Genomic DNA, 72,089 nt, shown 5'->3' on the forward strand with positions numbered 1-72,089 from the left:
ACCTATGAAAAAATTCTCCATTGTAATCCTACTATGGTCAGCATGAACTTATATCCAACACATCCAAAATTCCCAAAGGCTCACTCTTACATAAAAGAAACATGAAAACTTAGATTGTCTAGGCAATCCTTAGGTGCTCCTACACCAAAGTAGTTGCTTTGTAAAAGTACCCTATTTTATGCCTAAAAAGGGATGCCATAGTGCGACAACAAGGACTCATTCCAACACAACCCTATCAAATCTTTTTGTATGTTGTAGAGAAGCCAAATGGGTATCCAAATCTATAATTTATTTTCCTAATGTTTTAGGAAAGTTGGGAGAAAAATACAAGAGGACAGCCATCTAAATCCATATAAGTTGAAGATGATTTGATTTTATAAGGATATCATCAAACCCACAAAAAAGAGTTCAAGAGCTAAAATTATAAAAAAAAATTATAACAATAATGTACAATATTTGCATCACTTGTTGGTTTTATATACAAAATTTGGCATCTAAATATGCACATATGACATCTCTTATTGTATTTTTATATGAAATATGGCTTATAAATATGCACATGTTACATGTCTTCTCTTTTTTATATACAAAATTTGGCATCTACATATGCAAATCACTGCAAGTTTGCATTATTTTGCATAACATATATACACAATTTTCAAAATTATTCTACCATAGGTAGAATGATTCAGCTATATAGCACACAATCAATCAAGGGAACCTTTTGAGTTAGCTCGAACCCTTATTATATCAAGTACTTCCTCGTGATTAGATTCACATACTTTCCACAACTTCTTGTTAATAGGCCTACCATGATACGATATCAATTGAATATTCATTGCAACAATAAGGTTAGAGTAATGACTTGAATATTTTTGTGTGTCTCAAAATCCTTAAATAACCATGTGGTAGAATTCTTGATAGGGTACCTACATTTAATTGTAAAGATGATTAAAGTCAAAATTGATACATTATACATGATAAATTGACTGAAAGAAATCTTCATGGTAGGGGACAAAAATATACCACCTTCTAAGCCATTTTCCTATGACAACAACAACTCCTATTGGGTACTCAATATCCTCACCATCAATGATTGTAAGTATCATATTCTTTTTGGGCTCCATACACCAACATAGAAAGTAATGCATTCCTTAATCATTAATCTCATATCAAATAACTACATATACATTAACTAGATATACATGACCTACATTATATAGAAGGATAAGTTAATTCCCAAATTGAAAGTAATCTATTTTAAGAAATTATTACTTTGATAACTTAACACCTGGTTCAACTAGGTCAGATACATGCTCAAAATCCATTGATGCTTCAATTTGGTTGAGTTGTAGTGTTGTAGGAAGTTGATATGAAACAATTGGATGCAAAAGTCTAAAAGAACATTGGTCAATCCACTCTTCTAAATCACATTCATCCCGTAAATAATGCATACAAGAAGAGAAAAAGCATGCAAGCTTTCTAGTATGAATAGCTAGTGAAGTTGTATTGGAACTTCGAAATGAATGCATCTCACTTGATCCTATAAGTGTACAACAATCTTACAAATTTTCAATGTTGAATTCATGTATCAACCAAAAATATCTAGAAACCATAGACTTACCTGTATTACATGGTCTCATCATAGAATTACACCATTGGACAATTGCTTCAACATTTTCTAATATTTTGTCATACTATAATTCTTTTCTATTAAGGGCTCTTTTTACACATGCTCCAAGGCCATCATGCTCTCCCTTTACATGTTTCACCTTATTGAAATTCTAAAAACATTGCACTCCACTTGTCACATGCATCCTACTCAACCAATAGAATATCCTTGCATTCTTGAATTGTGTGGTGCAATTGTCTCATCATATAATGTGTTGATTGTATCTTACATCTCTTTCCCTCTAATTGTCATATAAAACTCTAAAAATTCCTTTCACAAACTCTGATGAATGAGTTCGATCATTACTGATATAAAAGTGATACTCTCTTAATACTTTTCTATCATCCTCTGTGCTATTATGTGCATGAATAAATGCTATGTATAAAAATTGACACTTGTATAGAGTTGTAATACATTAGTTGCACTTCATTTTGAGGTTTTAGTGTATATTTTTTAGTGAAGTCAACAACTGACACAATGATACCTGAGAGAAAAGTGTCCTTACACAACTTGAATTTCTCGTCTAACCATATAGCTCTATGTCTATGACCTATGTAGTCATAAACTATTTTATCTTGAATTTTTTTTATAAAATCAGCCACATATACATCACTTTTCACTAATTCACACCTCTGTAATTGTTTTACATCTTTAACACCATATATAATTGACTTGTACTTTCCAAGAGAAACTAGTGTCTTACCAATTTCATGTGTGCTATCTAAATGTAGGAATCTATGGAACTTTTGCAAACTACCACATTTAGGGAAAAAAACCTTTCAAACACATGTTTTTAAAATAAATTCACCCATTATCTCATTTACATAGAACACTTGTAATAAATTCTCTCGATAATTTAGGAGGTAATCGTAGACCACATTCCTGCAATATTTCATTACTATGTAAAGTATAACATATATAATGATATTTCCATAGATAATTTGAGTAACTTATGGAGGATCTAATCATCCCTTAAATTTTTTATAATTGCTTCTCATAGAATGGTCCTATAAGGGATGATCATTCTAATTGATTTAATAAAAGGAACACTAATTTGGATATTTGGCTATAGTAGTAAGAAATATGCTTTAAGAAGGGAATATTATAATGATTGGAATAGTTTTAGGATGTTCTTTTTAAAAAAAATTGGAATTATTCTTGGAAGTCATACATTGATGAAGCCTTAGCTTGGCAAGGGTTTTAAGGATAAATTTTTCATTTCTAGAGTCCATAAGATCAAATTGACCAAGAATTTTTTTGAGAGAATCAAGGTCTTGAGTTAATAATTAAGCATGGCTACTTTGTGACTTTGTTGTAAATTGGGCCTAAAAATTGTTATGGTTGGTCAAATTGAGATATGGACCAAAAAAACTAATATTGTGTTTTCTATATGTTGAATTCTTTTCAAATGGGTATAAAAATCTATAATTTATTTCGAGGGTACTTTGGAAATTTTAAGAGGAAAACATTAAAACTGATACTAGAGAACTAATAGAGAAATAGGCATATTGGGATACAAGGTGGAGGTTTCCCATATGATAAACACTTGGAACTATAGAAGTTGATAATTAGGTTGTGTTGAGTAAGGAGATGTTTTCTAAAAAAATTAGGTCATTGTGAGAGTTGGATCCATGTTTTTGGGTCTTTGGAGACATTAGGTGCCTAAGAGACATTGTGGAGTAACACAAGCCTTGAAGAAGTTTTGCATCTCTTTTTCCTAGGAGCCTCATGACCTAATTTATCCTCATCAATCTAGTTTTTCATTCTCTATATTTATGCCCATACAACCATTATGTGAAAATATTCAAAAAAAGGTGTGGTAGTTGAATTTCTCTCACATTTCTTTTCCCTATGACCAAATGTTTTGGATGTAAAGAATTTTCCATTGATTTTCTACTCTTGAGTCTAGTTCATGGGTTTCTTAGTTAGATGTAATTTTTCTTCTACTTGCAACATTCACCTTTCTTATAGCCCAAATCTTGCTTATCTCTAATCAAACTTTTCCTTTCAAGCTTTCTATCACATTTTTAAGTGGTTTGTTTGACTTTGTCCTTTAATTCCTTTGAGATATTGTTTCAAGAATTCATTCACCTTTTAAAATTACTATTTAAAGAAAAAATCTAATCTAAATCAATTTTCATCTTCTCAATATGAATATTCATGATATCATTCAATAGTTTTCAACTTTGGATAATTTCCATGTCTTTCCCCATTCTTTTGCATTTTTCTTAATTCCTTTAACATGTGTAGAGTCATTGTTTCCATATAGTTTTGTAAATATTTCTTTTATTTTAGTAATTTCTAAAGAATCTCCAAAGAATATTTGTCAATCTTTATAATAGTACTTCCATTTGGTCTCATCTGATCAAAACATTTCTTTTTCTTAGATCTTGATTTTTGCAATTAATCTATAAGTGTCTTGAATCTTGATAAATTCATTAGCTCCCTTAATTTTTTCCTTCAATTAAATATTCTCTTCTTTCTTCTTATCAACATCCTCAAGGTGATCAAGAGATGATTTTGAATATGTGTGTGTGTGTGTGTGTGTGTGTGTGTGTGTGTGTATCATTAGGATTCTCCTCAACCTGCTGGACTTCTTTTGAGGCATTAATTTCTTATACCAATTTTGAAGATTCAATAGTAATTACAAGAGGGGGTGAATTGGTATTCTAGCTCTTTTAGTAACTTTACACTAATCTTACAAGTACCATAAAAATCATATGAAGAGGAAAGTAAACCATTAAAATATCTCATAACACCATATTTTATTTTTGAGGAAAACTAGGTTAAAGGAAAAACCTCTGTAGGGTGGGCACCCAAAATATCTCACTACAATAGTAATAAGTTGCCCTCTCAATTGTTTAAATTAAAAGCTTGGGTACAATATACTTTTTGACTACATAAGCATTCAAGATATCACTTGGATCTCACTTATTACTTACCAAAATAATACATCTAACCCTCAATCAGGTTCAGTGATCAAAATACAATGCAAAAATGAACTTATGATCCTTTATTGAACTAGTTCTTAGCCAAAACTATAAATCTATGACAAAATATCTACATCATAAGTTGCATATTAACATCAAAATCATCAATAAAATTATCATACATCATAGCTATCCATTACAATCCATAGCTCTCAACTTATATATTATGTTCTAATCAAATATATCTTATTTTGTTCTAAGAAGCGTAATATGTGGATCCACAATATAAAATAAAATTCATGCTTGACAAGTAAATAATAAACTCATCAGTCAACCTAATCATAATGTTTCACTATTTGAATCTTATCTCCTAGACAAGTTATCTAATTAGTGTGTTGTTACCGAACTATTTTCTCACACAAAAACTACAAACACAATACTTAGACATGAGTATACTCATGAAACAATTTAAGCATCACTACAATGATCAGATTAGGCACATCAAATTGTCTCCTTTGCATCTCTCCAATTGAAAGTGTTAACTCTTCCCAGTTTTGGTATACTAAACTAATCTGAATGACTACTTGAAAACAAAATGTCAAGGTAAACTAAGAAATATCTAAGTGTAAGTCCTCTAGTAAGAATCTACTAGAAAAATTGGGCTTTTAAATGATATACTAGTTTCCATCAATGACAACATTTTATTCCATGATAGAATCTCTTGAAAAAACTTTGATATTCCTAATAAGGGTGTTGATTATGTATAGGAAACCACTAATCACCAAGAATGTGACAAATTGGTAGATCAAGGATAATTGTCTCCTCTTGTAGATTTTTTCTAAAGTATCCATAAAAAAATTAAAATGATGGACAAAACTATCAAATTGAACAAAATCAATTTTCATCTTTAATATCATTAAGGATGGAGTGACACTTCCTCAAGATTTGGATATTACAAAATGATCCCAACACATCACCAAGGCCTAGATAATCAATAACATGTTATCTAAAAATAAAAAATCTTATTTCATGAATAGATCTTCTAATGAAAAATACTTCACCATTCCTTCTTTCATAAGACCTTCCTCAACAAACCATTAGTTTCATACCCAATATATACTACACATGATAGCACTCATACTACTACCAATAGTACTAGAGAAATGAATGATATTATGCTTAATGTTAGACGAGATTAATCTCATTCCATGCCTTTTTGTACATCTAATGCAACATCATTAATTACACCACCAAAATATGGCCCAAAAAAAAGTCTACTATTCATATATAAAAAGCCTACCAATATGAACCTCTACCAACATTTGGCCTTGCTCTATCACCCATTGGTTCTAATTTCAATTAAACTCTTACATTTCATAATAATTTGGAACTTGCCCAACAAATTGAAGGCTTGGGAAGCATCATTTGTAACATGCAAAATGATGGACAAAAGAAATAATTTTTATTTGAAAACACATATGCATGGCAATGTGCATTCCTAGGCGACTGTATTAATTCATTATATGAGTATGCTTTATACTTTTATTGGAATTGAAGGATCTTTTGCATGCTTGCAATTCATTTCTTAAGTGCTTGTAATTTTTCATTTATAATATTTCCTTTTTATTCTATTTACAATTTAAGCTCTTGAATTTATTTTCAATATAAAATTAAATTCACCTTCATTATATATCATCAAGTTTAAGTAGGTTCATGATTGCACTATCCTTATCTAATTTAATTTTATATTTGAATTAGCAAAACTAATGTAGTCTTATTCTAGGTAATCTCACTATATCAATTTTTCTAACATTGTTTTGTCAAATTACATTGTACTAGATGAATACAAAATGATTATTCAAATTTGTGCAGTCATATATTAAAGAGTCATTAATTTTGATATAGACCATATTAACGATATACTTTATCATACATCTATTGCAATTCTAATATAGAATAATATTAGCATTATTATAATAAAATGAATTTATTCTTGTGATACTACTATCACATTTGTCAAATACGCTCTCAATTAAGGAATCAATCAATTCAAAAAATCATATTTAAAATATAAACTATAATATATTCATTAATACATTTTAGAATACTTGCCAACCCTTCTATTATACAACGAAAATATTGCATTTTCAACGAATCAAAAAAGAGCGCGTATATCATCTTTTGACCTAATTGCATGACTCGGTCAGAGATTGTGAGCATTCGCTGATAAACTGGACAAAAACACCTTCAATTTCATCATGCATGACGCATCTCATGAACAATTTATGTTCAAGAAGGTTGAAGAATCTCATGGTAATCCTCGTGTTTGAAAATCTCATGGTAATCGTCGTGTTGAAAAATCTCATGGTAGTCCTCGTGTTTGAAAATCTCATGGTCAATTTATGTTCAAGAACAGGATGTCAAAGCCACGTGTTTGACAAACTCATCTCAATGGTTCTTATATTAGGAATTAGGAAATCCAGACTTCTTCCAAAGCCAGAGAAAAGATGGAGAAATTCTTTTCTATGAAGCCGGGCGATGGGGAGTCTAGCTATGCTCAAAACTCCAGTTTTTTGCAGGTTTCATATCTTTTCTCCCTACTCTAAACCCATTTTTACTCTAGTTAATGTTATGCAAGACTCATGCAATCTGATTTCTAAAAGAGAAGTTATTATTAGGCCTTTTCATTTGGACTTTTTAGACATTACATACTAAGGTTTGATTATTAAGTTTTAGAGGTTACTTTTGGAGCCTCATCCGATTAGATCTTATCTTTAAAAGAGAAGCCATTTTTAGGCTCTTTTATCTAGGATGGCTGAAACATCACAAGCTAAAGCTAAAATTATTAAATACTCAAAATCATCTATTTTTTCAAGCTTAATTTCTTCCTTAGTATGCTACGCTTAAGGATGGCTAATGGCCCACCTATAATGACCAACTCAATTGAATCTTTTTTCTTGAGATCTTGTCCTTAAACATCACACATTAAGACTTATTTTTTCAAACTTAATTTCTTCCTTACCATGTGACGCAGCCTATACTGACTAACTCAATGAGATCTGGCCTTGAAAATGCAGAAGAACATATTAATGGGAGCAAAGCCATTTCTAGAAGAAAGCATTAGATCTTGGAACACCAGATTTGAGTGTGAGGCATTGTGTATTGCTGATCTGGGTTGCTCATCTGGACCCAATGCACTCTTCGTGAGTGACCTAATCACATCAGAAATCAGTAAAAGGTATGCCCACAAAGGAATTAGGGTTCCCGAGTTTCAAGTGTTCTTCAATGATCTTCCATCTTCAGATTTCAATACACTTTTCAAACTCTTGATGGCTGAGGAGAGATGTTATTTGGTGGCGGGCGTCCCTGGATCGTTCTACAACCAGCTGTTTGCGCCCAATAGTCTCCATTTCGTCCATTCCGCCAACAGCCTCCACTGGCTCTCTCGGGTAAAGTCTCATCTAGATCTTTTATGAGTAACATTGATAAGACTCACTGAATCAATTAGTAAAGGATTTAACAAAAAGTGTTGCAAGTGTTACATAGTGATAAGTAGTTCTTATTTAAGATGTAGTTTTTGTCAATAATTTTGTTTCAATTAGTTTAAGGAAGGTAATTCTTTTTTGGGTGGAACAAGTGTTTTGTGGTAAGATAAATTTTTGGAACAATGTGTTTTGTAGTAAATATTTGTAATTTTAGTAATGAAATTTCTATTGGTTCTTTTAGTTAATGGATTCTAGGAATTAAGATGGGGAGCTAGATTGTTCCTCTAGAATACACTAAGTCATAATGACTCCTCTACAAGAGCAATCTCTTCAAGAACTATAATGAACTCACATCCATCTATAAGTGTAGGCTCCATGATCTTCTTACTAAAATCTTCAGAGGAAAACTTGTCTCATCAAATGTTCTCTAAACCCAAGAGAATTGTACCCTCATCCAATCCTCTTAATTTTCAACTTAACCTCCATGATCTATCCACCAATGTACTCAACATAGAGCACTAGAAAAGTGCCAACTGTCAAAGGTCTCACTATAAGTCTATGAATTGCTAGATACTAAGAGCACTAATAAAACAAAGATCATTAAAATTAATATCTAAACTCTAGTTGAATGAGAATTTGATATAATGCTATTTGAATTTTATATGATTGGCTAGAACAAATAGAAAATAATCTTAATATAAAGCATATTAATACCATCTATTTTTTTGTAAGTAAACTCATAATGTATTATCTACAACTAGCTTAAACCTCATTTCTATATTAAATGAATACAAAGTTAAGTTGAATTCTTCAAGGGAAGAAATCTATTGAAATCATATTTTGAAGTGCTCTTTTATTTCATTCATTAATGTAATTTTCTTTGAACTATATTACATAAAGATAACATAAATTTCTTCTACAATAAATAACAAATGATTTTAAAATAATAAAACAATATAATATAGTAAAACTATTGGAATTAGAAATCTATGTAGTGATCTTTAATCTTTTCTAGAGTCAACTGATCCATTATGGAACTCCATGATGCAGTAAAATCATTTTGAATAGATGACATATTAATAGGACAAAGAGATGTGATTAATTTTTTTTAGAATAAATAGTAATTCATCTTTAACTAAGAGATTAAAATTAGAGATCCAATGGAGCAAGGATTTGATTACATAGTTTTTTTTTTATCTTGGACAAGCACACTTGCTAAATTATATGTAAAAGAATAGTAAATGATTCTATAATGAGACAAAATTATATAGAAAATCTAATTAAAATTTAAATTTAATGTAGTAATCTTTTACTTTTTTTTAGATAAATTCATTTTAATTCTCTCACTTAGAATAAATATTAAATTATCATAAAATAAAAATAATTTACTATAAAAATTCTTGAAAAAATTAAAAAATGATGTATGTGGATAGGTACCCTTAGAGATAGAGGATAAGCATAGCAAGTGTTGGAACAAAGGAAGAATATACATATCACAACAAGGGCCTCAAGAAATTGGAGATGCTTACTTCGCACAATTTCAAAATGATTTCAAAGAATTTTTAAGAGCACGAGCAAAAGAGGTAGTGAAAGGAGGTCGCATGTTTTTGCTGATAAGTAGTCGATCAAGTGTAGATAGAAGGCAGTCTACTATCTTAAACTTCTTTTGGGAAGCTTTGGGAATCGCTATCAAGGATTTGGTCTCTCAGGTTTGTCTAATAGAATTAGAAGGGACAAGTATACATTGCATATTATTTTATCTATTGATGTAGATTTATTTTATAAAAAAATATATTATATAAAAATCATATCAATATTGTAACATGTTCATTTTTTTTAGTTTGAAATATTGTATTCTCAAACTTTGATGTAGCATTTGTTGGTTTTCAATATAGGGAATTATAGAAGAGGAAAGGTTAGATTCTTTCAACATGCCAACTTATCAAGTATCTGAAGATGAATTAAGAAGTGAAGTATGTAAAGAAGGTTCTTTTAGTATTGTGGAACTTCAATTTTTCATTAATCAAGGTAATATTGATAAATATGATGATAATGACAAGGGAAAGTTGATATGTAAACAACTGAGGGCAGTTTTAGAGGGTCTGATTTCACTTCATTTTGGAGAAAATGTAGTGGATCGTATCTTCAATAGATATGCAGAGGTCTTTACAGAAAACATCATGGAAGTTGAAGAACGTCTGCAACAGGCAACTAGGATCGCAATAACACTTGAGCGAGTTGATTCCACTTAAACATTGGTAACAAAAAAATTGTATTTGAATCTAATATATTTATATTATAAATCTATAAACATATTTTTTATTCAACATTTAACTTACAATTTTTATTAATCTTATTATACTAATGAATTCCATATCTTGCATCTATTTTTAAAAATAAGACAATGTCAATAGGGTTGTGCTCAAATGGCATGGCCATAAGGTTCTAATATTAGACATACAAGCTTGAATCATTCAAAGCAAAATCTATGATTACTTAAGTTGATTAAATAGCTTAAGTTTCTTCTAAGTTGGACATATTTATTGGGCAGAGTGCCCTCTTATGAAATCCAAAATCTTATGGTTTTCTTATTTAAAAATTCTTACTCATTCTTTGTCTAGTAACTATTGCATACTTTCTCATTTTTGAAATATAGGGAAATAAAAATATACATATATATTATATTTAATGAGCTAATTAGAACAATTAAATATCAAAGTAGTGTATAAAATATTTACATTTTAATAAACATATTTTATAAGTTATATAAATGAAATAAGTTCTTTATTTACAAGTCAAATGAAAGAAAAATTTATTTATTTAAAAGTTTATATTTGAATTATTTTTATATTTATTTTCATTTATATTTATTTTCATCAATAAAGATATAATTTTTAAATATTTGTAATGGTAAGGTAGATGAGAATAAGAAAATTATATTGGTTTTATGTTCTTCACTAAAGTTGAAGTTAGTGATGTTATTGGCTTAAAGAAGCTATTAGTTTGATAGCATATATTTTCTGAGCTTATTATTCAAAGTGTATGTAATGAAATAAGTTGCAAAAGAAAATTAATTTAAGATATTCTTAAAATAACTAACATAATTAAGAATCAGAAGTTAGTTGATGGGGAAAACCTACAAATTTATATGTATGTGTAGATATACACACATCTAATTATTTTTTAGATTAGTTAAAATATTGTTACTCTAATTTTCAAGCATTCAAATTTTAAGATCTTGATATTTAATCAATAATGTCATTAAAATTTAAAACCATTATTTCCAAATGATTTCCATTTTTCTATGAACTTTTTATCTTATTTTAGTGAGGAAATTCTAATACCACCCTTTAATTGCTTTTGTTAAAAAGGTTGAAAATATAATTGCGAGAATGGGAGGTTAAAAAACAAGTATGGAAATTCATCAAAATTGGTTGTAGGATTTGAACATGGGGTAAAAGCACAAACTTGTGTCACCTTTTATGAAGAAACGTGATATTAGAATTCGACTGTTGAACATTAATGACAAAAAAAATGGTATTTGTGTTTAGAATTCGAAAATGATGTAAACTGATGAAATGTGTAGAATTGGATGAAATTTATGCCTATCATTTTTTAAATTTTTTTTGAGTAAGAATTTATTAATTTCTTTTATTTTGAAGCCCCTTTTTAACTATAAAAAATATAAGGTGTAGTTCCTGTCAAAAATTAAAATGCAAATCATCTTTTTTTGTTTTGATTTGAAAATATCTTATAGATGACACGTATATCTAGTGCACAAAAAAAGAAATAATTATTTTTTATCTATATTTTCTTTGTTATAAGTACTCAAGCTCGACCTTCTCAAAAGCCAACAGTTTTTTCCTCCCGTCAAAACTTCCTAATCAAATCTACACCTTCTTGAGAAAAAATTACATATTCATGAAGAGGACTTTCTCCTCTAGAGATAAATATAATTTTTTTCTTTTTTTGGTATGACTTACTATTTTTTTCCCTTTTTTAAGTGAGAATCTTTTGAAATGTTGAAATATCGATTTATAATATTTTGAAATTCTAACATATTATAACTAATCAAAACACTCAAAAATTTATGTAATGATGATATTGAATCTAAGATCTATAAAAGGGTATTTTTAGTTTTTGAAAAATTTGAGTTTTGATAGAGAAATGAAATTTGACCAAAACAGTTTTTGATATCACAAATGGTGACACAAATCTGTGCTTTTACCCCATGGTAGCTAAGAGAAAATTGTTAGTAAAAGAGATTGGGAAAATGTCAAACAAATGCACTATCTATACACATACATATGTGCAACATGTATTAGATGATACATTCTACACAAAATGATTGTTTGGAAATGTGGGAGACATTTCAAGAAAATACAAATGATAGTTGTTTTATTAGATTCAACAATATTTTCCTACACCTAAACTCTTCCAGCATAATATAGAATTTTTGGAAAATCATATAGACAAGCATCAAACTATGTTTGTATATATTTTTTGGTGAGCTATTAGGGTAAGTGCACCAAGATGGTGTGCAAAAAGGGGGATATAAATGCACACTTTTTCATGAAATAAGGTAAACCTAATTTTTGGAACTACCATTTGAGGGCCATGCACTCAAAATGAGAAAATTTGTAAAACACAAAAATTGTAATACTCCAAATCTAGTTTCTAAAATACTAATGTTTTTTAAAAATAGATAATATTAATAGGGTCAAACTTTGTGCACATAGAAAATTGTTCCTTTTTTTGCTGAAATACATAACACAATTGTTTATGTTCACTCCACTAAACATATAGTTACATTAGTATATTTAAAAACCCTTTGGTAGCATGATAGGTAAGAGTTATATCTAGATTTTTTGTATTTTTTCATAATTTTATAATGAGTAGTTTAATTTTATGATTTTTTGAAGTAACCCCATCCTAAAATTTTGGTACCTCTCCTTGCATTGGGGATAACTTGCATCAAAATAATCTAAAAGCAACACTTAATTTAAAAACTATATAGAACCAAGTGAGGAACAATAATATTTAATTTATTTTCTATTTTTCTAAGTAGATCAAAAGTTATTAAATAATGGCAGTCGTGTGTATTACAAGACACTTATAGAGAAAAAATAACTTCACAATGCTAATATTGTTTTTTTTTTTTTAATAAAATATATGGTTAGAAAGGTAAGAAAATGTGTGAGATTATTTTGGTAATTCTAAAGATATCCACTTCATGATTTGCAAACCTAAGGAAACCAAAGACAAGAATTGATCTTAAAAGATGCAAAAATGTCTAAAGTAACAAAAATGGAAGGAAAACATTAACCCAAGCCTTTGGGTAGTTCAACAGGCCTATTATCAAGCCTAAATGTGATTGCATTTTTTTGTTAAAAAATGTGATTGCATTATGATTATTAAGAGTACATTTTTTACTAGACCTAATGTGATCGTGTTATGCTTACTAAAACTATAGTAGCCATAAGTCAATCATGTTATATCTATGTAAAAGTAAATTCAATTAGAACTTGTCATTAACATTATATATATATATATATATATATATATAGTATCACTCTCGATATATACATATAAAAATATGTTTATATCATATATCTACATTCTCTCTCTCTCTCTCTCTCTCTCTCTCTCTCTCTCTCTCTCTCTCTCTCTCTCTCTCACACACACACACACACACACACACACACACACACACACACACACACACACACACACACATTCACATTTAAGGTCAATTTTTCTATCAATGACTCAACACTTATTCAAATGGTTACATTGCTACTAAGCTTATCATTCATCTAGCAATGTCAACCAAGTGTCTCAGTTGCTACTAAGTTAAAAGGATAGTTTTTAGTTCATGTCGAGCTACATAAAGTCTACTAAACTTCAAAGACTATGTTATGTGCCAACCGAGCATAGCAGAGGCTACTGAGATATTCAATAGAAGTAAAGAAGATTGTAGCATTAACCGAGCTCTGGTATGTTAACCAAGTTCTATTGTATCTACTGAGCTCACAGTGTTAATAATGTGAATCTAGTGTTAACCAAGTCATGTAGTGTCAATTGAGTGATTCATCAGCTACTAAGTTTGTTAGTGTTCACTAAGTCACATAATGTTGATTGAGTTTGAGCTACTTGGAAGTGATGAATATGGATCGAGCTTCAACTTCAACCAAGTGCTAGAGTTTTTTGAGTGTTAATAGTGCTTTTCATGTATCAAAACCTGAGATACATTAGTTGGACTGACTTTGTGAATTATGATGAATTTGGTATTGTAGCTGACTCTAGAAGGTAATGAATTAGATTGATATATATGTAATACATTGTATCATATCCAAATATGCATATGATGAGTACTATGATGTGCATGAGTGTGAATTGAAGAAGGCTACAAGCAATATAAGGGATATTAGATATTTATCTATCACAATCAAATGATCATTGTAATGCAAGGAATCTCATTCAGCAAATTAAAGTTGCAGATTAGAAATCAGCCATTGATTTATCCTAACAAGTGCATCAATCAAATTCTTTAACAAGGTAGACTTAATATTCTTTTTCTAAATCTCTTAACTGAGTGCATATTTCATTGTCTGTTTGTAAATCCTTTAACAAGGTGAACCTCACAATCCTCATTGCTCCTAATAGGGAAGATCACCAAAAGTAGTCAATTGTAAGCCTTAATAGGTTAACTTTATCCTATAGTACTAAATCTTTTGTGTCTCATCCCCATCCCAGTTTTACTTTCTATTTGGAAGGTTTTTGGGTTACCATATCTTGTGTCAAAGTGTTATGAATGTTTTATTGCTTTCATTCTTTCATGCATGTGATTAGCTCAAAATATATATGAAGGATTAATTGGTGAAGTAAGATAAAGATTGTATAGGTTCTTGATTAACTCCTCCCCTCTCAGTAACCTTGCCTAGCTTATGTTTCCAACAATTGGTATTAGGGCTCATAGTTCTCATAGAAGAAGTTTAATAGTTTGAGATAAGATCAGAGGCAATGGAGGTATATAGACTAGATAAGGCTATTGAGAATGAAAATTTGGATCTAGAATTCACCATTGGACAACTAAAGAAAGAAAAGGAGCAAATCTCTCAGTCATTCAAAAGAAGGAAAGATCTTGCAGTAAAAATGAATGACAATCTCTACATTGAAAATGCAATTGAAGACCTATGTCCAAAAAGAAATTTAGATGAAGCTGGTGCAACAATCAAAGACCTATTGGAGAAAATTTTAGTTCTTCAAGAAGAAGTTAGAAAGTTGAAGAGAGAGCAAGAAATCTAATCATTCAGATAATGCGATGTCATGGAAGAAAAATACAAAGCCAAAGTAGTGATAGAAAAGAAGGACAGTGAAATTCAACAACTATCCCTTCGATAAACAAACTTTATTGATCAACTCAATGATGCAAATCAAAATCTTATCAATATAAGGATAGAGAATGAAAGACTATAGAATGATCTCAACATTGAAAAGAAAACCAATGAGAGAATGATGAAATCTTAGGAAATCATGAATCAATTGAATGAGCAAAGCTAGTATAGACATAAAGGAAAAGATGCATTAGGATATACAAAATAAGGTGAATCATCTCAACAAGGAGCTCAAAAGAACAAAGGACCTACTTGTAATCATTGTGGTAAGATAGGTCATACATCAAAAAAAAATTGGAGTGATCATAATGAAAATTCAATGGAAAGTGTTATGGTTGCAAAAAGTATGGTCATAGAGCAAGTAAATGCACATAGAAACCTAAGTTTGAAGGAAAGTGTCACAATTCCAAGAAACAAGGACACAAATCTTCAGAGTGTGAAACCAAGAAGTGAAACCCAATAGAACAAATTGTGAAATCAATATTTGGATGGTATTACAACACATGGTGTAGAAGTCACTATTGTGGTGGGTTTGGGCACATTGTAGCAAACTATGTGAAAATTACATGAGGAAAAGAGATACTACAAATTGATGGTTTATTTGTGTAGAACTTGGACATCTTGCCAAGAATTGTATGAACATAGGAAGAATTGAAGATGAAAAGAAAGCCAAAGATGACAATATCAAAAAAAAAATGAGGTAGCAATGGGTACCAAAATCTCTAAAGAATGCAAGCCAAAATCATGAAGTGAATGACACCCAAGTCAATGAGTTGGGTGGCACAATCAGTTGAACTTAGTTTCTTATGAAGATTACTAGACTTGTGATTCAAAAGAAGTCATCTAACATCAGTTCAAACTAGAAAATAGAATGATCCAATCAACATTCAAGATGCACAAGGATCATTGAGTGATGAAGGTAAATTCAAGACTTTATAGAGCTAGGTTAGGTCGCAAGACCTTACCAAGAAAGATTAGGATACACTAAAACACTAGATGCAGATGTTGAGTTGTTGGTGACTCTACCAAGCTATAAATGTCTCCCAAGCATTAAAAGCCACACCAAGTGGAGGACACTCTGTCACCAAGTGAGTATTCATATGAAGCATTAATTGAAATTGAAAGGAGGAATTCATTAAAAGGAGGAAATCGAATGCATTATTTCACCATGAATTTACATAGCTATTTGTGAAGAGGGAATTCAAAGCCCCTAAGAAATTTGAGTATTTTTTGTTGAAGATTTCTCACATTTTCAAAAACCCTACTGATCATGGCATCATCTAGCAAGTCAAGAAAGTTTTTGAAATGTTAGTCCAAGGAGTTGACTACCATGCATCTACATTCAAGTTGATTCTGGTGATTGCAGAGGCACTCGACCCAACTAGTTCTCAATCTCAAATTTTGCCCAAGGTATTACTTGTGCATGACATTTGTTCACTCTACCACTATTCTATTTAGGAACTCGATACTCTAGAAATGAATGAAACATTCAATGAATTATGTGTGGATGGTGTATTGAAGCTCGAACATTAACATTTGGGAACCAAGGGTTTGACGTGTGTTTCAAATATGCCAATGGATTTTCAAGTCAAACAGATCAAACTTATTCTAAGCCATGTTTGTAATGGTAAATTGTGGTTGGATCAACCCATTTAGTTAACAAAGATAATGATTCAAAAAATCATTGGATCCATGTAATAGACATGGAGCTAAAGTTTGGAATCCATGTGATTTCTCACAAGATATATAGCTCAGGTCAATTGAACAATGTGTCATGTGAAGTTGTTCATCTTGCATACAAGGTGGTAAAAAATAATCTATCCTTCGACCTTATCGAGTTGTTGTTGAACTAATTCAATAAGAACATGGAGAGCATCAAAGTGTCAAAGAACAACCCATGTAAGTTTGGTTCCCTTTTGACATGTCTATTCTTCTTTGTTCAAAAGTTTTCCCCTTCCAAATGTTATGTAGTATGGAGGAAGGGTGTTGTAGTTTTATATAAAATTAATGAATATATAGCAGAAATGTGTGAGAATTTTGAAGTACAAGAATCAGTTAAGATAGTGATAACATAATGTATTGATGATCTACTTGAGGTTACAAAATGGTTGGCTACACTTAGAAATTTTAGAAGAATAAAGTTTTAAAAAGTTCATTTGCCAAGCTTGACCAAGTGGATAGTAGGTGTTTAGAAAAGTTAGTTTAAGCCAAGAAAAAAGTTAGTTCAAGCCAAACAAAATCTTATGTAACACATTTTTGAGGTGAGTTCAAATGAATTCTAAGAAAATTTTCTAAAGAAGACAAGATATGGGGTAGATACATTGTATCTTACCTAATCCATCCAAAAGCCTAATTTAGATGATGGATAATGAGTGGGAACATGTTCTAATTTCCTGTATATAGGAATGTCTAGTCATGAAGCAAAAGAGTTAGAGAGTTTGGTGCAAAAATCTAATAAGGAGAAGGAAAATGGATTTTTCTTCATCAAGTGATCCAAAAGAAGAGTCTGCAATGGTGTACTAAGAAGGAAGGCTTAAGAGGATGGATGCTTGAAGGGTGAACAAGATGTTAGAGCTGCAAAGAATGGAAGCCAAGAAGAGTTGAGGACTGAACAAAGATCTATAATCTACAAGTGAGGTTGTAAGTTGTATTAGATCAAAGCTCTACTGTTACATTCTAACAATTGTATTAGTTTAGGGTAAATTCTTTGGAGAAAGGTTATCTTAACCGTCACTGGAAAATCCTTTAAAAGGGTGGCATTCCAAGTGAACGGCCTAAAGTCCTCTAACAAGGTGCACTTTTAGTAGGGTGATTGAAATACCTTAACTGGGTCACATTTAACAGTGTGTATTGTAACCTTTAACATGGTTGGCCTTGAACAAGGCATCACTTCAGAAGAGTGGAAAAGGAGTAGCATGTTACTAGTGGTTTTTCTCAAATTGGGTTTCCATGATAAATCATTGTGTCAAATGTGTTGATGGATGTGTTGTCTTTCATGCTTTACAGTTCTACAAGTTGATTTGACAGTAACATATAAGTTAGTTGATACACTATGAATACATACATGGGTATGAATGTTTTATGGGTTCACTAAATTTTGAAATGTTTTGTTTGTACATCTAGACCTTGAATAACCAATCCACCCGCCCTCTTGGTTATTCTAAAAGAATTCCAAAAATTGGCATCGAAGCCATCTACTTAAGAGGATTAGTTTTAAGGTACTAGAAGCATACATATCAAGATGTCAAAAAGAGAAATACCCAAGCTCAACAAAGATAACTTTCCTAAATTGAAAAGTTTGATGAAGCTACAACTTGGAAGACCTAGAGATCATGCACAATCTTGCATTTTAGTAGAGCATGTTGATCTAATAGGAGCCCTAACTACTAAAGATATGAAGAAAAAGAAAGAACATAATTAGGCAATGTTGGAGGTTGCCTCTACCCAAGCTATGCCGAATTTGATGACACCAAAGGCCTTGATAGTGCAAAGAAGATGTGGGATGCCCTAGCCACCATCTATGGAGGAGACAAAAATCTTCAAAGAGCCAAGTCAAAGAGTCTCAGAGGTATGTTTGATGACATGAGAATGGAAGAAGGTGAGAGTATTGCTCAATATGTTGCTAGGATAAAAGAAGTTGTTAGTGCAACAAAAGATGCTACTGGTAAAATAGATGATGATACTATGCTAAGAAAATTCTTGAGGAAATTATTACCTATGTATGCCATTAGAGTTTCTACAATTCAAAAGTTAAGATGTATACTAGGAAATGATCTAACCCTTGAAGGTCTAGTAGGTAGACTCACTACTTTTGAGCTATCAAATTTTGACAACTACAAACCAAAGTCAAGGAAAAATTGTTATTGAAGGATTCTAAGGAAGTAAAGTAGAAGCAGAAGAAGAAGAAGAAGAAAATAAAGATAAAATATGCATCTAATGATAAAAACATGGATGAGGAAGATATTGAACAATTGGAAGAATTGATGGAAAGAAGATTTCACAGAGGAATAGGAAAGTTCAAAGGTAAGTTACCCATTATTTGTTTCAACTGCAATGAATTTGGTCATATTGCTGCAAGATGTACATAGAAGAAGAACTATAGAGAAGGAAACAAGTACAAAAATAGAAGAGAAGATGATGGTAGAGACTATAGAGAAAAAGGAAAGAATTCATGCTACATTGCTGATGAACATGACCCTGACGAACATGATGATGAAGTGGTATATGTTGCAATGAAGAATGAATCTAATGAGGATGAGGCAATTCCACTTGTGACTTGTGTAAACAAGAACGAAAAATGGATCATTGATAGTGGATGCTCACATCACATGACTGGAGACAAAAGTAAGTTCATTACCTTAACTTGTTATGATGGAAATAGTGTATGGTTTGGTAATGATGCACCATGTTTGATAAAAGAAAAAGAGTCTATCAAACTCACAAATAAGATTTCATGTGACAATGATTACTATGCTGGAAGATTGAATTATAAATTGTTATGTGTGTCACAATTGAATAATTTGGGATGCAAAGTTGAGTTTGAAACTAAAACTGCCAAGATATAAGACACAAATGGAAACTTGATTGGAAAAGGTGATCAAACTAGAAGTAATTTGTTCTATCTCGATATAGAAGATGCTACTTGTCTTATTGCAAAATTTGATGATGTATGGCTTTGGCACAAGAGATTATGTCATGTTAATTTTGATAATCTGATTAGTATTAGTAACATGAAAAGAGTTAGAGGTTTTCCTAAGTTGAAGAAACCTGATAATATAATATGCAAACAATGTTAGCTAGGTAAGATGACAAATTCAAGCTTTAAAAGTAAATCTTACACCTCTAAAAAAATACTAGAAATTGTTCATACTGACCTATGTGAACCTATTGAAGTGAAAAGCTACAAAGAAGATAAGTACATAATGTTATTTTTTGATGATTACTCTAGGATGATGACAGTCATGTTTCTAAAAAAAAAAAAAATTGATGCTTTTCAAATGTTTAAGTGGTACTTGGCAAGAGTTGAAAAAGAAATAGGTAAAAGTCTAAAATGCCTAAGATCAGACAGAGGAGGAGAATTCACTTCAAATTAGTTTGTGATGTTCTACAATGACAAAGGAATCAAAAGATAGACATCTACACCTAGGACCCCTCCACAAAATGGAATTTCTGAAAGAAGAAATAGGTCTATAATGGATTGTGCCAGAACACTTATGATGGAGAAGAATGTTGCTCTGAAATACTAGAGAAAAGTTGTAAGTACTGTTGTATATACCTTGAACTATGTACAAGTCAAGAAAGGTACTTATTCAACAACTTTTGAACTATGGTATGGATATCCACCAAATGTGAAATACTTTCAAGGTATTTGGAAGAAAATTTTATATTCTTAAAGATGTTACGAGTGGAAAGTTTGATGCAAAAAGTGAAGAAGGCATCAGTTTAATTACTAACACTAAAATAATTGTGGTAAGTGCAAATGTGAATTTTGATGAATTTACAAAAGTACATGAGGCTAAACCTACAAAGGAACTAGACAAATACAAATCATTTGTATACTTCTATGAAGGAATGCCTATTGAAGAAGATGCTACAAATCAAGTTACAAACAACAACAAGTCTCAATAACTACCAAGTCACAACCTATGAATGTCGAGTTTCATTTAGGAACCAAGTTGCATTTAGATGTTGAGTTACAGAATGAGGAAAATGCACATTCTAATTATGAGATCAGCATACATGAAACAGATGATGAAATACCTAATAGAGATGTACATAGTGACACTAAAGTTGAGAGACAAAATGTAGTTACAAGAAATATATTGAGAATTGAATCATGTTTGTTAAGCATGAAGGAACCCAAGACAGTGAAAGATGCATTGGAAAATGATGACTTGTACAAGGCTATGGATGAAGAAATTCAATAGATAGAAAAGAAATAGACATGGAGTCTAGCTCCTAGACCAAAAAACAAGAATGTGATTGGCATCAAATGGGTATTTAGAAACAAGCTAGATGAGAATGGTGAATGATAAGGAATAAAGCAAGACTAGTTTGCAAAGGGTATGCACAAGAAGAAGGAATTGACTATGGTGAGAATTTTTCTTGGTTATGTTGCTTACAAAGGTTTCAAAGTTTATTAGATGGATATCAAGTCTGCATTTACGAATAGCATATTAGAAGAAGTCTACATAGAACAGCCAGAAGGATTTGTTGATAAAAATAATAACATGGTATGTAGACTACACAAGCCTTATATGGATTGAAACAGGCACCAAGAGCATGATATGAGAGACATCATACTTATCTTGTGAAGATTGGATTTGAAAGGACAGATGATAACAACAATTTGTACATGAAGATAGATAATGACAAAGGTATGTTGTTATCTAAAATATTTGTTGATGATATCATATTTGGAGGAAAAGATGCTTTGTGTAAGGACTTTGCAAATCAGATGAAGCAATAATTTGAAATTCCAATGTTTGGTGAGATCAAATTCTTTGTGGGACTACAAGTATACAAGATGAAATATGATATATATATCACTCAGTCAATATATATCAAAGAGATATTGAAGACATTTGGACTAGAGGATTCCAAACTAGTAAGTACACCTATGGTGACAACACTCAAGTTATCAAAGAATGATGATTCAACTAAGTTAAATCAAACATTATATAGATCCATGATTGGAAAATTGTAATATGTAGTACACAATAGACCTAATATTGTATTTGTTGTGGGGATAGTTGCAAGATTCTCTACTAATCCTAGAGAGAATCACTTGATGGTTGTGAAAAGGATAATGAGATACTTTAAAAAAATAGAAGAGTTTGGTTTATACTATAAGAAGAATGAAAAGTTTTAACTAAAAGCCTACACTGATGTTGATTGGGTTGGAAACATTGATGACGGAAAAAGTACTAGTGGAGGAGCATTCTTCTTAGGTAAAAGACTTGTAACATGGACTAGCAAGAAGTAGAGTTATACTTCCCAATATATTGTTAAAGTAGAGTATGTTGCTACTGCTATTAACTATACAAGCATTGTATTGATCAAATAGCTATTTAAGGGAATGAAGGAAGAAATCATTGAACTAGTGACACTTTATTTTGATAATACAAGCACTATCAATATATCAAAAAATCCTATGATGCATACAAGAAAAAGCACATTGCAATCAAGTATCATTATGTAAGGGAATTGTTTCATGATAAAGTGGTGAAGATGGAATATATTAACACAAAGGAGAAAATTGTTGATATCTTCACAAAAGCATTACCTAAGGATGCTTATGAGTATCTAAGAGGTAAACTAGGGGTGATATCCCTATCAAAGGCTATGTAAAAGATAGAGGGAGTGTCCTACATCAAATAAGGTTACATTGTCTTAATACAAATTGATGCAATGTATCTTTCTTTAGGAATTGCCTAAAGTAATCATAGAACTAGAACTACAAATCAGTCACAAGCAATGTGATAGAGGGAGAAATTGAAAAGCCTACAAAAGCCTATATTTGCATATGCTAAAGATGCCAAGTTTTGAATATATGTCTTTGGAATTGTTGTCAAAGAGGGAGAAAGTACATTAAATTGATCAAGTGCAAGAGGAACGATGGAGAAAGTGCATCATCAAAAGTGGAAATTGGGAGAAAGTAGAAAGCAATCAAAGGAAGGATTGGAACAAAAGAGGGAGATATTGAAAGAGAGAAGATAAAGAAGGAATTCAGAGGGAGGTATATTTTATAACCTAATCAAAAGATGGAAATTGCTAACAAAGGGAGAAATTTCAATACAAATTTTCTTTTTGGTATTGTCTTACTATTTTAACCTAGTTAGTTTGATGGAACAAGATGTTCATCATTTGATTAACTTGGTTGATCAGTTTGGTTTTCCATCAATGCCAAAGAGAAGGATTGTTGATATCTGATTAAAAAGATCATTGATTAGAAATATTGTTGAAGAAGATTATGTGTTTCAATCAATATTTTGTCATTGATGTCAACCCTACTATTTGTTGGTAAGACAATTGCTTATATGTTTCAAGTACTATCACTTAGTTGATTGATGAGGAGGATTTGATCAACAAGATGTAACAAAAGTACCTAGAAGAAAGGTTGAGTTATGATTATGTAATGAAGTACAAGAATCAGTTAAGACAGTGATAACATAATGTATTGATGATCTACTTGAGGTTACAAAATGGTTGGCTACACTTAGAAAGTTTAGAAGAATAAATTAAACAAAGTTCATTTGCCAACCTTGACCAAGTGGATAGTGGGTGCTGAGAAAAGTTAGTTCAAGTCAAGAAAAAATTCAATTGAAGCTGAGTGAAAGAAAATTCTAGTGGTTGCTGAACAAGTTAGTAGATGCCGAATAATTTTTAGTTGATGTCGAGCACCAGTAAAATCTAGTTGATGCCAAGTGATTTTATAGTTGATGTTGAGTGATGCAGTATGTGCCAAGCATTAGAAGATTGATAATACCAAACTACTAAATTATGACAAAGATCAAAGATTCACCAAATAAAAGCCGACGAGTTTGTTTTCTTTGAACTTGTGAATTGGGAGGAATATAATATTGATGAGCTGGTGGCACAAAATCTTATGTAAAAATTTTTTGAGGTGAATTCAAATGAATTCTAAGAGAAGTTTCTAGAGAAAACAAGATATGGGGTAGATACATTGTATCTTACCTAATCTATCCAAAAATCATAATTTAGACAATGGATAATGAGTAGAAAATTGTTCTAATTTCCTATATATAGGAATGTCTACTCATGAAGCAAAAGAGTTAGAGTGTTTGGTGTGAAAATCTGATAAGGAGAAGGAAAAAGGGTTTTTCTTCATCAAGTGACCCAAGAGAAGAGTCTACAATTGCATACTAAGTGAGTAGGCTTAAGAGGATGAATGCTTAAAGATTGAACAAGCTGTCAATACTACAAAGAATGGAAGCCAAGCAAAGTTGAGAACTGAATAGAGATTTGTAATCTACAAGTGAGGTTGTAAGTTGTATTAGATAAAAGCTCTACTATTACTTTCTACCAATTGTATTAGTCTAGGGTAAATCCTTTGGAGTAAGGTTGACTTAACAGTCATTGGAAAATCCTTTAACAGGCTGGCATTCCAAGTGAATGGCCTAAAGTCCTCTAACAAGGCTCACTTTTAGCAGGGTCATGACTAAAATCCCTTAACTGGGTCACATTTGACAGTGTGTATTGTAACCTTTAATAGGGTTGGCCTTTAACAGGGCATCACTTCAAAAGAGTGAAAAAGGAGTACCATGTTACTAGTGGTTTTTTCCAAATTGGGTTTCCATGTTAAACCATTGTGTCAAATGTGTTTATGGATGTGTTGTGTTTCATTCTTTAAATTTTTGCAAGTTGATTTGACAGTAATAAGTTAGTTGATATACTATGAATACATGCATGCGTATGAATATTTTATGTGCTCACTAATTTGTGAAAAATTTTATTTGTACATATGGACCTTGAATAATTGTTTCACCCCCCTCTTAGTTATTCTAAAAGAATTCTAACAATAATACATAAGCGTTAAACAAGATCTAAGACTTATGGATATTCCATTGTCAATATTAATCCTCTCAGTTTTATTGTCTCAAAAGTCCTTTAGTTAAACAGACCCGTGAACTTGAATATTGAACATTTTGTTTGGTGTTCAAGGTTCAAGGTTCACTAGGTACCTTAGTCATTTTAAGTTACCCAGTCATGTTCAGACACTAATGCTCATTGCTAGAATAAACATGAACACTGAACACTTTGTTCAAATGTTCAAGGTTTAAATTTCATGAGCACATTTTCATTATAGGTCAACTCGTGAGAATAGTTTCCAATATTTTGCGACCTTTGAAATTGAACAACAACCTCATAGTTCAATCAATCATGTTCACCCAGTTATAAAGATGCTTGCTTCTAGTGCCACATGTCTTCTAAACAACTCAACAGTAGTTCAAGTTGCTAAATCTATGGAAATAATCTACATTAATGATGAGTTAAGGGTAATAATGAAAAAGTATGTGGCAGTGTGTGTGGAAATTGGGTGAGTTGGTAATGATTGTGACTCCTATCTTGTCACCAATTTAAGCCCAGGATTCATGTTTTAAAAGAAACATGCCTTGTTTTCATTCCTTGCTATTTCCACTTCTTAGTAAATTTTTTTTCCATCTTGGTGTACGTAGTGATAGTTTTAGCTTTACCTTCTTGCAAATATGTGTACACAAAGCCCAGTAAGTCAAGGCTTAGTGTTGAACCTAAAACTCTTGTTCAAGGTTTGGTTCACCTCCCTGTGTCTCTTAAGTGCATGCATTCTCACAATCAAAGAAAGCAAGAATAGTTAAAGAAATTGAGTGTGTCCCATGACAATCCTACAACTATAGAGCTAGATGTAGTAGAAGATCAAGAGGAAATAGGGAAATCTCTCATCAATAGAATGGATGATGGCTATCAACAAATCATAGAAGGTGTTGCCACATTTAGTGTGATGTCTCTCAGTCCTACACCAGTGCTAGAGACATTTCCTTCTAAGGATAATCATCTTGTGCCTAATTGGTTTCAGTTGTCTATCAACAAGAAGAGAATTTTAGTACAAGAAACCCTCCTAGTCAAAGAATTGATAAGAAAATGCCTTGGGAAGACCCATAAAACAAAAAGGCCTAATATAGAAATAATATTGAACATTGATGATGAAACAAGGTAGTTAGTAGTAGAGATTATGAAGCCTACAACTAGGAAAAGCATGAAGGAAATACAACCTAAAGACTATGTAGCAGGAAAAAAAGTCATCCATCCTTCTTCAAGGACTACTAATATGAAAATTTGGAGTGTAGGGAATGCCTAGATCTCTCATCGAATATGGAAAGACCAGAAGGACAAGCAAGAATTAAAAAAATCCTAGTAGAACATGGTCAAGTACATACATGAGCTACAATGTCCTCATGCGAAAGCACTGCCTAATGTTATTATAGTTATTGATGTGGATTCTCCTTTTAACAAAAGCTTCCTTGAATAGGTCAAGAGAGATCATTCAATTGCCCAAGCATATAGCAGATGGCTGAGTGTTGTGCACACTCAAGCAACCCATTACTTTTCTCATTTCACTAATACAAGTGAGAGGGTAGATAAGTTAACCAAAACCTTAGATTTAGAAATGAATTCTTGGGAGTCTAAGAAGATCAAATAGGATGAGTACATCATTAATATCATTAAAGTTTAGGAGTATGCATTGATAAGTTCATGAAGGAGAATCCAAAGGCTAAGGTTGATGTTGACTTCTTGTTCATCTCTCATGCCAACTTGGAATGAAGAAACATAATAATGGAGTAGTCACTAGATGAATTTTCTAAGCTACTAAAGGAGGTGGGCTACCTGAAAGAAATCTTAATGGCAGACATAAAATGCATTGATGTGAAAATCATGGGGAATGAAGATCATCTTCCTAAAGAGGTAGAGGCAGCCCTCTTTGCAAGAATCAAGCTATTGAGAGAAACAAGTGAGGTATCAATACATGATCTGACCATAGTTACCAAGGTGGATTCTATGTTGATTATTTACACTAACCACTTGGAGGTTCCAGACAAGAAGTTGGATCATATTGGCTAAATCATGAAGATGTGGAAACCTAGGTTGGAATAGTTAGGTGTTCTATAGTAGCAAAAATTTCTCAGTTTCCTCATTTCTCATAGAGTGTGGAAAGAAATCAACGACAACGGCTCTGACAACAATGGATCACAAGCTATGAGCAGCACAACTAGAGCTTGAGAAAAGACAAAGAGACCTTTTCTCTATTTCTCTTATTTTTAGTTAATACGTTATAAAAATATGTTGGTGTTTTGTAAGAAATGTTTCAAATCCCTTTGTGGAGTTATTTTTTGTTGGAATTTGGAATGCCCAAAGTGGCTATATATATAATATCTTAAACAGTCATAAGGGTCGACTCTCTAGATTTTCTTACATATAGTTCTTTGGTTAAGTAATTACAATAAACTACTTTTGTTTTTTATGAACAACAAGTTAATGATAATAGATACTAATCGTTGGTTATTTCTATGGTGTCTATTTGATGAGCACATGGTTATCTAATTGGTTTATGGATTTTGTATGAGTTTCATGCCATATGGATGCTATTTCTTTGAATTTTTTTGTTGTTGTTTTTATCTTTCAATTCATTATAGTGATCTTGATCAAATTTGAGATTCCAAATAGTGTGTTGTATGGCATGTGTTTGATTACAGTTATTCAAATCTACAATATTCTTTTATGGTTATAAAAGGATGTTTACATCTTTCCTTACATTTTTTTAGGTTAAAAGAATGACAATAATGATTCTTTTGTCGAGAGAGTTATATTGCAAATCATTTTAGAAGGAAGTTGTACCTTTGAAATTATAAAGACTCAATTGTTGTGAAAGTGTATTTTTCTTGCAAATAAAGCATAAGTAACTAGGGTGAAAAACCATTCATTAATAGTTTTTGGCAACTCTACTAGGGAGTAAACATGATATTGATTTAAGATGGTCTCACCTCATCAAGACATTATCCTAGTTCTCCAACCTAGTTTAGGATTTAATAATACGCAAGAAGACATTATCTCTAACTTAAGCACCCTAGCTTAGAATAGCAGGAGTCACAAAAAACAATACTTGCAAGTCAGTTAGGTCCTTGAAGATGAAGAAGAAAAGACTGAACTAATTAGGGGAGTACCCATTGTATAAGAAGAAGTAGTTGTCAGAAGGTTAGCTTAGCAAGCCTCAAACCTTAATCCTACTCAATAAGCCTAGTAGTTGATATTTCCCTTATTAAGCTAGCTAGAGGAAAATATTCTTAGGGTGCTAAGAACAAAGGCACCACAAATAATTTTTTTGAGTTTTTAAAATCCCTAAATTTCACCCCCGACAACACCCTCATAAGGAAGAAAAATATTGAGTGTAAGAGTGGCCTTGCCCCTCCCACCAAACCTCAACCTATTCCTACTTCTCTACATGCTTTAGTTTCACCTGGTACCATCATCCCTTCATACTTTAATAGTCAAGTGATCAATTTCTAGATACCAGTCATGGCTACCAATCCCTAGGGTGCCTAAGTAGGACCTTTAGTCCTAGAAGTAAATCCTAATCCATCACCTAAAGGAGCTTGAGATATTCTTCCTAATTTGAATGGGGATGGGAAGAAGTCCACTGATGAGAATCTAAATGTGTTTTACATTTCCTATGGGATTTTTACTGTTAGTACTAAAAATGTGGTAGTCAGATTATTTGTGCAAACTCTGATAGAAGCTGCAATCGATTGGTTTCATCATCTCCCTAATGGATCTATCACCAACTAGGCTACCATGAGGACTACCTTTAAATCTAAGTTCAAAGTGGCTGATGATGAACATGCTCTTATGTTACAACTCTCACAATTGAAGAAAGAAGTTGAAGAGCCCATGTAGGATTTTATAGCCAAATTCAACAAGATTATTTTAAAAATCCCTACCACAAAAAGACACAATGCAGACAACCAAAAGGGTTTTTTCATGAACACTATGCCTCTAGATATCAGCTTCCACTTGAGAGAAGATAGGATGGAAGATGTTGATGTAGTACAAAGATTAGCAATAGAGTTAGAAGATAACTTCTTGGTCACAGGGTAGTGGAGATGAGAAATGCAATAGCCTCAAAATCAAACATTTTCTTTTGTTCCAAATGACCCTTTAGTTCAAAAATTGTTAAATGATGTTTTAGAAATGAAGAGGAAGATGTTTGGGATGACTTATCACAATATCCCTAGGAACAATAATCAATCAGGAATGCAAGCAAGGCAACCATATATATTTCCTAGAAATCAGAGTCTAGCAATTGATGGAACTTTCCCAAAGAAGTCAAGCATGTGTATTTTTCATCTGACTAATGAACATGACGGATTGTCTTGTCCAAAAATGTTGTGCTCTAGAGAAATGGGAATGAACAAAGAAGTCATAGAATAAATACTTGTCAGTGAGGAATCCCTTGGAGGACTTGGGGACTTTGGAAATTACTACTTCAAATAAGAATCTAACTCAAATCAAGGTGGTGATGTTTATACTACTCAAGAGGACCCTTCCTCCATAGTGCTCACTATGATTAATTGTAATAACAAGGCTCCTATCACTTCATCTTCCTCCATAACTATGACCAAATGGTGTGATTATTCTAGATAACATAAAGGCGAATTCAAAATCCAAAAGAATCCAATGCATGAAGAAAAGATGCCAAAGAAGACTGGCCCCAAGTCTAGTTTTGAAATGGTGGATTTCTTTAAGTCCTCTCAAATTAAAGCTTCCCATTTTGATTACTTGAGATCCAACCCTAATGAACTAAACAATTAGTTGAATGTGTTAAAATTCTAGTTCAATCAGACAAATTAGGTAATAATTCTAAGGCCCATGTTAATGCTATTATTGAACTTAATAATGGTGAAACATTTGATCATGCCAAAACATCTCAAATGTATGTTGATGTTGAGAAACCCAAGTCATTTTATGTATCTTTATTTTTTCATGGACATAAACTTAGTAATTGCATCATTGATTCAGGAGCTTCTGACAATATTATGCCTACTATAGTAGATAAAGCACTAGACCTACCCTTGACTAAAAGGTTTGGTAAATACTATGCCATGGACTCTAAATAGGTTCCCCTCATAGGATAGATAAAATATTCCCAAGTATCTTTAGTCGAGTTTCCTGACAAAAAGCTTAAGTTGACCATACTAGTTGTAGATATCTCTACTAGCTATGGAATGCTCCTAAGAAGAACATTTTATAAAGATTTGGGTGGACAAGAAAAATTAGATTGGTCTTGGGATACTATCCTGATTGGAAATAAGAAAGTGGTACTCAAGCCTGAATGTAAAGCTAAATACACAGTCTTAACTTCTAAGGACTCTGGATCTCATATCTTATACACAAAAATTGATTTTCCTAACTATTTTATTTCATCTAAAGAATTAGTGAAATGTCCCTTTTCTGATTTTTCATGATATTTCCAACCTCTAATCAGATCTTTAAAATCAAACAACTACTATCACAAAGATCCACCAAATTCCTTAAGAAACCCCAAATCGGGTATGTTGAAAATAGTGCTAAAAGCTTCACAACTTCACAAATTATTAATGAATCTGAAAATGGAAATTTTTACAGAACTTTCAGCAGCATAACAGCCTACAAATTGATATTTCCAGATCCGTATAGCCTTTACACAACAGCTCGAAAATGTAGGACCAAAACTATGCTCATCGGGCTCAAATCTGCACTGTTCAGCACAAAGGCAAACTCTGTATGAGCATGCCCATGGAATGGCTTCAAACTCCCGTCCTTAGCCTTCCTGGAAACCTACAAACTCCCGTTCTTGGGTCTCCCTGGAAACCTGCAAACTCCCGTTCTTGGGTCTCCTTCTCCACAGGTTTGGCAGCCTCTGAAGAATAACAAAGAATGAGTGAAAATCAAGTCTGGAATCCCCCCAAAATGCCTCCAAACCTCTTTAAAAAGGGCATAACTGTAACTCACGTCCAAGAGAGGTTAATGAAACATATTTTAATAATAATTATCATTTATTAGTCCAACGGTTTCCAAAGATTAACTCCCTTTTTCCGAAACTTCACTTTCTTGGGCCTGCCTGTCTTAGCAAAGATTATTATTTTTTAATTATTTGAAAAGGGGACATGACAAGTCCTCCCCTCCCAAACATTTCTTGTCCTCAAGCAATGGCTGAACAATAAACCAATCAATCCTCCTGGATCCCAAATGTAGTCATGAACTATACTACTACCAATTAACACAGACTCCTGCAAGATCCTCTGCAATATGACCAAGAGGAATCCATAATCAAACTGGCAATTATAGCTCAACCAAACTCCAAAATCACCATTACCACAGTCAAAAACCCATGAGACACAAACTCTTAGAATATCAAAACCCAAGTAAAGTGGACTACCAACATAGTAAATACCATCAATGCATTCCACTGGCCTATATGGAATGTACAATCCAACTCTGCAACAATGGTGAATGCTCTCAAATGAAACTATACCAAGTATGGAGAATCCACACACTATACAACTCCTGCAGTCAACACAACTCTGTAGATCATTGGCCACTGTCTCATAACCATAACTCCCATGCACCCCTGATGGTGAAAAGCCATCACAAGATAAACAACAAGAAATGGAACCCAAACCAAATTTTCCTGCCATCAACTCCTCAGCATAAGGATCAATTGTTAACTAATGTACATACCTTGCAATATAATGTTGATTAAAAAAACCAACCTCAGTCAACAACTCACCATGAACAAGTGATACAACCCACTGTGACTGATCACTAGCTAAGTCAGGAGATGTCATAGCCAAAGGAGTAGAATCAATAACAACACTTGCTGAAGCATCACTCCAAAACTCCTGCTCTAAGTCATGTATTATCAAGCTATCAACTACAAAACCTGTCGCCATGTCGTGCCCATCACAACTCTCATCTCGAGGCATCAAACTATTCCATAATTGATGATAAGCACTAGGAACCAAAGTACATCTCTGTATCATAATCTCATCAACATGGTCATCAAAGGTAAATTGATGAGCGTACCTCACAGTGTAATGCCGATAGAATGTGCCAATCTCAGTCAGTGGCTCAGACTGTAATCCAGATGAAACTAACTGCAATTGATCATCAACCATGTTGGAACTGACTACTACCTCCAAAGATATCACCAAGGGAGTAGTATTACTATCAGGAACCATGCCAACTGTCGACTCACCAACATCACACATGACCTTTGATACATCTCTAGTCTCTGTGCCTTCAGTACTAGAGGCCACCACCCTGTCAGGCATACAATAATCTGCTACAATACCCAACTCAACTAAACCTGACTCTAGTGGGAATGAACCTGATATGCCAATGTTAGTATCAAGGATGGATGCATCCCCATCTCCATTGTCTCTGACAATCTCAGTCATGGACATCCTCGAATCACCAAACACCATAGCTTGTGACTGTATAGAATCAGATAAAGACTGTAGTCGCTCTAACTCCATGGTCACCTTAGCCAAATGAAACTGTGACTCCTTGAAAGCCAACTGTGTACTCTCAAGAATCTCAAAAGTCACCTCAAGCTGCTCAGTAAGCTCACTCACCTCATCTTCCTTGGCCAACAATGCATCATATGTTGTACTACCCCACTCCATAAGATAATCTCTATCAGCTACCAACTGCATATAATTCTGTCTCAAAATCTGAATAGCCTCCCATAAAGAGTGGATCTCTGTCAAGGAAAGATAACTTCCTTCCTGCTCATCACTAGTAGGAGAACCCCATCCATAAACTGCTAATAATTGACGAGCAGCATCAAAATGTTGGCAAGTGATAGCAATGTCTCGGTCACTAACTCTCAACTGATTAGACACATGATGGCATTGGCTTGACTGTCTCCTACAAACCTCCTTTGATGCACTGTCTAAAGGAGTATCCTCAAAGTTACTAGTCTCTAGAGTATTACCATCCATGTCCTGTGAATCAACTCTAAAGCTCATATCAACATACAGAGTATCAAAATTTGTAGCACTGCTGTCCAACTCCTCTGTACCCAAAGAAACTAAGTCTTCAAAATTGCCCACTACATCCTCCTGGATGTCATCGATGCCAATATGATCCTGGGACTCATCTGTACACACTGCCAAATATGAAAGATCATCAACACATTCCAGCAAGTATGGTCGACTGGATATATGAACAAAGCCCAACACCGGCGTATAAAAACTAATACCAACATCAGACAAGATACTGGCACAAGAAAAGACAACACCGTGTAATCTGCTAATCAAATCCATGATAGCACCCAAACAAACACTGCGACCAAAAAGTGTTAAAGATCTCCAGTCAACTGAATCCCAAACACCAATATAACAATCTCGTGTCCATATCCGTAAACTAGAATCAATTGGTAACTCAAGCAAACTCCTCACCTGAGTAATATGACCAATACCAACTAACTCCACATACCTGTCATGATAAGGTAATGAAGTCACAATACTATCTTCACTCACCTTCAGCTGGCGGGATAAATCATGTGAAGTACTACCTGCCTCAACCTCATGTGATGAAGCATCTAACTGCGCCTGGTACTCTTTCTCAGCAAATTCATGAATTCTCAATGTCTGCTCATCTCTACTAGGTATCTCACCATCCTGCACAACAACATCCTCATAATCATCATCTGAACCCACTACACTGTAGTCACTGCCTGTTGTAACTATACCATCCTGAATACCTGTGGCATCAACCTTTGACAACCTGTAAACAATTGTCTCAATTTGAGTATCAAGTTGACCGTTACTATCAATCTGTGTAATATCCTTTCCCACCACCTCCTGTGGCAAAGTAGAATCTGAGACCACTACCTGGCTATCAGCTAGTTTCTCAAACTCCTCATGCAAGTTCTTGGGAATTGTGTCATCTGTCCTGTGAGAAAATCTGCCAAATAGAAATCCAGTCAACTTATCCACCTTAGCTGGGTCAGATAACATGTCATTTATACGGTGGTGCTCAACCAACTGTTTAGACATGTCATGGCTTATTTTCATAAGTTTATCTCGAATGTCTAAATAACCATCCTTTCTACTATTTTGACTCTGGCTATCAATTGTCCAAGATCGTTCCCTCTGAGACTCTGTACTATACCTGTCCATTCTGGATAAAGTAGAGTGTAACCCCAATAGGATATAACTTCTTCAAGCACCAAGAACTAACATGCAAATGATTAGAAGTAGCATGCAACCATAGATTTTGACATGCAACTGATTAGAAGCAACATGCAACCACCAAATTATGACATGCAAGATCTGGGTAGTTGTCAAAACTGACATGCAAACTTCTACAACCGCCAAATTCACCAAGAACTAATAGGAAAATGATTAGAAGTAGCATGAAACCATAGATTTGGACATGCAACTGATTAGAAGCAACATGCAACCACCAAATTATGACATGCAAGATCTGGGTAGTTGTCAAAACTGACATGGAAGATCTGGGTACTTGTCAAAACTGAAATGCAAACTTCTACAACCACCAAATTCACCAAGAACTAACATGAAAATGATTAGAAGTAGCATGCAACCATAAATTTTTACATGCAGCTGATTAGAAGCAACATGCAATCATAAATTATGACATGCAAGATTTGGGTAGTTCTCAAAACTGAAATGCAATATCTGGGTAGTTGTCAAAACTGACCTGCAACTTCTACAAACCCTCGGGCTGGAAAGATCATGGCTCTGATACCACTGAAATGTCCCTTTTCTGATTTTTCATGATATTTCCAACCTCTAATCAGATCTTTAAAATCAAACAACTACTATCACAAAGATCCACCAAATTCCTTAAGAAACCCCAAATCGGGTATGTTGAAAATAGTGCTAAAAGCTTCACAACTTCACAAATTATTAATGAATCTGAAAATGGAAATTTTTACAGAACTTTCAGCAGCATAACAGCCTACAAATTGATATTTCCAGATCCGTATAGCCTTTACACAACAGCTCGAAAATGTAGGACCAAAACTATGCTCATCGGGCTCAAATCTGCACTGTTCAGCACAAAGGCAAACTCTGTATGAGCATGCCCATGGAATGGCTTCAAACTCCCGTCCTTAGCCTTCCTGGAAACCTGCAAACTCCCGTTCTTGGGTCTCCCTGGAAACCTGCAAACTCCCGTTCTTGGGTCTCCTTCTCCACAGGTTTGGCAGCCTCTGAAGAATAACAAAGAATGAGTGAAAATCAAGTCTGGAATCCCCCCAAAATGCCTCCAAACCTCTTTAAAAAGGGCATAACTGTAACTCACGTCCAAGAGAGGTTAATGAAACATATTTTAATAATAATTATCATTTATTAGTCCAACGGTTTCCAAAGATTAACTCCCTTTTTCCGAAACTTCACTTTCTTGGGCCTGCCTGTCTTAGCAAAGATTATTATTTTTTAATTATTTGAAAAGGGGACATGACAATTAGTAGCTTCTAGAGAGATATCTAAAGATGGTCTATGGACTTTAGAGTTCAATGGAAGTTGTGCTTCTATTGGATAGGTGTAGGGGTAGTTCTAGTTTCACTCTCAGGCGAGATTATTCCTAAAGCATTTAAAATGGAGTTTGAGAATACCAAAAATACATCAACATATGAAGCTCTACTCCTAAGTTTGGAGGAAGCTAAAAGGAAAGGGATTAAGTTTTGAAGGTCCAAGGATGATGCTAAACTTGTGGTTAAACAAGTACAAAATATCTTTGTTGTGAAGAACCCCAGATTGAAGCATTGTAGAAATAGAGTATGGGATAAGATCAAAGGTTTTAAGCCATTCTCCATAGAGATCATGGCTAGATATTTTAATAGCAGAGCCAATTCATTAGTTGGGTCCACATCTTTAATGATTCCCCATCTAGATTTCATAAATGATAGGTATACAATCAAATTGGTTCATTAACCGAGTGTGCCTAATAATGTAAACTCTTGGCAGATTTTTGATAACAATGCTCACATCAACACTTTTCTCCAAGGATCTACACCATTTCAATTTTAACAGTCCAAAGGATCTAACTCTAAAGATCCCAAACTCCACATGAAGCTTGAAGTTGAATATGAAGAAGGTATCATTTAGTTGAAAGATAATCACATCCCTAAAAGGCCTGGTTGTACTGGAGTCACTTTTCAATTGAAAATATTTTTGTTTTAGTAAAAATATGGGCAAAACATAAGAGGTTTTAGGGGAATATGAGAAAGTGAACATTGGCTCAAAGGATAATCCTAAGTGGGTCAATTTAGAAAAATATTGGGAAGAATCAAAGATGTATTCACATGGTCCTATGAAGATTTGAAAGACTTTTGCGAAGGAAAATTTAAACATGAGATCCTGTTAAAACCAAACGATGTGCCTTTTTGGCAAAAGCTTAGAACTTATAATCTAAGGGTAGCTGACACAGTCTTTAGAGAAGTGGATAAGATGCTAAAGGTGCACATAATTTTCCCTATTCATTATTCAACATGGGTGGAAAATATAGTTCTGGTCAAAAAGAAAAGTGGCGAGATTAGAATTTTCATCAACTTTAGGAATTTGAATCAAGTGAGCCTAAGGATAATTTTGCACTCCCTCATATAGACCATATCCTATAGATGGTAGTAGGCTCATAAATGATGTCTATGCTCAACATTTTTTTTGGATATAACCAGATTACTCTAGCTCCTGAAGACCAACACAAAACCTCTTTTACCATGCCAGAGGGAACCTTTGCCTTTCAGTCTCATCAATGTAGGAGCTACCTTTCAAAGGGTGATGAGTTCATCATTTAGGCACCTGCTGAACAAGAGAATTATCATCTACCTAGATGACATTATAGTTTTCTCCAAGAGAAAGAAGAAGCACCTGCATGATCTATAGTTGGCTCTCCAAAGGTGTAGAGAACACAGTAGCTCCTTGAACCCCAAAAAGTTTTTATTTTGCATTACTGAAGGGAAACTCATGGGCCACTTAGTGTCAAGAGATGGGATTTGGATAGACCTATAGTGAGTCAAAGCTATTCAATAGTTGTCCCTCCCTTCTAATAGAAATGAAATTCACTATTTTTTGGCTAGATTAACCTCTTGAGGAGATTCAACCCAGATTTTTCTAAAACAACATAGCCCATCACTAATCTACTTAGTGAGAAATTGGTTTTCAAATGGAGTGAACTAGCTATGAAAGCATTTTATGAGGTCAAGATTTCCATAGCTAAAGTGTCCATCCTTGCTCACCTAGATTATAAGAAAGATTTTGTCATCCATTGTTATGCTAGTGAACACACCATGTCCGCAGTCTTGCTACAAGAATACACAATAGGCTCTGAAGTGCCCATATCCTTTATGAGTGTGCCCTTAAAGAACCATGAACTAAGGTATTCCCTGGTAGAAAAGAAAGTCTTCTTATTCATAAAAGTGATAAAGTATTTTAGGTATTATATCTTACATTCACATTCAACTGTGTTTGTTCCAAGTTCAACTATAAAGAGTATCCTTACCCAACAAGAGGTGTTAGTTAGTAATAGAGCTTCCTAGGTATATAAAGTACAAGAATTTGATCTTGAAATTAAACCTACAAAACTAGTAAGGGGCCAAGGCCTATGTAAATTGATGGTAGATGGAAAAGGAGACATCACAGAGGACAACTCATGTGCATTACTGGTAGGTATTAAGGATGATTGGTTTTTGAACATTTCATATTTTCTCACTTATGGAAAATTCCCTAAACACCTTACTAGTAAGGTAAAGAGAAACTTGAGATTGAAGCCTACTAAATATACCATCATTGATGATATACTATATAAGGAGGGTCTCAATGGTGCATTCTTGTGATGTGTAGATAATGATCAATAGGAGAAATTACTCAACTCTCTCCATAATGAAGCTTGTGGAGGACACGTATCATCCACTGTAACTACTTTTAAGATTCTAATAAATGGATTCTATTGGCCTAGAATATTTGTGTATGTGTACAAGTGGGTCAAAAAATGTGAGAAATGTAAACTATTTTCTAGAAAACCCAAACTAGCAGCACTCCCCTTAAGGCATGTAGTCATTGAGGAACCCTTCAAGAAATGGGGTCCAAATTTTATGGGACCTCTTAATATAGTCTCAAGTGTAGAACACACTCATATCTTAACCACCACAAATTATTTCACCAAGTGGGCTGAAGCAACACCCATTAAGAAGACTACCTCTGAAGTGTTGTGTAAATTCTTAATGGAGAATATCCTAGTCAGATTTGGCATCCCTGAGAAATTAGTGACTAATAATGCCCAAAATTTCTCCTCAAAGGAAATAAAATTGTTCTACTATGACAATGGAATCCACCTATCCCATTCCTCTAACTATTTTCCTTAAAGAAATGGTTAGGCATAATCTTCCAGTAAGAATCTGATTTCAATCATGAGAAAATTAATGAGAGACAATGCTAAAGATTTGTACAAAAGGTCATATAAACCATTATGGGCTAATTGAACTGCTCCTAAAAGATAAATTTGGATGAAGCCTTTTGAATTGGTGTATGGAGTCAAAGCACAACTATCATTGCCACTGGAACTAGCCACAGTCAAACCACAGAATGTAATTGAAGATGAAGTGTTTTTTTTAAATTTAGTAGAGAAGAGAATATGCTACCTCACAAAGATTGAAGGAGAGAGAGAGAGAGAGAGAGAGAGAGAGAGAGAGAGAGAGGGCAGTGGACTACATAACTATCCACCAAGCACAAGTTAAGAAATTTTTTGACAAGAAATCAAGGCCAAGGAATTTTATGGAGAATGACAAAGTATTTCTTTGGGACAAAATATGGGAGCCTAGAGGCACACATAGAAAGTTTAAATCACTTTGGAAGGTGCCATTCAAAATCAACAAATTTCCTAGAACAAATTCCTTTAGGCTTAGGTACATGGATTTTATAGATCTAGTCCTATAACACGTAGGATTTAAAAATCTTCTAGCTTTGAGATGGTTCGTCTCTTAGTTTTTTTGTGTTTCTTAGCATATTTTCTTTTTGTTTTTTAATGTGTCTTAGTGTACTTTTTTTTTTTTTTTTTTGTGTGTCTAAGCTTAGTTTGTTCTTTCTTGTTGATCTTTTGCAAAACCAAAGATAGTTGTATTCCTTTCTAATCCTTAGTTCATAGTTTGAATCCCTAGTCAGAGCGATCTCATACCCATGAATGGTCCACAATTATTTTTGGTACATGATCATGTAATAATATAGAAGTGTTAAAAAAAATCGAGCTTTATGGATATTTTGTTGTCAATACTAACCCTCTCAATTTTCTTGTCTCAAAAGTCCTTCAGTGGAACAGACCTGTGAACTTGAACATTGAACACTTTTTTTGGTGTTCAAGGTTCAAGGTTCACTATGTACCTTAGTCATTTTAAGGAAGTCAGTCATGTTCGAACACTAATGTTCATCACCAGAATGAAAGTGAACATTGAACACTTCTTTTACTTACTCAAGGTTCAAAGTTCACAAGTGTGTTTTCATTACAGATCAACTCATGAGAATGGTTTCCAATATTTTGCAACCTTTGAACTTGAACATTGAATTTCCTCATAGTTCAATCATTCATAATCACCCAGTCATAAAGATGCATGGTTCTAGTGCCACATGTCTTTTAGACAACTCAATAGTGGCACAAGTTGATAAATCTATGAAAAAGATTTGCATTAATCACTACTACATTTAACATCATTTTTCGACCAAAAATTTTGACCATCAACTAAATAAATTTAGGGTGGTCAAAATATAAAGGAAAAAGTTTTTTTTTTTTACATATAAGACCTGTGTTGGTCAAAATTTTGACCAACACAGGTCTTATACATCCGCAAAGTTCAAAAAAAAATTTCCCAATTACGTTTTTCATGCCCGGTTTCATTTGACATTTTTGGAGCATTTTCGCATGGTTTTCTCTGAGCCCAATTTCATTTCAAGTTTTCTCCACCCACTTGATTAATGACACCTGCTAGCCCTGGGAATAATATGAAAGGGGGGCCTACATTTACATCAATATAGGGGGGTGGAATAGTAGTTCAGAACTCTCGATATTGTATTTCTTTCATTCTTCCTGATGTGCTCGACTTCAAAAGTTGTTCCATTCATGACCTCTAATCACACATGCATCTCCGGTGGTCGAGGAGAGGGATTTCTCTTTCAGCATACTTCCATAGGTACATGTGTATTTTTGTTGTAGGTTTTTATGATAATATTGAAGATGGAAGTGAATACTATTACTATCATTATTATTTTTTATGCCAAAGTTCAGCCATTTTTGTGTAATATAAATGGGAGAGTCTTCGCTCAAGTGTTTTTTCTCAGTGATGTTTTGATGATAAGTGTTAAAAAGAGTCTAGTTGTAAAAAGAATGTAATGTACTTGTTGTTTCATTTTATTGAAAGTGTGTACATGCAAATTTATCATTTGGAATGTTGGTCTATTGTAACAACTATTATACTTTTTGTTATAGTAATGAAAGAAAAAAAAAGGAAATGTATATGCAGAAGGTATAGTTGTAAAAGCTTAGAAGAAATAATAATGAAAATTTTTTTGTTTTATAAATATAGTTGTGTTGGTATCATATTTTTCTTGTATTTTTGTTTTAATAATACATAATTATATTGTATCATTTAGACAATAGTTTCATATTCAAAAAAAGAACAAAAAGAAAAAAAAATTGAGTGTGTTTCTCTCTTCAACTCTAGAACATTCAACTTAAACATCAACACATAAAGATAATAATTTGAAATCTAGTGTGTTTAGTGCTTGGAGTTGTACCCTCAATACCTAGGCCATGTGGGCTATAAAACATGATATTCATGTGATTCTATGTTAGATGATGATGATAATGAATAATCACCATCTACTACTAGCTCATGTAGTGATAAAAGGTCTTCAATGCACCTCTAACTACAAGTATGCCATGGAAAACTTGTGATGGAGATGACTCCTCAAACTAATAGACTATCATGGAAATTATTTGATGAAGATGACACCTACAAATATTGGACTATCTTCAAAAACTTATGATGAAGATGGCACCTAAATTTACTAGACTATAATTGAATTGATGTAATTTGGATCCTTCACCAAAAGTCTCTATCATTTTGTTAGAAGATGGTTTATCTTCTAGTTAAACCAAAAGAATCTCTCTCCTATATTTCAACATTACATTTAATTGTTGCATTGTAATTAGGTCTTCCTACAAGGGTTTCCATTTGGATGAATAACAAACTTGTTGGTGTGTTAAAACTACTAAGCAACAAAATGCTTAATACCAAGATGACAATACTCACACTATCTAAAGACTAGCCAATTCTTATTATCAATTGTATGTGCACACCATTTGGGCCAAACTTCTACAAAACCAAGGGTGGTTTTCTACTCTTTTGGCTCTGTAAAACCAGGGTGGGTATACCCAGGGATGATACAAGACTAGGAAAACTGTATGAGAATTATCTTAGTTTCATTTTGATTCTCATCTTAAATTCTCCAATACATGCACAATTCTTGATACTTTAATAAACACATCCCATATAATAGATATGTCCAAAAATCTTCTATAGGTCTGCAGATGTTCTCAGCAATAATGGCTAACTAAAGCTAAAACATTCCATGCAAACAAGTAGAGGCCAACTTTGAAGATCTATAGGAAATAAAAGTAAAGTTGATTATAATTCTACATTTTGACAATCATGTGTGACATATTTCTCTTTTAGCTAGATTAAATTTGATCAGTGCCTAATCCAATGGAGTTCAGAGTCTACTACAAATCTCTAGATCTAATTTGTTGCCTTACAACAAATTTTATCAGCAATTCTTATCATAAATCATCATTCAAAATCCTTTCCACTACTACAGCAACCTTATCAAATTCATCAAAGCTTTTACTTAATCCATTGAATTAACAGCCATGATAAACAAATATACAACCTAATTGAACTGCATCCAATTGCATGAGCCTTTACTTATACAACATCAAGATAACCAAGTAATCAAAAGGAGACAAAGTTTAGAAAGAACTGATATGGGGATAGTTCATAATTTGTATTCATTTTCCTTGAAAATTGTATGCAATTTACAATAGACTTAGAATGACCTTTAGAAAGAAACACAGATCATTCTATATTCATGTATTCTCAAGATCTAACAGAGAAAATACATTACAAATTTTTTCTCAAAAATGGTGGACTGAAAACAGACTAAGTGTATCACTTAGCAAATAGAATTTAGACCTTTTCTCTTGCGTTGGAATTTCACTTATATAGTGTGAAATGCAACACGCGTCAGGCTAAGAGAAACTAACAGGTGTCTTTTACAAGAAATATCTACATACACCTATCACAAAATGAAAAAACTATGGGTAACAGAAGATATCAAAATCAAATCATTCCTTTCGGTGGGTCAGCTTATGTTACATGTTCTAATGTTACTGAGTTGGCTATTGATCTGATTTATCTTCATATGTAACTACTAAATTAGCCAATGATGAAGCTTGTTCTGACGAGGGAACATTAACCTCCACCTGCAAGCTTCCACCACCTTCACTCTACATGGTAAGGAAAACTTCTACCTTTTCCTTTTCTTTAATTGTATTGGCATCTTGTGGTCCCGGTTTTGCAACTGAAAGTGACAGGTTTTTCTAGTCTTCTTCTTCTAATTCGGTTTGAGTAGTGATGATATCAATGATTTGGACTTCCTCAACTTGCACCTCATCACTGTCAGTTTCATCTACATCAAACTATTCACTAGAAGCCATTTTTGCCATCCACCTATCAAATAATGTGTCATCTAGCCAATTGAATTACAAAATATCCTTATGTTTCTTTATTATATAATCAGCCTCATTATCAATATCAACAAATTCCTATTTTAAAGAATCAAAGAATATTTTGGCTTTCACCATTTCTTCTATTGTGGTGGCCCACCATGCATGCCCTGTTTAATTTTAGACTTGATTCATTCTTAAATAGAATAAATCATCAAGTTCCTTCGCCCATTCCTCTTTGCTTTTCAAACTATTTTTCTTATCTAGTGCATGAGGAAATAAATTGAATTTTTGGCTCTTATATTTGTCTAAGTAGCCTATTATTATCTTCTATCAATGTATCTTTTTGCTATCAAAATCAGCAAGATCAAAAACAATGTCAAAGGTTTTATCAATCTGATCACGAGAATTATTTATAACAGATAGACACAATAAGGTTAATGCTTTCTCCCTTCTCACCCATTTGTTCACAATAGGCTTTAGAGCCTCATCATCTGCTTTTAACTCCTCCCAGATGTTAATCACCCTAGCCAATTGATCATGGATTAGTGGCCATTCAACCTTGTCTCCTAGATATGTAAGAGTTTTTCTTAGTTTATCTTCATATTAAATTCCAGCTCTACATGTAAGGCCCATAGTTTACTCTTTTCTTCTTCAAAATCCTCAGCAGTGTAATACTGTGGCCCTTGGGGTGTGTCTGGTATTTCAATGAGGGGGGTAGATTTGAAAGGTTCAATAGGGGGCGAGGGTATGTTATTTTAGGCCTGGTGGATTTTCCCAATAGCTTGTTCTCAAGCTCAACTCTCCTTTTTACCTCTTTATTGTAGGCATCCACAACTGCCTCATATTTATTTTGTAATTCAAACATTTTCTTTTCCTCCCTTTTAGCAGTAGCCAAGGCAAACTAAGAATAATCCACATTCATGTGGGCTGCCTGTACATGTGAGGTATCCGCAACTCTCCTCACAATAATATTCCCTATCAGTCTTGAACCATTAGGCTATGCTGATACAATGTTGGATCCTCTTCTTAATGACCACATAACAAGAGAAACTTGATCATCACTAAAAGTAGTCCCTACAAATTCCTTTTCATTTGGTTCTTGTAACTCCAGTCTATTAGAAATAGAGTTGAAAATTAATGCATCTACAATATCCCAATTAGGCAACAATAGTATGTTAGAAGTTTTTACCATTTTCCTTCCCTCCTCAGGGGTAATGTTCTGGAATTCTTGCATCATTTGCTCCTTTATTTGGTTTTGCATGGAGGCTTCATCCATTTTTGGATGCTTTGTTTTCATGTTCTTACATCTTTCCTCAAAATTGTGGATGTTTGCCCTCCAATAAAATTGATGGAAAGCCCTAGACCTTACAAAATTGTCATCTGACAAAAATTGTTGGCTAGCTTGTTCCAAAATAGGGTCCAATTCCCTTCCCTTAAAATCAGCTACAGTCAGCTTGAGGCTCAACATAGGAGGTTCCTGGGGGTTCCCTTCATCGATCTCTGCTTGAGTGACAAAAAATCCCCCTTGTGATCCAATTTGTTCAATTTGCTCAATAGTGAACTGCTCCTCCCCAATTCTTAAAGGGGTCTGTGAAGGTGAATACTCCTCAACATGAGAATCCTCCTCTCTTATTATTTTCCTCCTCTTAGGGGAGGGCTCAGTAGGCCTCTCTTCCAAAACCCTACTAGTGGACTCAATTATTTGTTTGCCTTTGTCCACTGTATTTTTTTTATTTTGAACAATAGTATATCCCAGCCTTTTTTAGACAGTTAATAGACCTGCCCTTATATTGGGAGTAAAAACCAATCTTCCCATTACTTCCCTGGCCTTATCTAGGTAGAACCTAATAAATAATTTCTTCTTTTCATTCATTACCTCTATTATTTCAGGAAAATTATTCATAAGTTTTCTCATCTTATCTACATTTGTAACTGCATTGTCCAAAGGACTATAATCTGGATCAAAACAATGAATGACATCCAAAATTTTAGAAAAGACTTTCCACTTTTCTTTCCTAGTCTCTTGCTCCTGCAAGGAGTACTCATTCCTTATTAAGTCTTCAGGAAAATAAAATTCATGCTCAATTTTACCAAGCTTAATTCTTTGCCTCAGAGCCAAATGATAAAATCCTTCAGAATCACAAAAATGAGGATGGGAAGTGGCCATCTTATAAGGATTAAAAATCTTGTGTAGAGAAAGCCAACCTCCTTTTGTGATTACAAAATGATGAGCCACTGTGCAAGTAGGAAAAATTGACCCCTTTTGTCTTTTCAATAGAAGGGCTTCCTCCACTCCTCCCAGCTGCCACAATATCTCAGCAACTCCTACCTTCAAAGGCACTTGGTAGGGTAGTACCTGAGGGCTTCCTTTAAAACCATATATTCTAAATATAGTAGAAATAGAATATGGAATGACATCTCCCCAATTATGTGAAACTTTCAAACCACTTCGGTTGTCCATAGGCCTAATGAGATTCATTAATGCTTTGGGGATTCTAGGATTGTCCCTTAATAGGAGGCATCTCAGCTTTGAAGCGAAATACCTATCAAACCTAACAAAACTGGCATTCTCTGCATCCCAAGTCATATCTGCACTCCACAATTGAATTGGTAATGCTTCCCCACTCTCTTCTCTATCTAATTCCATTTCTTTGCTAAAATATGTTACTCCCTTGAATAAGAACATGTGAAGAACATGTGCATTAACAGAGAATAATGGCCAAAAGTTTTTTCCACCTTACCCTTAGCAATTCCAATCAGTCCAATGTGAATCTCCTTAGCTAAGTAAGAAGCAAAATCAACAATTATATCCACACCAAAAGAGGAAATCTGAGTAATCATATACATAAAATCCATAGGCATGAAATCTTCTTCATCTCTCCCAAAAAATTTACACAAGGACCTATATATTTTGATAGCCCTAGAATTGAAGTATGCCCTTTTGAAAGGCTCCCTAGAGGATGCTGTTATTGTTGGTAGTGTTCTAATTCTACCTAAGTGTGTGCTTAGTGCTCCTTGCCTAATTGCCTCTCTCTTAGACATATACTCATTTTCTAACCCTTTCAAATCAATGGGCACATGATAATCAGTGACAGGCCCTAAACTGAAAACTTCCCTAATCTCCTTTGCGCTGATTGTAATCAAGATTTCACCATCAGTTCTCCTCACTACCCTAAGGGCTTGGTTGTAATTCTTAGCTACAGCTTCCAAAAGATCATAATCCATGAAAACACTAGGAACCACCAATTCCCTAGACCAAAATTCTAGATGTTGGCATGTGGGGCAAAAAGGTTCCTCTCTAAAAACCATTTTTTGAATAAAACAAGACCAGTCTATGAAGTTGTTGCATCCCTAACCCAGTTTTCTTTGTCATACAGTCCATCTGTTATTTTTAGCCTAGGGTTTAATGAAGTTAGCCTCTTAACTTCTATAGCTTCAATAGTGGAAGAAGGGAGCAGTTCAAGCAAATCATCGTGGACATTCCTATCCAAATAGTTCTCTTGACTAGAAAATGCTTTCTATTTTGGAGCCATTTTAATTAACTCTCAAAGGAATTGAAACAACAGAAGGATTATAATGCAAGTACTTACTTTGAATTTCGGTCTAGTTCTTCTTAGTGTTATTGCAATCTTTCTGTGAAAAAACTACTTCACAATCTTACCGAATCCAACACGATCTTCTCAACAACTATTTCTTCTTAGAAATGCTCTAAATATTTGTTCCAGTATAGTGGAATTAAGAAAATCTTCTGTGTTATACTCTATTTTTCTTCACACGTGAAGCTTTCATCTCTCATAAATGCACAGGGTGGCATCACCTTCTATATTCAAATTTACACTGTGGATTTACGAAAAATCCTACAATCTATGGACGCAAGCAAAGATGACTCATGTTCCTCTTGACAAGCTGGCAGTCAAGCCAATGAAAATTTTCCATGTGTACCTTTCCTTCTTTTTTGGCACCTCTGAACTAGACCCATAGAACTCTAAGGACACGTGTCACTTAGGCACTATCTTGCTATACATAAAGAGTGAGCACCTTGCCATAGCAGGATAGTGCCCATCATTGATCCTAATTTGATCATGCGGATGACATTTGATGCATTGCTCAAAAGAAATATGGTGGGCCCCTTGTCGTCATGTTGCTATTCGTAACCTTTGTGCAACTCACCATAGCAAGGTAGTGATGATCATGGATCTGAGATAGATCTGACGATTAGAGTCTTTCATATATTTTGTGAATAGGGCATGGGTCCAATCATTGATGACATGATGAAATCCTGGCTATATTACCTGATGCTTGGGCCCATATTTGTTTATTTCTCGACTAGGCACTATGTCACTAACGGCGAGAAGAACAAGTTCCCGATAGCGACATATCGAATCCTAGAGTCTTTGCTTTTCTCGGCATATACGTGTAGCCCATTAGATGCCAACATGTTTCAAAGCTTTATAATTGATATCTGATGGAGTACTTTTTGGGACCCACTTACTCTGAAAAGTTGCCACAGTACTACTTTCTGTCTGGGTGCTATGTCACTAATGACAAGAGACACCAATTCTTTGATAGCAACATAGTGATTTCTGGTGACTCATCAAAATTCAGGGTCAGAAAGATAAAGGCGAGTGAAGTCGTAACTACCCTCATTAATGCATCTGACACATAATAAAATAGCACGTGCGCCACGCAGCTTGAAAAAACTTACGATCATCAAAAAATTTAAAAGTGACTGCGAGCCATTATTTTTGGTGAAGGTGTCATGTCGCTAACGGCAAAGTGCCCAATTTCTCTGATAGCGACAAAGCGACTAATCGAAAAAGCTAAGATTTTTGTTGATGCCTTTTGTACCTCAATGTTGTAATTCCTTTTCAAGTTCTGATATGTCTATTATAAACATGATGAAATATCTCTGAAACAATACAATCTCTGATCATCGTATTTCCACTTGATGGTACCGCTTTTCAACTTAGCAGTGGTTGCTATGTTGCTAAGGGTAAAATACTTGTATCTTTTCATAGAGAGATAGTGAGTGCCATAGATCTTTTAGGGATTGAGCAGTCAGAAACACAAAAGAAAATATGTGACTCAAGGTGCGAAAAGTTTGAAAAGGATGGGAATCTTTGCATATTTTTAGTTTTGCGCCCGAAAAATTTAAAAGAAAACAAGACCTAGGGTTTCGACAAAAATTTTCTTCAAAGACCTACAAAATATGACTTGGCTAGAAACCCTATTCACCATAGGTGTATCCCAATCTAAATTCTTCTATACCTTGGACAAAGGAATTTGATTATGTAAAAATTTAGACCAACAAAATGATCATGGAAAAATTGTGATGAAGATGCCACCTGCAACTATTAGACTATCATAGAAAAATTGTGATGAAGATGACATTAAAAACTATTGGACTATCATGTGTACAAGTCACAAAATGATTCCAACATATGAAATTAAGTGTACTACATAGGATAGTGATGAACTAAATTTCCATGCCCTCCAAATTTGGTGGTTGTAACATTTATACCAATTGCATTTGTGGGATACACACTCTTGATAAGTTAGTTAGCCTTGCGACTAAGGTCGATGGGGAATGTTGACACATGCAACGTGAGCATGAGTTTGAATTTGGTATTTCCTTGGAGATATTTACTTATTTTCCAAATAGAAGGTATCATCTCCATTTTGTCTTCTCATAGAATGAACAAAACTTATTAATGCTCCACCAAAAGCCTTAGAAGGAACAACAATCTAAAGTTTGGGCTTGTCGCTGCCAGGATCTCCTCCCTTTCCAAAGAACCCCAAATAGCAAAAGAAAACAAACAAATTCAAGACCATTTAAGCTTTACCCAATAATAATATCCTAGGAGTCCAAGAACAAAATTTGACTACAAGGGTGGTGATAAGAAGTGTGGGGCAGCATCCCTTCAGACCATATAAATTCTTCTATAGTTCATGTTTTGAATACCATAAAAACTTAGAATTAACATTAGAATCCATGGTTTGAATAATATAAAGTCTTAGAATCAATCAATACAAAATCCATGGTTTGATTGCTATGAAAACTTAGGACCATTACTAAATTTCATGCTTTGAATGCAATAAAGACTCAGAGTAGTCATATAATGTTTTGTAACTCAACATTACACTCTTCCTTGGAACATCCAATATAAAACCCTAGGTCACATTACACTCTTCCCTGGAACATCCAATATAAAACCCTAGGTCACATTGCACTCTTCCCTGGAACATCCAATATAAAAGTCAAAACTCATAAACAAAAAATCAATCAATTTCATTTCTAGGGCTTTTATAATTCCTCAATAAAGTTTGACCCATGAGGCTTCACCAATATGTCACCTTAATGACTTATATAACTATTTTTTGTGTTTGAATTAAGTTATGTCATTATTAAAGGCATACTTTTCCATTAAATATAATGGCTCCTCAACAATACTTTATGAAGATAAGTAATAAATTTACAATATAACCATTATAAATAGCTTTATTATTATTACTATAATTTTAATATCTCATTGATTACTCATCATCTCTTTTTCTCATCTAAACTAGTTGGTCAACCATTGCTTCCATCGTACAACCAACTACCTTACTAAAAATATTAATGGTTCTCTCTATTAACTCCTAACCTACTATAACTAGTAATTCCTTGAATATTTGATAAAATCAGTAGTGCCAAGGGTCCTCTTTGCATTGAGATCGGTCCAGGTGCCTTGCCAAATGTAGAAATGTTGGATACATAACTTACTATAAATTGTAAGTGTACCTAACTGAAACAAACAAGGAGCAATCATAAACACTTATGTACTATAGAAGGGAAAGATCCTCTTATTTTGCCAGATGGAGCTCTCTAGCCATCAACCTTAACCTACGAGGGCCAATAATAGGTCAATCCAAACATAAACCATGGCTAGCTAAAATGAGGACATTACACTTTATAACCAATCCTACTTGTCAAAAAAACACATAGGACACTTCAACAAACACTTTGACGAGCCCTCTTAACTTCAACGAGCTTTATTCATCTTTAGAGATCCCATTTTTCATCACCAAATCTCCATTAAATGATCTCTAGCTTCTCATGGAGTTCCTATATTAGAAGCTTCATACATAGTATCACTTCCATCATCTGCAATAGCTGGTGATAATCCAGATGTAACCAATGCATGATTGCCAACTAAAGAAATACTAGAGCCAATGTTGAGATCTAACTCCACAATTATAGCTAATGAGTTTCCATGTTTTTTTATCAATGGGTTAATCTATTAAACTATTAGAAAATTTATTTGTCAATAAAAAAACTCATCAAATCAAGCTCAGTGTTATTCTCAATTATAACAAAAACCATTTAGGCCAACCATTCGTAAACTACATATTGATATTTGGTTGAAACTCAATAGCTTGGATGGTGAATCTGATAATGTTTTTATGGTTGTAGAAGAACTCATTTTTAGCATATCCTTGCTCAAAATAGTTTCCACAAAAATTAAGATCCACCAAATATTCTACACCTCAAAATAGTAAACAATCAAATGATGCTAGTTGTGCACACCATGTTTACTTTGGTTCTAATTATCTTCCTACCAAATAATAGTATAGGGCTTTTCTATAAAACAATGCTACTAGCTGCCACATTTCTAAAATGATCAACTGCATGCCACTATTGACTATACTCTTGCACCTATGCTTGGTGCAAGTACTAGTATACAGTACTTAAGATACCACTGAATATCTAAATCATTGTTTTTCAAAGAAGTTGTAAGGCATAATTCGAGTGAATTTAAATACTCCAAGCAATTCCTAAGTGTGGATGTTTCAATTCCTTAGTGTCAAAACTTGAATATATTTCATGCTTATCATTTTCTCTACCAATTCTTATGTAAAACATCATAAAAATAATTGTTCCCTTTGACAGCGTCAAAGAGTGTATATATATACAATATTTTTGAAGTTGTTTTGTGCTAAATGAACCTTTTGTGATCAAGTCTTGTAAATATCTTGGTTGGTACAACTGCAAATTTCTCACTGGCTTTGTACTAGTACCCAAGATTAACATTGATGACATTAGTAGAATTCCAAGTTTTGCTCTTGTATTCCTATTAATTGTACTTGATTGTCGAATATGTTAAAAAAGAAACAAATGCCAGTTAATTTATAGACTATAACTGACCTGAATTGATTGATGTATTTTTTAAATGTTGAGATGCATATACTAAGAATTTTTTGTTGCTACAGGCCAAGCCACAGCTGACAGACAGGTCAAAGCTTCCAACTAGTGTGGATCCTATGATTAAAGAGTTGCTAAACTTGAAATATCTTCAGCAAGTAAGTTGCATACAAAATATTTCTTTTGAAGGGAAATGACATTATTTTTAAAAATACATTCAATTTATACAATTTTACTTATGTTTTGGTGGATAAAAACTTAACGTTCTTCCACATTTTTTGCCCATTTTATTGCATATTTGAAATAAGACATAATCTTTCCATTTTCCAATAGCTAAATGTCTTTAACTATGATTGGAATTTGGCATAAAATGTATTTTTTAGGTTATATTGTCAGCTAGTTCTAGTTGATCACCATTTGAAAATTAGAGGTGCTAATCCTTTCATTGAAGATAAAATTTATAGTGCACTACATATCATCACACTTACCCAAAAAAGTTGAGCCAAACATTTGATTATCTAGATTGAAAGTCATTGTCCACTTCATAATCTTAGCAAAAAGAACACCATAAGTTCTTGTGAACCAAGTATTTATGATGAAGCAAGAAGGAAAGAAAAATGAAAAAATGTGTTGAGTCGAGAGATAGACATTGGAAAGAAAGCCATTGATTATAAAAAGTATTAAGATCAAGTTTAAAAATAATGTTTTAATTGACAAGCACAAAGCAAGATTAGTAGCTAAAGTGCAACAAATTTTCCTTGTACATCCATGCACTATCTCCATGATTCCATGTTTGGTCCTTAGCCTCTTTGCAATAACCACATAATCGATGATTGCCAAATAGTGCCAACATACTATGTGGAAAGGCCCTTTCTAGATCATATTTCAATGCAACAATTTATCAAATGATGGCGCTTTGAGGGGACAATGATCATCTTCAACCGTATGACTTTTGCTCATTGCTTCAAATTTGTTAGAGGATATAGAAACTTACTGACTGTAAACAACAGGTATGTTCTTAGAAAAAAAACCCATACTCATTGTAAACAACAGGTATGGACTTAATGCATATTTCATGAGTTGTGGTTCATAAAAACCCATACTCATCAGCTTAAATTGTTTGTTTAATACCCAATGCATTGAGGTGACACTTACAATTTGAATTCATAACAACCATTTCTCATCAACTTAAATTGTTTTCTTAGTACCCATTGCATTGACGTGACACTTACAAGGTTGAAGTATTGCAACTTCCTAGAAGGTCTACCTACTCAATTCCATGATGATCCAACTTTCCTTGATCCTTGGGAGAATGATGCAGGAGCATCAAGGTCAAGGTTGAAGGCATGAGAAGACATTAAGGTCTCAAGATAACCAACATGACCATGTTAGAACAGGTGATGTAATAAGACCCTGTGAAGGTCCTTTTTGATATGTTTGTAATCATTTTACTTACATTTGAAAACATTAATTAACAAAAACCATATGTGCAGATATAAACATTAATCACAACATATCCAATTTATTTGTAGGTATATTTTCTTATGAAGAAAGACCATGCCTGACAATATGAATCTAGAAGAAAATAATGAGACAATGGCTGCATTGTGGGCTCAATTCCAAAGAAAATCTGATAAATGTTATTGTCCTTGCAAAAAGTGTAAGGGTTTAAAGAATCAAAGAATTCTAATCACAACAGCCCAGAGTCATTGTAGGCAATATGGTCATGTTGAAGGGGGCCATGATTTTCATCCATTGCTGAATGTGGATTTCCTACTGGAGGAACATGGAGGTGTGAATATCCAAGTTGAGGATAACACTCCCATGGAAGAAGCTGATAATGTGCCAGAGGACATGATTGAAGAAGATGGTATTGGGGCAAGTGATGAAGATGCTCACAATGATGGTATTGGAAAATTTGATAATAATGATGAAGACGGTCTTGATATACCTTTACTTGAGAAGGCACACGAGCCCTTATACCCAAGCTCCCAAACAACTCTACTGTTGACTATAGTGTTGTTGGTGAACTTAAAGGTTATGAATAGCATATCCAATGTAGCAATGTCATGTATGCTAAGGTATGTCATTTTTTTCATCTTCAATGTTAGCATACAATTACTATTCATTATATTAACAATGCATATTTGTTATTGTATGTTGATTAGTGAGTTTTTGTTACCACCATCAAACATTTTGCCTCGTTTGTACCAAGAATTATCTAACATTATGGATCAGATTGGAATGAAGTATTAGACAATACATGCATGTCCCAATGATCATATTCTATATCATAAACAACATGAGTTTGTAATAGAATGTCCTAATTGTCATGTTAGTAGATATCGGTCAGATCAAATAACAAAAAAAGTGCCTCACAAGGTTCTTCGATACACTCCCATTATTTCACGTCTGGAATGGTTATTCAGGTGTGCTAGCTTGGCACAATTTATGGATTACCATGCACACAATAGAAGTTAAGATGACATTATGCGAATGCCTACTAATGGTTTTGCATTTAAAGAGATAGAAGAAACATGGTCACACTTTAAAGAAGAACCTTGTAATCTGAAACTTTCATTGGTGGTGGATGGTGTCAATCCATATGGAGATATGAGATCTATTTACTCAGTATGGCCTATTTTTGTTATTAACAATAAAATTCCTCCTTGGATGTCCATAAAGAGGGAGCACATAATTTTGTCAATGATTGTACCAGGTTTTTAAAAAAAATTTATAGTTATCTAAATTAATTTATAAATAGTGCATGAAAATGGTTATAATAATTACGTAATGTTTATGTTCATTCAATTGCTAGGTAAATACCAAGTTAAAGATATGAACATGTATATTGAGCCCCTAATTGACGAGTTGTTGAAGTTATGGAATGGCATCACTATGTATGACATCTCTAGACTGATAGGACATCGACAATTTCAATTCTATGCAATGCTTGTATGGACAATACATGATGCCCCTGGGCTAACTCATTTTTGCGGTATGTTATATTGTTAAGATCACATATTTTTGGTTTGTTATAGTGCTTACACATTACTATCAAATGCTTAAGTTGCACATGATAATTGTAAATGATCTAATTATACATGATCTTTTAGGTCTTCAGACAAAGGGAAAATTTGCATGTCCAGTTTGTGCTCCGAAGATGAAACGTCGTCATTTGAGAAGTTTAGGAAAGCAGGTTTTTGATGAGTTTAGACACTTTCTCCACAATAATCATAGGTGTCAAATTGCTAAAAAACATCTTTTCAATAGGAAAGAAGAGACATCATCAAGGCCACAAAGAATGACACCTCATTTATGGAAGTTGGAATATGATCGACTAAATCGTCGAGGTAACGTCCAATTTGTCATCCAAAGTTTAAAATTTGTATTTCGATAGTCTTATATTTACTAATGTTGTAACTGATGCTCATGAAGGTCGTCAAGGCATCAATAACCAACTTCCTAAAGGAATGAAAAGTTATCCTACTCAATTTAGTAGGTTACCATACTACAAGGATCTCCCAATCACACATTTGTTTGATACTATGCATATTGGAAAGAATGTAACAGAGACACTATGGAAAATGTTGGATGGAAGAAGTGATAGAAAACAAATTGTTAAAATTTGTATTGACATCCATGAATCTAATCATGCACTAAAACTTTTCATTGAATCAAATAGGAATGGAGACCACATAAATACAAGTGCCCTTCCTTGGTTATTAATGGAGCAACAAAGTGATGCATTAAAAGAAGTCATAAAAAAACGAAAAATTTCCAACAAGATTTGCTGCAAATATAAGCACTCTTCTATCAAAGAAAGGTGATTTTGGGCGAGGGTTGAAGACAAATGATTGGCATACCTTCCTCAAGGTAAGTCATTTTTTCTATTTACAGTATATTTGAAAGATTGAATGTAGTACCAGTTGCATTATTTAATAATATATTGAAATGATCATTTTTTAATGATTGCAGTTCTCCTACCTCTATCCCTTCCACAACAGTTTGACAACAATATTAAACAAGTTATATATGATCTTGAAAAACACATGAGGTTAGAAGAGTGTTTTTTCTTAGATTCATATATTTTTATCTGAAATCTATTCTATAATTTTATTTGAAATCTCCTCTATGTATTTTTGCATGTTGAATCTCATTTAGGTGGTTATCATCTAAAGAAATTGATAAAAAAGATATAAAATATTGGAAGAGAAAAATTCCACAACTTATGTGTGAAATGAAAAAGTGTTTACCTCCAACGTTTTTCAATGCTCAAGAACACTACCTCATACATCAAGTTGAGGAGATTGAATTGTGTGGACCTGTATAAGCTAGATCAATGTGGATGGTTGAGAGAAATTTGAAATTTATGAAGGGCTTGGTTTGACAAAGAGCACGTCTTGAGGGTTCTATGATAGAGGGATATATGATATACCAGACCATGGTGTATATCAATGAATATCTTCCAAAGTTTGCAGCAGGTATCCATCTAGATCACATTTGGGATCCCAACTGTAATGACAAATTCAAAGGGGAGTACCTGACGGGGAAAGGTAGATTGAGGAGGGTGAGAGGTAATTATAAGTTTTTTTTTATACTTTAACAATTCTTATCCATCATCAATATATATAAGTTGTTTCTAATTGGTGTAATTGTCTTCTTTATAGTTGGTCATGAGTGGGATGCACTACACTTGTATATTGCAAACAATCTTGATTGGATGATAGTGTGGATTGAACAATCTCAAGAAAATGGTCGCTCATTAACATGGGATGGTGTTGCATCATTGGTTAAAGAAGATCATCGTAATGGAGATCCCAATGTTACACCAATGGTACTTGATCTAATATATGGCTTAAGAGATACAAAGGTATGCATAAGATTACTAATCATGAGACATAAGTTTAATATCAACTCACAAATCAATGAGACGATTCTTGACATGTTTGAATAATTGTAGGTCAAATAGCACAAAGCTATGTACTACCATGTCTATAAATTTCGCACAAAAAAGTTAGATAAAACAAAGAAAATGTGTGATTCCAAGATAAGTGTTGTCTTCACAGTCACCAATATTTCATCTAGAACTGACATACATCCTCAACAATCTAAAAATTGATACTATCGCATTTTGGATGATATACATGAGTGTGCCTTTAATTTGTTCAAAATAGTTCTATTTGTCATCAAATGGTTTAGGTTATGACTGAATCAAAATGATCCTGATAGCACTGTTATTGAACATGACAGTGGATTTACTATGATTAATACAAGGTCATTTGAGCTAGTCAAAGATGAGCCCTATGTTCTTCCAAGTCAATGCTAGCAAGTGTTTTACTTTGGTGTTCTAGACAAACCAAGTTAGTCATTTTTTATTAGACATGACCCAAGAGGAAGGCCGATAAAGTATAATGTGATCGAAGAAGAAGATATTGAAGAAGCACAAGAGGAAGTAAATGATTATCAGGAATGACAGTTACCCAGTGATGAAGAAGAAGAAGATGGTGATGATTTTGGTCATGGTAATGATAATGGTGATAATGATGATGATGATGCTGATGATGATCATGATCATGGTGACGAAGATGGTGATGATCATGGCGATGATGGTCATGATGATGATGGTGATGAAGATGGTGGTGGTGACGATGACAATCAAAGTGACGAGTACGATGATGGTGATGATGATGATGATGATGATGATGATGATGATGACATGGATGATGATCATGATGATCAATGAAATCTTTAGGTATGATCAATGTCAACTATGATGGGGTCTTGTATGACCAAATATTTCTTTCCAAACCATATGTGCACATATAAACATTAAGTAGAACATGCCAAATATTTTTTTAGATATAAACATTAGTTATGCTAAATTTTTAACTTAAGAAAAATGATTTACATATACAATCTACTTTATTATTAATATTTTTTTGGTAAGTCTATTACTTTAATTTTGCTGCTGATTTCTAAGACTTACTAATTTTTTTCATAGGGCGATATGGATGCACCATGTCAGACACCTTCAGTAGAGGTAAACATTAATTATTGTAAATTTTAATGTTACTATAGAAATAAATGTCCTATTATTATCTTCTTTTCTTTATGGCTTTGGAGTTATTTTGATAAAAGTATACGAATATTTGATGTCACAAATGATAGGAAAAAGCTACAATGATCACTGATCAAATGCAGTCTGAAATATGGGCATCATATCTACATGACATTGGCCTTAGTACTGACCCTATATTCATCACCCAAAAAATTACACAAAGATACACTGATGAGCTTGTTCAAATTATCATCAAGGGTGACAGAAGTGAGGAGAAAGAGGCACTGAGAATAGAATTGGACCATAGAATCCAATCTTTGAAAGTAAGTAGTAATTCGACTAAAGTAGTAATAGAAGTTCAATAGATATTAATATTTTATAGTATCTTATGGATCATGATCTCTGATTTTATGTGTTCTTGTATAGACATATGTGCTAGTTGCGACATCACATGCTGAACATGGTCAGGGTTGTTTCATAGTACCTTCATGTAAGTAACACTTTGTTTGTTTTGATCAACATTATAACACTTACCTTTTATTTTGTCAATGTTTCTTGCTAGTATCCCATTTGATCTTTATCCATTGCAAATTTCTTTGCTAACAATATTCTATTCTTCAGCTCATGATGAAGTGTGGACTCCTCCTTCGGTTGGCGGTCCACTATTATCTGTTGCATTGTCAGCAACAAGGACCATGCAAACATCATCATCTATGCCCAGTAGAACTGGTAAAACCTTTTTTTGCTATATTTTGTAATGTGCTATATTTTGTAATTTCTTTCTACAAGTTGATGAACAATGAAGTATCACATTAGTTCTTAAATGATGTCTACAGAAGCTTGTATACACACACCATGCATACATACATACATACATATATATATAGTCACACATAGAGAGACATGGACATAGGCAGGGAGGTAGACCAACAGAGAGTAGTACTAAAATTGTCATTTAATTGTTATGATGTTTCAGTTGATAGAGCAATAGAGAGCAGTACTACTGAAGTTGATCCATTTCTTGGAACAGTTCGTGTGATTAGTGCTAGTTTGTATGAAGGGACATTGTTGCTAAATAAGAAAACTGTGTTTCCATTAAGAGAACAAAAGCTTCTAGGTGCTTTAAAATTGATATTTTTTAAAGTGTAAATTTAGTTTACTTTTACATTACTCATTTTGGACTAATAAATCCTTTTATGTTTTTGTAGGTAATAATGCTTTCTTTGAACATCTTTTTCATATGACATTGAGACTATTTGGACCCACCATACGTAAAAGGTACATAGTTTCATATCATTGCTACATAATTTTTATTTTCTTCTATTTATTATAATATATTAAAGTTATTGATCTAACAATCTATTTGTTTTTAAAAAGGTGGAATTTACAAGCTGGGGAATTAAAAAATCAGTTGATTGCATCCATTGAGGAGAAATTTGGGAAAAACATTTTTTGACACTGGCCTACTTCTAAAAAGAGCAGCAAAGCATATAAAAACTATGAGAGGTCAATATAGAAGGGGTCTTAAGGATAACCCAAACTATGATTGACCTCCTATGATTCCACCAATGGAGTGGAATGAAATAATAGAAGATGCAAAAGAGAAAAGGCTATGTGAAGATAGAGATAATGAAGTAGCACCGGGCAAAAAGAGGTATGTCATTATAGTATTAAGTACATTGTAATCATGCACTAATTATTGATATTTGTAAATATATAATCTAAGATTTTTGAAATTTTCCATAGATTGCAGGACACATCCATGGCTACAAAAGTGAGAATAGAAAAGGTTGGCCAAACAAACTTGGCTCTGGTGGCTATATGAATTTGCGATCTCGACTTGTAAGTAGAGCAATGAATTTTGTTTTTTTTTTTAAATATAATGTTGCAAATAGTTTTGTTTAGTGAAACCATACATGGAAAACTGATGTTATCAAGAAAAAACCACAGGGCATAGATTTCAATGTGGAGGTCATAGATAAAGATAGACAAACTACCTTGAAGGAAGGCTATAAAGTTGTGGTTGCACGCGTACGTGAAGAATTTGTAAGCCTTGCCCAAGAATCCAGTGCACCAAATGATATCTCACAAGTAAATTGGTTAGATGAAAAGTAAATGAAATTAAATAGTCAAGAAGATTCTTTTTTGGTATTAGTTTTAAATGTAAATTGACTACATAACAATGTGAATAACATTTTATTGCAGCCTTTATATCCTACCACAGAACCTGCTCCTAACAAAGGCCATGATGTGCATTATAGTTGTGGAGGTATTAATTTGCTATTGGAAATTAATTATGCAATTATTAATGCAATTTAGCATCTTCAATTGGAATTTGACGTGTATCCTTTTTTTGAATATTTTAGAGCATGTTGAGCATCATGCTGAAGGACTGAACCATGTTCCAAGTGTTCAACATGTCGACGCAGTGGTAGATCAAAATGTTAATATACATGATGTGGCATTGTCAGGTAAGAAAAATGCATTTTATGTTGTACTCGTACTTAATTACAAACTTGTAACAGTTAGAAAAAGAAAAAGAGTATGCCAATTTATCGCACTCACTTGTTCTTGCAACAGAGCCCCCTTTAGTGTAGCAACCTCCTGCTCCTCCAAAGAGAAGGAGCCATCATAATTTGACATTACATGTGCCACAAGAGGAGGAGAATGAAGAAAATATGGATTTCCCTATGAGCGCTTTTCTTAAGAGAGCTCAGAAAAACAAAAAAAAGAAATGATGTTTTAAAAATTTTCTATGATAAACCTTGTTGCATAATGAAAGAACTTTTTTTTAAGTAATTATGTATGAATGATGGGTATTAATACAGATTTTTATTTTATGTTAATGAATATTATTATGTTTTAATGAAATTTTGATTAGTATTGTGTATTAATGATTTTTATATCATATTAATGTATGTTATGTGATTGTATTGATTGAATGTTATAGTTCATAAACAGATGAATGAATGAATGAAGTATGTAATTAGATGATAATGGGTACTTTAGATTGATGTTAGGGGGAGGGGGGTGAGGCCAAATGAGCTTCCACCTTCACATGGTTGGCCTTGTTAAGTAGAGAATATTATAGTATTCTTGAAACCAAGTGAGGCTCAAATTTGTTAAGTCTTCAAACACACATCCCAATTCTCTTTAACGAGACTAAAGTTTTTTTGCTTGTAATAGTCTCATTGTAGTCATCTTCTGGTTCCTTAAACATACAGTTCTTGGTTAGTTTAAATCCCAATTATTAGATATTTGTCCACATTGGAGTTAGTTTGGCATAGAAACCTGCATATTTTATTATATATATTTAGTCAACTGAAAGCAATGTAGAAAGCATTCACATAGTTGATGTCTAAAAAAAGAAGACAAGATGCATATACTATTTAGCATGGAATTCCTTGTAGGTAAATTGTGTGTGTATGTACACACACACACATATATGTATGTATGTATATAACTTCAAACAAATGTGTAGACTCAATTAGCAAGAGACACCAACCTCAAATCCTACAATGTAGAAGGAACTAACCTATGAAATGCAAAGTGTTTATAATGTAGGTAGATTTGCCTTTGATCTCCTTCGAGGTATTCAAAAAATCTTCCTTGTACTTATGAATAATCCACCAAGATTTGAAATAGTGTTTTTCAATAAATTCTCTAAACTTGGAATATACCTTCATAAAAATTCTGCCTTAGATCTGCTCATCATATTCAAAATAAGCCTTCACATGTCTATTCACTTAGGTTTAATTTAGGTCTTCCACAAATTTGGCTTATAATTATGCTCTTGAATCTCTTAAAATATTCTTTGTATTCAAATGATATTTAATGAATTGATTGATACAAATTTCCTCGTACTTGAATCCAAATATCATTGTCATTGTCAAACATAACACAAACATAAAATCATTTTGGTTATTCGCTTGTTATACAAGTTAGTCTTATCTTTATGGTTTTCACAAGTCATGTACTTGTGCATCTTTGGGATATCCACAAGCTATTAGAGATGTTTGGATGGTTCATGTCCTTTTTTTTTTTTGTTGTTTGTAGGGTTTTTGCCATGAAGTCTAAGGACAGACATGTTGGATTTTTTTGATAGACATGTCCACCTATAAGAAAAGTATCAAATGTAGAAAGAATGCAAAGAAAAGCTTGTAAGGGTTTTAGGTGTCTTTAGGCCTAGTACAACTCGTAAGTGTTTTAGTTGTCTCTGGAAGGGTTAGTGAAGTTATAAAACCTTTGAAAAGGTTAGTGAAATATATTAAAGGCATATATGATTGTAAGTTGTCGAAGTTGACATTTTGTGTCAACTTAGACAACAAATTTTAGTTTATAACTAACTGGTAACAGTTAGATAGTTAGACAATAGTGGTTGTTTTCTATTGTTTGGTTATTTAGAAGGGATTTGTCAAGTGTTTGGAGGAGAAGTAGAGTTGGGGTGGTGAGACAACGCATTGTGAAAAAATTATAATCAATAAAATAATCCTGTTCTCTACAATTCAGTCTTTGTCCCATGGAACAATGAGTTCCTATGATGTATCAAATGCATTTTGACTGATATTTAATGTGAGAACATTTTTTTATTATTTTTATCTTTTCCATGCATTCTTTTAATTTTCATTGAGGGTTGAGTAAGGAATAATAGACTGGTGCATTCAAACCAGTGACTGGTTAGGCACAGTCAACTGTACTTATTCTGAAGTTTCCAATGTAGATTCTCTCCTACCACCTATAGTCACTATTATTGGTGGGAGACAATGAGGTTGTGATAATTTATTTGTACTATATTAACCAAATGCAAGAGAGTGGGAAAACTTGGTGCAAGTGCAGTGTTGGATGGTAATTGCTGATGGAGTTTTAGCCTAGATTAGGCACCAGTCTAATAGACAGTGGATCATTTCATGTTTGAAGATGTTTGGGGGGTGAATCCTTCATGTTTGGGGGGTGTCTCTGTTACCAAAAATGAGATAGTAGAGCATTGCTAGTGTTATGATGGGAAAAATATGTCTTTCATTGTGATAGACTATTTCTAAGAAATATGTGTTGTTTCTTGCTATTGTCAAGTAGTCTTTGTTTTCCTTGAGACCATGAACAAAATTATCTACCATTTTTGCTAATGATAAACTTTTGACTTGAAAAATGATAAATTTTATTAGCAATCATTATAGTGGAACAACTTTTGACTTGTTCAAAAATTTTAGTTGAAGGTGTTACAATTGATAGTGAACCCCAAGCTCTTAGAAATCACCTGCGACCAAAATGCATGTTACATCTGTGTCTGAGAGAGGATATGATCCAAAAAGCATGCCTACTTTGGTGATTTGGCTATTATTGTAGCACTACAAAGTGTCTTATAGTGTTTCTCATTTTCTTAAATAATAGGCAATTAGTTCATGATTTCATCATATCTTATACTGGAACAACTCCAAGAATCTTGGTTAAATTGCTTGCTCTAAGACTTTCTTGTATAGGACACTCAATAATGTGGGCTAAGTGGTGGGCACAAAGAGGAACAATAAAGGATCTATACAAGTGCACGGTGCAGTAGAATTGAAAAATGAAATTATCTTAGTTTCATTTTGATTCTCCTCTATTACCCTCACATACATACACAGCTCACTTCAATTCTTCAATGCTCTCAAACTTATACACATCCCTTATCAGCAGATCTAGTCATAATTCTCATAAAATTTACAAATATTCTTGGAAATAGCAGCTACCTAAGACTCAGGAATTAGATATAAATGAGTTGAGATCAGCATTTATAATTCTTGAACAAGATTGAAAATAATTTTGATTTTGTAAGATGATTTGATATGCAGCAACAGAATTCATCTTTGATTACTTCTGATTTATAGGACCAGTGCCTTATCCATTGGGCAAGAAATTGACTATTGGCGGGAGATCTAATTCAAATAACTTGTATAAGAAGTAATCAAATGCAATCATCCATCTCCATTATTATGTAATATCCCTTTTATGAACTCATAAACCCTACTGATTTACTAAAGCATTTATATAATTTCTTGAATTAAAAGCAATAATAAAACTAGCATACAACCCATCCAGACTGCATTCAGCCAAATAAACCTTATTTAAATGACTTCAAAGTAAACAAACCCATAAACTGAAGATAGAAATTGATGATCCACAAATATAGTGTAAATACCCCTTTGTATTATCTTTTTCATATGACTAATACAATAACCAATAGAAAACCAATTGAATGCCTAGAATAGATTACCATTTCTGTAATTTCAATTTTCTTATCAGAAAGTACAATGGAAGAAAACTCAAAACCTCTACATACTATTGGAATGACTAAATATATACTCTTCTTGAAAGAAACAAAAAATTGCACAAGTCTTGGACCATCACGATGCCTTGAAAACTCATTTATATAGCATGAGTTGCAACAAGCAAAGGGAAATTGTGATCTAACAAGTGTCCAAGGAACAAAGCATCATATAAAAGACAAAAACATTCACAACAAAATGCCAGGCGTATCAAATATTCCTTTAAGTAGGCCCGTTCCAATTTCTATTGTGAATCATCAACTTCTAATTTGTCTCTCATTATTTCGGCTCCTTAGAATATGTGGCTACCAAGCTGGCCAAAGAAGGATGATCTTGTGATACCTCCAAATCAGTTTTCTCCTACGGGTTCTCACTATTTTCACCCTGAGCAAGCATTATTACCTTTTCCCCTTCTTGTTTTTTCAGTTCTAGTGTAGAGGTGTCAATAACCTGCACCTTTCCTTCTTGTTTCTCATCATCTTCTGAACTGTCCTCCTCTAACTGCTTGTCCAATAGAAGATCTGCCATCCAAGTGTCAAATTGTATATCATACGACCAGCTGAACTATAGGATATAATTTTCCATTTTTAAAATATAACCAGCCTCCTTTTCAAAACCAACAAATTCTTGCTTCAAAGAATCAAAAAATAATTGGACTTTAACCAATTCCTCTATCGTGGTGGCCCACTAGGCATGCCCCTTTTCATTAATAACTTTATTTATTCTTGTGCAGAAAAGGTCATCCAATTCTTTACTCCACTCTTCCTTATTTTTCAATTTCTTCTTTCTATCCAAGGCACAAGGAAATAGATCAAATTTTTTATTCTTGTACTTATTCAAATAAGAAACAATTTTCAATTGCAGAGCAACTCTCCTATTATCAAAATCTGACAGGTCATTAGCAATATCATACAATTTTTCAACATGGTCATTGGAAGACTTTATAACTGAATAACATAGAAGGGTGATTTCCATTTCCCTTCTTCCCCATTTATTAACAATAGGCTTTAGGGTATCATCATGAGTTTTCAATTCCTCCCATATATCTATTACTTTTACCAACTGATCAAAGAATAAGGGCCACTCAATTTTGTCCACTAAATACATTAGAGCCTTTCTAAGCTTATCCTCATACTACATATTTAACTCTACATGTAAGGCCCATAGTTTTCTCTTCTCTGCTTCAAATTCCTCAGCTGTATAATATGTAGGCCTTTGAGTTGTGTCTGGTATCTCTACAAGGGGGGTGGATTTAAAAGGTTCCATTGGAGGATGGGGGTATGTTATTCTTGGCCTTGTGGATTTCCCCATTGCCTTGTTTTCAAGTTCAATTCTCCTTTTTACCTCCCTATTATAGGCCTCAAGAAGTGTTTCATATTTATTCTGTAACTCAAACATAACCTATTCCTCCTTCTTAGCAGTGGCCAACACAAACTTAGAAGAATCCACATTCCAATATGGTGCCTATACATGTGAAGTGTCAGCAACCCTTCTTACAAGTATATTTCCCATCAACCCAGACTCATTTGATTGTGATGGTGTGGCTCTAGATCCCTTTCCCAATGACCAACTGACTAATGCAGCTTGATCTTCAATGAATGAAGTGCCTTGGAAGTCTCTTCTATTTGGGTCTTGCAACTCCAATCTACTTGAAACAGAATTGAAAATTAATGCATCTGCAATATCCCAATTGGGCAATAATAAAATGTTAGATGCCTTTATCATTTTCCTCCCCTCCTCAAGGCTTATATTCTACAATTCCTTCATCATTTCTTCTTTAATTTGGTTTTTCATGGAAGTTTCATCCATTTACGGATGCTTTGTTTTCATCTTTTTACATTTCTCCTTGAAAACGTTCATGTTTGTCCTCCATGCAAACTGCTAAAAAGCCCTTGATTTCACAAAACTGTCATCAGTCAAAAATTGATGACTTGCCTACTCTAATACAGGATCCAACTCCCTACCTCTATAATCAGCTATTGTTAGATCCAAACTTGGGAGAGGAAGTTATAGAGGTTACCCTCATCTAATTCTGCTTGAGTAATAAAAATATCTCCCTATGATCCCATTTTTTCAACCTGTTCACCAATGAGTTGCTCTTCTCCAATCCTCAAAGGGGACTGGGTGGGTGAATATTCCTCATCTTGAGGCCTTTCTTCTATCATTACCTTTTGCCTCTTAGGACTAGGCTCTTCAGGTCTCTCCTCTTGGGCTATAGTAGTAGATCCTATTATTTGTTTGCCCTTGTCTATAGGAACCCTTTTATTCTAAATTATAGTATATCGAAGCCTCTTTTGTACAATGATTTTATTAGTTCTCACATTTGGAGTGAAAGCCAACCTCCTCATGACCTCTCTAGCCTTATCAGGCTATGAATCAATAAAAAATTGTTTCTTTTCATTCATGATCTCCATTATTTCAGGGAAGGTATTCATGACCTTACTTATTTTGTCAGCCTCTGTAATAGCATTATCCAAAGGATCATATTTATTATCAAAATAATGAATGAATTCTAAGACCCGGGAATAAACTCTCCATTTTTCCTTTTTAGTTTCTTGCTCCTATAATGAGAATTCATTCGTTATAATATCCTTTAGATAATAATAATCATGCTTGACCGGTCCCAACTTGATTCTATGCCTCAACATCTGATTGAAAAATCCCTCAGAATCACAAAAATGGGGATGAGAGATAGCCATCATATACTGCTCCAAAAATTTTATGCAAAAAGATCCATCCCCCTTTTGTAATCACAAACTAATGGGCCACTGTGTAGGTAGGGAAAATTGACCCTAATTTCCTTTTCAACAAAAAAAATTCTTCCACTCCCCCTAACTGCCATAAAACTTCGGCCATTCCCACCTTCAAAGGAACTTGGTAAGGCAAAACATGAGGGTTCCCCTTGAAACCATAGATTCTCAAAATAGTAGAGACAGGGTAGGGGATGATATCTCCCCAATTATGTGAAAATTTCAAGTCATGGGGGTTATCCATAGGCCTAATGAGACTCATTAGTACCCTAGGGATTCTGGGATTGTCACTCAATATGAGGCATCTCAATTTAGCAGCAAAATATCTATTAAATCTGACAAAACAAGCATTACTTGCATCTTAGGTCATATCTGCACTTCACAACTTGACTGGCAGTATTTCCCCATTCTCCTCTCTATTTAGTTCCATCTAATTACCAAAATATGTCACTCCTTTGAACAAAAACATATGCATTAATAGAGAGTAGTGACCAAAAGTTTTTTCCACCTTGCCCTTTGCAATCCCGACTAAACCAATGTGAATTTCTTTAGCCAAAAAGGAAGAAAAATAAAAAATAACATCTACACCGAAGGAAGCAATCTAAACCATCATGTACATGAAACCAATGGGCGTAAATTCTTGCTCATCTTCACCAAAAACTCTGCATAAGGTCTTGTATATCTCTACAGCCTGGGAAGTGAAAAGACTCTTCTTAAAAGGCTCTCTAGAGGCTGCAGTAATTACTAGAAAAGTTCCTAGTGTACCAATATGTGCCCTTAGTGCACCTCCCCTAATTACATCCTTCTTTGCTTTATATTCATTCTCTAATTCTAGTAGATTGATTTGCACATGGTAGTCTGATAATGGTTCCAGGTGAAAAACCTCTCTAATTTCTTTAGGAGTAATCGAGACCAGAGGCACACCATCCTTTCTTCTTACAACCCTAATGGCTTGGTCATAATTCTTAGCAATGGCTTCAAGAAAATCATAATCCATGAAAACACTTGGGACTACTAACTTTCCCAAATCAAAATTCCAGACATTAGCATGCGGAGCAAACAACTTTCTTTCCAAAAACCACTTTTTAAACAAGATAAGGCCAGTTTGAGTAGTTGTTGCATCCCTAACCCAGTTCCCCTTATCATATAGGCCATCACCAATTTTAAGCCTAGGGTTTAAGAAAATTAACTTTTTAACTTTTGCAGGTTGTATAGTGGATTCTGGGAGTAATTCTAATAAATCATCATGGACATTCCTATCCATATAATTAATTTTCCCAGAGAATGGTTTCTTAGGAAGCATTTTGATAGTATTGAGAGAATTGGAATGCCATAGAGGTTATAATATGAGTACTTACTTGACTTGCTGAGCTTGTTCTTCTCTAAACTTCTAAAATTTCTCTCAAACAATACAAGAATAGTTTCACATCTTTACTAGGCTTAACACGACACAATCTATCAGGCTCTTGTGCTTAGAAAATTTGCAATCTCTGTTCGCGTGGGACTAGAATTAATGAAAATCTCTGTGTTATACTCTATTTCTCCCACACGCGAGGCTTTCACTTATCATAAATGCATCAAACAAAAAAATAGAGTGGCGTCACACTTTCTTTTTTAAACGTGTACCATTGTTCCTTGAAAAATCCTATGATCTAGGAATGACAACTAAGCTGACTCAGCTTTCTTCTTAACACATTGGCAATCAAGCCAATAAAATACCTCCACCTCTACCTTTCCTTCAAGGCTAGTGCTTCAAACTGGGCCCATGGATGACTATGGACACATGTCATCAACTCACTAACTTGTTATACATAATTCTCGAGCACCTTTCCACAGTGAGCTAGCGATGATCACTGATCTTACTTTAATTGTGTGGTAGACAAATGAAACAACCTTTAAGAACAAGATGGTGGGTCCATTTCTCGTTAACTTGCTATACCTAGTTTTTTCACATCTCTTTATAGCGAGTCAAGGAGTGTGGTCAATCCAGACTTGATCTTATGGATAGAAATTTTACTTCAATAGTGGTGGGCCACACTCACTAACTCGTTATACTTAACTTTCGAGCACTTCTTCCTAGTAATTCAATGCCACCCTTTGATCTTGACTCGATCTCATGATAAAAAATCTTCATACCTAGTACATGGGAAGTGGGTCCATGAAATTGCTATCCATGATATGGGCCCTGCAGATTTCTACCAAGCATTGGTCGAAAGTTCAACCAATGAATGGTAGAAAATGTGCTGACAATGCCAACATTTTTTGACCACCGTATTGGTCAAATTTTTGACCAACCTACTGGATGGTCAAATTTTCAACCAATGCCATCTAGTTTTCTACCATGCATTGGTCAAAATTTTGACCAATGTCTCGCAAATTTCTACCAAGCATTGGTCAAATGTTTGACCAATGAATGGTAGAAAATGGCTCAACAACCTGAACATTTTTTTACCAATGTATTGGTCAAAATTTTGACCATCCAGTAGGTTCATCAAATTTTTGACCGAAAAATTATTGACCAATTCATTGGTCAAATTTGGTCAAAGATTGGTCGAAAAATGGGTCAAAATTTTGACCAATAAAGGTTGAAAAATGAGCCAAAATGTATTAGTGAATGAGGAGTTAAGGGTAATAATGACAAGGTATGTGGTAGCCTCTGTGGAAATGGGGTGAGTTTGTAATTATTGTATCTCCTATCTTATCACCATTCATATCATCTATATGTATCCTTTAAGCTTGAGCTTCACATTTTAAAAGAAACTTGTCTTGTTTTCATTCCCTATTATTTCCTCTTCTAGGTAATTTTTTTGTCCATCTAGGTATACGTGGTGATAGTTTGAGCTTTACCTTCCTACAAGTCTATGTGTGTTAAGCCTAGTAAGACAAGGCTTAATTTTGAACCTAAACATCTTATTCAAAGTTCAGTTCACCTCACCATGTCTATCAAGTGGACACATTCTCACAGCCGAAGGAAGAAAGAAAAATCAAAGAAATTGAGCATGTCCTATGATGAGCGTGTAGCTATAGAGCTAGATGTAGTAGAAGATCAAGAGGAAACATGGGAATCTCTCATCAATAGAATGGAACAAGGCTATCAAAAAATCATAGAAGGTGCTACCACATCTTGTGAAATGTCTCTTAGTCCTAGACCTACACTATAGACTCCTCTCTCTAAGAATAATCATCTAATACCTTATTGGTTTGAGTTGTCTATGAGAAAGAAGAGAACTTTAGTACCAAAAAATCTCCCAGTCAAAGACTTGGTCAAAAAATGCCCTGGGAAGACCCCTAAAACCAAAAGGCCCAAGATAGAAACTATATTGAACATTGATGATGAAATAGGGTAGTGGGTAGCAGAGGTTATCAAGCCTACAACTCAGAAAAAGCATGCAGGAAATACAACCAAAGACTATGTAGCAAAAAAGACCATCCTTGGTCCTACTTCAAGGGATACTAATATGAAAAAATGGAGTGTAGGGAATGCTTAGATCTCTCATTGAATATAGAAAGAGCAGAAGGACAAGCAAGAATTTAAAAAATCCTAGTGGAAGATGATGAAGTATGTACATGAGCTATAGAAACCTTATGCAAAAGCATTGACTAATTTTATTATAATTATTGATGTGGGGTCTCCTTTGAAAAAAATATTCCTTGAATAGGTTAAGAGAGATCATTCAATTCCCCAAACATATAGTGAATGGCTGAGCATTATGTACACTCAAGCAACTTGTTACTTTTCTCATTTCGCTAATACTAATGAGAGGGTAGATAAGTTAACCATAACCTTAGATTCATAAATAAATGCTTTGGAGTCTGAGAAGATCAAATGGGATGAGTACATCATTAATATCAAGAGTGTGGCATTGATAAGTTCGTGAAGGAGAATCCAGAGGCTAAGGGTGATGCTAACTTCTTGTTCATTGCCTATGCCAGCGTGGAATGGAGAAACATAGTAATGGAGTAGGCATTGGATGAATGTTCTAAGCTACTAAAGGAGGTGGGCTACTTGAAATAAATCTTAATGGCTGACATAAAATTCATTGATGTGAAAATCATGGGGAATGAAGATCGCCTTCCTAAAGAGCTAGACATGGCCTTCTTCATGAGAATCAAGTTGTTGAGAGAAACAAGTAAGGTATCAGTACATGATTTTACCATAGTTGCTAGAGTAGATTCTATGATGATTATTTATACTAACCACTTGGAGGTTCAAGACAAGAATTTGGATCACATTGGTAAAATCATAAAGATGTGAAAACTTAGGCTAGAATAGTTAGGTGTTCCACAGTAGCAAGAACTTGTCAGTTTCCTCGTTGCTTATAGAGTGTGGAAAGAAATTGATGATGGTGGCTCTAACAACCATGGATCACAAGCTATGAGTGGCACATCTAGAGCTTCATAAAAGACAAAGAGACCTTTCCTCTCAACCTTTGATTTCTAGTTAATATTTTATAAGCTCTACCAATGTTTTGCAAGAAACATTTCAAGTCTCTACATGGAGTTATTTTTGAGTGGAATTCAGGAATCTTGAAGTGGCTATATATGTAATATTTTAAATGATCTTAAGGGTCAGCTCTCTAGATTTTCTTTCATATAGTTCTTTGGTTAAGTAAGTACAATTAGCAACTTTTATGTTTTATGAACATCAAGTTAATGATAGTAGATACTGATTGTTTGGTTATTTCTATGGTGTCTATCTAATAATCATGTGATTATCTTATTGGCTTATGGAGTTTGTTTGAGGCTTATCCCATATAGATGTTATTTCATTGATTTGGTTCATTCTTGCAAGCTTGATCAAATTTGAGATTTGAAATAGTGTGTCATATGGCATATGTTTTGAATAAAATTATTCAAATCTGCAATGTTCTTTTATGGTTATAAAAGGATGTTTACATATTTCCTTAAGTTCTTTCAAATTAAAAGAATGACAATAATGATTCATTTGTAGAAAGAGCTATATTGAAAATCATTTTAGAATGAAGATGTGCCTTTGAAATATAGAGAGTCTTTACAATTATAAAGACTCAATTGTTGTGAAAGTGTGTTTTTCTTGCAAATAAAGCATAAGAAGTTGTGGGGTGGGGGGGAGCGGGGGCACAGAAATCATTCACTAACAGACAACATCATGGATAATTATTTTGAAACATTCAAAGAAAATATGCAAAATATGTTTAGGATACCCAAGAAGCTTTTTGAAGACTATGAGCAAGATATATGTTTCATGGTTGCCTATGACAAATTTTATATTCAAGCAGTCTGACCTAGAGTGACATGGGTTAAACCTCTAGAGTATGATGTTAACATTGATGATACTAAGGATATCATTGAAGTTGTATTGAATGAGCATGTGGATCCAAGAGCCACCTATTTTAGAACATATGATGAAGAAAGGGAAAGAATTAAGCTTGAGATCAAGCTACCTCAAGCAGTGAACAAAGGAAGGAAGAGGGTAGAAAAGTTAATGAAATGCAAAGGAAGAAAGTTCTCCTCTCATGTTGATAAAAGACAAAGGAGATGATGTAGAAGATGATAATATAGAGGATGAATTAGAGGAATCAAATCTAAGAAGGAAGATCCTCCCAAGAAGAAGGAGAAGGTCATTATAACCAGACTTGCCAAATCCTCCCCTGTTGTATTTACAAGAAGGGCAACCAAGTCCAAAAGGAAGTTGAAGTTAGGTGAAAATGAAATCAAATAGATTATCTACAAAAGGTCTGCACCTATACTCCAAGAAAGATTGAAGAGGATGGAAGAAGGAAATGGCATGGCATGCTTTAAGTTTCTCAAGTATGAGACAAGGAATGAAGAAGAGAAAAGGAAGATTGAGGATACTCTTGTGACTTAATTGGGGAAATGGAAGTACTCACTAGATGAGCTTTCACAAAAAATTCCTAATGAACTTATGAAGGAAGAATTATTAAAGGAAGAAGCTAGAATTAAGGCCACACTTGCAAAAATTCAGAAC

The 72,089-nt window shown here is 33.7% G+C and overlaps 1 protein-coding gene across 2 annotated transcripts; it reads left to right on the forward strand.

Moving 5' to 3' along the window:
* The first annotated feature begins 7,100 nt into the window (after positions 1–7,100).
* On the forward strand, positions 7,101–58,890 carry LOC149534248 (putative methyltransferase TCM_000168). Of its 2 annotated transcripts, XM_089806582.1 has the most exons (10): positions 7,104–7,181; positions 7,680–8,051; positions 51,077–51,166; positions 57,013–57,051; positions 57,180–57,392; positions 57,496–57,559; positions 57,691–57,798; positions 58,278–58,347; positions 58,447–58,723; positions 58,816–58,890. In XM_089806582.1, exons 1-9 carry the CDS (start codon positions 7,110–7,112, stop codon positions 58,523–58,525), a joined length of 1,107 nt encoding a protein of 368 aa, XP_089662708.1. In that variant the 5' UTR covers positions 7,104–7,109; the 3' UTR covers positions 58,526–58,723; positions 58,816–58,890. The 2 variants fall into 2 exon arrangements, with proteins under 2 accessions (XP_089662709.1, XP_089662708.1); XM_089806583.1 differs by lacking the exons at positions 51,077–51,166; positions 57,013–57,051; positions 57,180–57,392; ... (3 more) ...; positions 58,447–58,723; positions 58,816–58,890 and adding exons at positions 9,521–9,796; positions 9,983–10,414 and having other exon boundaries at positions 7,101–7,181.
* Positions 58,891–72,089: the final 13,199 nt, after the last annotated feature.

Source organism: Cupressus sempervirens, chromosome 10 (assembly GCF_028749045.1).
Source record: "Cupressus sempervirens isolate cs-2001-9-10 chromosome 10, ASM2874904v1, whole genome shotgun sequence".
NCBI classification, from domain to species: Eukaryota; Viridiplantae; Streptophyta; class Pinopsida; order Cupressales; family Cupressaceae; genus Cupressus; species Cupressus sempervirens.

Coding starts and splice junctions, on each gene's coding strand:
- LOC149534248 (XM_089806582.1), top strand. CDS start 7,110: ATGGAGAAATTCTTTTCTATGAAGCCGGGCGATGGGGAGTCTAGCTAT. Junction 57,393..57,495: donor ATAGAATCCAATCTTTGAAA/GTAAGTAGTAAT, acceptor GTTCTTGTATAG/ACATATGTGCTAGTTGCGAC. Junction 58,348..58,446: donor GGACCCACCATACGTAAAAG/GTACATAGTTTC, acceptor GTTTTTAAAAAG/GTGGAATTTACAAGCTGGGG.